At 39.6% G+C, this 71070-nt stretch overlaps 10 protein-coding genes across 10 annotated transcripts; 5 read left to right on the forward strand and 5 right to left on the reverse strand.

Annotated features, from left to right (window-relative positions):
* The first annotated feature begins 4507 nt into the window (after positions 1 to 4507).
* On the forward strand, positions 4508 to 6292 carry LOC110886905 (probable xyloglucan endotransglucosylase/hydrolase protein 26). Its single transcript, XM_022134782.2, has 4 exons — positions 4508 to 4703; positions 4806 to 4906; positions 5014 to 5207; positions 5713 to 6292. The coding sequence occupies exons 1-4, from the start codon at positions 4532 to 4534 to the stop codon at positions 6119 to 6121; spliced, it is 876 nt and encodes a 291-aa protein (XP_021990474.1). The 5' UTR covers positions 4508 to 4531; the 3' UTR covers positions 6122 to 6292.
* Positions 6293 to 9384: 3092 nt separating this feature from the next.
* On the reverse strand, positions 9385 to 10785 carry LOC110886904 (putative RING-H2 finger protein ATL12). The gene has a single exon (XM_022134781.2). The coding sequence runs from the start codon at positions 10762 to 10764 to the stop codon at positions 9514 to 9516; it is 1251 nt and encodes a 416-aa protein (XP_021990473.1). The 5' UTR covers positions 10765 to 10785; the 3' UTR covers positions 9385 to 9513.
* Positions 10786 to 13330: 2545 nt separating this feature from the next.
* LOC110886903 (transmembrane protein 234 homolog) lies at positions 13331 to 13983 on the forward strand. Its single transcript, XM_022134780.2, has one exon. It carries the CDS (start codon positions 13397 to 13399, stop codon positions 13790 to 13792), a length of 396 nt encoding a protein of 131 aa, XP_021990472.1. The 5' UTR covers positions 13331 to 13396; the 3' UTR covers positions 13793 to 13983.
* Positions 13984 to 18290: 4307 nt separating this feature from the next.
* Positions 18291 to 24549, reverse strand: LOC110886902 (probable xyloglucan endotransglucosylase/hydrolase protein 26). The gene is made up of 5 exons (XM_022134779.2): positions 24263 to 24549; positions 24066 to 24166; positions 23772 to 23965; positions 23321 to 23666; positions 18291 to 18389 (listed from the first exon to the last, which is right to left on the reverse strand). The coding sequence occupies exons 1-5, from the start codon at positions 24531 to 24533 to the stop codon at positions 18327 to 18329; spliced, it is 975 nt and encodes a 324-aa protein (XP_021990471.2). The 5' UTR covers positions 24534 to 24549; the 3' UTR covers positions 18291 to 18326.
* Positions 24550 to 25528: 979 nt separating this feature from the next.
* Positions 25529 to 26744, forward strand: LOC110886901 (probable xyloglucan endotransglucosylase/hydrolase protein 26). Its single transcript, XM_022134778.2, has 3 exons — positions 25529 to 25724; positions 25821 to 25921; positions 26158 to 26744. Exons 1-3 carry the CDS (start codon positions 25553 to 25555, stop codon positions 26167 to 26169), a joined length of 285 nt encoding a protein of 94 aa, XP_021990470.1. The 5' UTR covers positions 25529 to 25552; the 3' UTR covers positions 26170 to 26744.
* LOC118482778 (basic proline-rich protein-like) lies at positions 26555 to 29219 on the reverse strand. Its single transcript, XM_035978440.1, has 2 exons — positions 27101 to 29219; positions 26555 to 26715 (listed from the first exon to the last, which is right to left on the reverse strand). Exons 1-2 carry the CDS (start codon positions 29217 to 29219, stop codon positions 26555 to 26557), a joined length of 2280 nt encoding a protein of 759 aa, XP_035834333.1.
* A 19484-nt stretch (positions 29220 to 48703) lies between these two features.
* LOC110883583 lies at positions 48704 to 50350 on the forward strand. Its single transcript, XM_022131300.1, has 2 exons — positions 48704 to 49275; positions 49540 to 50350. The coding sequence occupies exons 1-2, from the start codon at positions 48704 to 48706 to the stop codon at positions 50348 to 50350; spliced, it is 1383 nt and encodes a 460-aa protein (XP_021986992.1).
* Positions 50351 to 56988: 6638 nt separating this feature from the next.
* On the reverse strand, positions 56989 to 58494 carry LOC110886899 (E3 ubiquitin-protein ligase ATL42). The gene has a single exon (XM_022134776.2). The coding sequence runs from the start codon at positions 58492 to 58494 to the stop codon at positions 57166 to 57168; it is 1329 nt and encodes a 442-aa protein (XP_021990468.1). The 3' UTR covers positions 56989 to 57165.
* A 493-nt stretch (positions 58495 to 58987) lies between these two features.
* On the forward strand, positions 58988 to 60124 carry LOC110883582. Its single transcript, XM_022131298.1, has 2 exons — positions 58988 to 59261; positions 59328 to 60124. The coding sequence occupies exons 1-2, from the start codon at positions 58988 to 58990 to the stop codon at positions 60122 to 60124; spliced, it is 1071 nt and encodes a 356-aa protein (XP_021986990.1).
* Positions 60125 to 61245: 1121 nt separating this feature from the next.
* On the reverse strand, positions 61246 to 61686 carry LOC110883581. Its single transcript, XM_022131297.1, has one exon. It carries the CDS (start codon positions 61684 to 61686, stop codon positions 61246 to 61248), a length of 441 nt encoding a protein of 146 aa, XP_021986989.1.
* Between the last annotated feature and the right edge of the window lie 9384 nt (positions 61687 to 71070).

The raw sequence follows: 71070 nt of genomic DNA on the forward strand, positions 1-71070 counted from the left end.
TTAGTCTTAGAGATGGAAAAGCCAGGGTTATAAAAGGGTCTATGGTGGTGCTCAGTGGTACTAGAATTAAGAACAACATTTACATGTTAGATTGTAAAGTTGTTGATGGAGTGGCTGCTGTGGCAAGTGAAGCAAGTGATGATGAAGCCCTGAAGTGGCATAAAAGACTTGGTTATATAAGTCAACAAGGCCTGATTGAGTTGTCCAAACAACAAGTTCTTGGTGATCTAAAGAACTGTGATATAAGCTTTTGTGAAAGCTGTGTTTTGGGCAAACAGAAAAGAGTGAAGTCCAGAAAAGGAAAACATAGTTCTAAGGGAGTCTTAGACTATGTTCACTCTGATCTGTGGGGGCCTGCAAGAACAGAAACCTTGGGAGGTGGTAGATACTTCTTGTCCAACATAGATGATTACTCAAGAAGAGTGTGGGTTTATGTGCTTAAACACAAAAATGATACTTTCAAGAATGGAAAGTATTGGTGGAGAATCAAACTGAGAAGAAAGTTAAGAAACTCAGAACAGATAATGGGCTGGAGTTTTGTAATCATGAGTTTGATAAATTTTGCAAAGAAAATGGTATTGCCAGACACTTAACCATTCCTGGTACTCCACAACAGAATGGTTTGGCTGAAAGAATGAACAGAACTTTGTTAGAAAGAGTGAGGTGTATGTTGGCAACCTCAGGAATGCCAAAGAAGTTCTGGGGTGAAGCTGTACCCACTGCAGCTTATTTGATCAATAGATGTCCTTCATCAGCAATTCAGATGAAGACACCTATGGAGATGTGGTCAGGTACTAAACCTGAGTATGAAGATTTAAAAGTTTTTGGGTCTTTGGTGTATTCTCATGTGAGTGATGATAAGTTGGATCCAAGATCTCAAAAGTGTGTAATGCTGGGATATACTGAAGGTGTAAAGGGATACAGGCTTTGGAGGTTGCAAAATCCAAAGGTGATAGTGAGCAGAAATGTCCAGTGCAGGGAGAATGTCCTGTACAAAGATGTTATGGAGTCAATAAACAGAAGTGTATCCAAGAAAGATGATCTTCAGTTTGAGGTGGAGCCAGTGTTAAACAGACCAAAGGTGATTGTTGAAAGGTCTGGTACAACTCAGGGTGAAACAAGTCAAAGTGGAAGTCCTGGTTCAAGTCAGGATGAGACAAGTCAAAGTGTACCAAATTTGGAGGATTACATTTTGGTGAGAGACAGGTCAAAAAGGAAAGCTGTGAAACCACTGAGGTACAGAGATCAAGAAGATATTTCTGCAGTCGCTTTTGTAGCAGCAGAGAATGAAAGCATCTATGAACCACTAACGTTTGAAGAAGCTATTAATTCAGAAGATAATCAAAAGTGGTATAAAGCTATGGATGAAGAGATGGAATCTCTGTACAAGAATGGTACATGGGAGTTGGTAAACAAGCCAAAAGACCAGAAGTTGGTGTCTTGCAAGTGGATCTACAAAATTAAAGAAGGTGTCAAACCAGGAGAAGGTCCAAGATACAAAGCAAGACTGGTGGCTAAGGGATTTACTCAAAAGGCAGGTGTTGATTACAATGAGATCTTTTCTCCTGTAGTCAAACATGTCTCAATTAGAGTTATCTTGTCATTGGTTGCATCATTAGATCTGGAATTGGAACAAATGGATGTGAAAACTGCATTTTTGCATGGTAATTTGGAGGAGAAGATCTATATGGCACAACCAAAGGGATATGAAGTCAAAGGCCAAGAAGATAAGGCATGTTTACTGAAGAGGTCCTTGTATGGACTAAAGCAGTTTCCCAGACAGTGGTACAAAAGGTTTGATGAATACATTGTGGGCAGTGGTTTCAGCAGAAGTCCTTATGATAGTTGTGTGTATCATAGGGAGTATGACAGGGGTAAATTTGTTTATTTACTCTTGTATGTTGATGATATGCTGATAGCTTGTGAAAGCAAAAGCCAAATAGAAGAAACCAAACAACTGTTGATGAGAGAGTTTGAAATGAAGGATTTGGGGAAAGCCAGGAAGATACTTGGTATGGAAATCCACATAAACAGGGCAGAAAAGGTGTTAACACTTTCTCAATCTTCTTATATTGAGAAAGTGTTGAAGAATTATGGAATGGGAGAGTGTAAGCCTGTTACAACTCCTTTTGCAGCTCATTTCAATTTGTCAAAGAAAGATTGTCCTCAAACAGATGAAGAGGAAGAATACATGAGCAAAGTTCCATATGCAAACACTGTTGGGAGTCTGATGTATCTCATGGTCTGCACAAGACCTGATATTGCATATGCTGTTAGTGTGGTAAGAAGATACATGGCAAATCCTGGTAAAAATCATTGGGCAGCAGTGAAGTGGATTCTCAGGTATTTGGCTGGTACAAAGAAACTTGGTTTAAAGTTTGAGAATCATGCTGAGAAGGAGAACATGATCAGTGGTTATGTTGATTCAGATTATGCAAAAGACAAAGATAATGGCAGATCAATAACTGGTTATGTGTTCTCAGTCATGGGGAATGCGGTGAGCTGGAAGTCTCATTTGCAGCATGTTGTGGCACTATCCACAACTGAGGCTAAGTTCATATCTTTAACTGAAGGGGTAAAAGAGTCTTTATGGTTAAAGGGTATGGTTGCTGATCTGGGAATCAGGTTGGATGGTGTGGAGGTGAATTGTGATAATGAAAGTGCTGTTCAGTTGTCAAAGAACAGTGTTTTTTCATGAAAGAACCAAACACATCAATGTGAAGATGTTTTGGATCAGAGATGTGGTGACTTCTAAAGAAGTGGTGGTCAAGTGGGTTGGAACAAATGTTAACCCAGCTGATGTGATAACCAAGGCTTTGCCAGGTGCAAAGTTTACATTTTGCTTTAACTCATTAAGTTTAGGTTAAACTGAATTGTTACTTAGGTGGAGATTGTTAAGAAAAGTAACATTTCAGTTGTAACCACTGATGAGTATGAATAAATAAGCAAACCACTGTTTGAGACCAAACAAGACAAACAGCTGATGACATTCTAAGCACTGCTTGTGTTCAAACACTGATGGTAGTTAACAGCTGATAGCAACAACTGATGACGGTAAACAGCTGCTGCTGAAATAAGCAGTATATAGTGAATCAGTGGTTTAACATGCTGTTGTGTAGTAAGTCAGTGGTTGAGGTGTTGAAGAGCAGTTGCTTAGATATAAGGTCTGATACTTACATTCTTGTAAGTTCAGGGAGTGTTTGTGGAAATTCTTACAACGGATAGTTGTAACTGAATTTGGGCGTTTGGTATAAATAGGGGTTTGTAGTAGTTTGTAGATAGTTCATTACTTTGAAGTTCTTTGTAATTTTCTTTCTTGTAATTCATTTTCATATTCAATAAGATTCAATCGTTAATCGTTTATTCTCTGGGTCAATTTCTGGGTTGTTTTTCCTAACACATGGTTTGGGATCTTTTTAAGTTAAACGAGCCAAACTCGTGTTTAAATCGGCTTGTCTAACCCCTAACCACAAACAACACCCCAATTGGCTAAGCTTGAGATTTTCGACCGGGGGGTCGAAAACGTATATACCCAAAAATTTCTATACGAAAACTACATACTCTCCAGAGCGAAAAGTTCGGGGGGGTTGGCCGCCCCCTCCGCCCCCACTATGCTTTGCCAATATATGAGTTTTTCATTAATTATATATAATGACATGAAAATAAAAATAATAATATAATTAATGCTGACGTGATTATTTTCCATGGGATGCACGTCTTAGAAACCAAGGTGAACCAAGTGCCATCGTGCACACTCTATTATGTTTCCAACTTGTAGACTTGGACGCAGGTTACTTTCAACAGATTAATACACCATTACACCTACTGAAACCGTGTGTTTGCACACATTAATTCACACTATAATATTGGACATTATTATAATAATAAAAAAAAGTACATTCCCTGTTTAATATTTTTTACAATGAACACATTACTTTCTAACGTTAAAACACCACTAGAAAACTAGGCATTTGCGACTTAAAAAGTGACCGAAAAACCTTCTTGGGTAATACTATTTTGTGACCGATTTTCGTGTCTGATTCTTACGGCTGTTCCAACCATTATCCGTGTTTGGAACCAAACAAAAATCTAACACAACTATCACATATAGTGGTTTGCTTGTATAGGAATCAAACAAATCTAAAACAATAAGTTTGCACTAATACTAATAGTTAGCGTATTAATTTTGTTTTAAGTGGAGGCCCTAGGCCCATGCGTAGGTTACCTGTACTATAGGTCCGGCCCTGCTGATTCTGCGGTCGCAAATTCTAGGTCGTCACAGCTGAACCATTTACTAACATAAAAGAAGTTCATTTCATTTGGCATTTACAACATATTGTCAAACAAGGTACCTAGGTCAATATTATGTTATTAAACAAAGTCAAAAGAACAATAGAACACAACAGGCTTCATCAAGATCAGGTACATATGCTGGACACAGGCTATATAACCAAGGTATCATGAACCAACACAAACACCACAACTACATACCATACAAATCAACCAACAGAATTGTTCATAATTTTCAAAAATGGTGGGTTCTCGAGCCATGTTTATTGCTGTTTTTGTGTTTGCAATAGCATTTCAATCCTCAATGGTCCATGCAAACTTCCGAAAAAGCATGTATTTCAATTGGGGTGCTAACCATTCTTCCATTCTTGGCAATGGCGATGATCTTCGCCTTGTTTTGGACCAAACTTCCGGTATATATATAAACACATAAAACTTGTACCTTTTCGTTACGGAATGTAAGTTTTGTTTCTATGTTATATACTAATAAATGTAGCTTCAATTCTTAATTGTAGGATCTGGTATTCAATCGAAGAGAGCGTTCTTATTTGGAAGCATCGAAATGCTTATCAAGTTGGTTCCAGGGAACTCAGCTGGGACCGTAACAGCATATTATGTAAGTGCAACAAATTTTTAGTAATGCTTCATATATTATATTACATACATAATTAATCATGAATAGTGAGAATTAACTAATTATTTTCTTGTGTTGGATTGTGACAGCTATCTTCGACGGGTGCAAAACACGATGAGATCGACTTTGAGTTCTTGGGTAACTCGACAGGAGAGCCTTACACGATGCACACAAATATTTACACTCAAGGTCAAGGTAACCGAGAGCAGCAGTTCAAATTATGGTTTGACCCGACCGCGAATTATCACAACTACACAATTCACTGGAACCCAACTGAAATTGTGTAAGTAGCATTGTATATAATCTTCATGTCAGACTGTTGTTAGATTAGGGTTGGGCTATATAGAAAACCCTAAAAATTTAAGAAACCCGGGAAACTCAAAGCTCACGACTTTTTTTTTTTTTTTGAAAAAAATAACACATGTAATATACATGTTTTTAAGAGTTTTGGGCCAAAAAAATCAAAAAAGTGCCGAAGGGTTTTTAAAAAAAAAAAACAAATTTCAGCAACTTTCAGCATTTTTTGTCTAACACATGTTAGTCACCGAAGTTTCTGGAACTTGTTTATTTTTTTAAAAAAAGTACTTGGCGCTTTTTTGTTTTTTTTGGCCCAAAACTCTTAAAAACATGTATATTACATGTGTTATTTTTTTCAAAAAAAAAAAAAAAAAAAGTCGGGAGCTTTGAGTTTCCAGAGTTTCCTAAAATTTTTAGGGTTTTTTGTCTAGCATTAGCCTGTTAGATTATATATTAATTACAGTACTTGTTAATTAATTATTGTATTGCAGATGGTATGTTGATAGCGTGCCAATTCGAGTCTTCAAGAACTACGAGAGTGAAGGGATCGCGTACCCTAACAAACAAGGGATGCGAGTCTACTCCAGTTTGTGGAATGCTGATAACTGGGCTACAAGAGGTGGTCTAGTCAAGATCGACTGGACATCTGCACCGTTTGTGGCTAACTACCGTAGGTTCAGGGCTAGAGCTTGTAAGTGGGACGGGCCCGTTAGTATTATCCAGTGTGCCCTTCCCATTCGGGCCAACTGGTGGACATCTCCCGTTTACCAACAATTGAGCTCCAGGCAACAGGGTCAACTCAAATGGGTGAGGGACAACTACATGATCTACAACTACTGCACGGATTTCAAGCGTTTTAACGGACAGATGGCACCCGAATGCTCTAAGCCACAATTCTAATAAGAGCAAGGTTAAGAATTGTTTTCGGCCCATTTGAACTTTAATTATTTTTATTGTAACAGTTCATTACTTCATTGTGTTTTAATATTTCAAGTTTCATGCATGGCACTTCAGTTTTTCCCTTTTGTCTTCTATATATTTTTATAAAATGTTGCAACACTAGTTACTATATTTTATAACCCATCATTGCTTGTTCTCCGATCGATGCTCCTGATAGCCCTCGATCTTTTTCATCGTTCTTGATCTTGATTCGCTTTGCCTCCTTTAATGGTGATTTAAGGTTAGCCGGATCGCTGCCTTGACCAATGGGTTGATGCTATATACAGTAAAACCTCTGTAAATTAATAACCTTTAATAATTTGTCCGGTCCCAACTTGGGACCAGTACAAAATTGGACTCCAATCGATAAAATAATAATATAATAATTTTTTTGAAATCTCAGTGTATATATACTTGGTCCCACGAAACTATAAATTAATAATTACTAAAAGATTTCAAATTCTAAGACTGTCTAGTAAAAATGAATCTTTTTGTCTTTTGTTGAACTTCAAATTTATCTTGAATTCATCTTTAAATCTCCTCATTGCACATAAGAGTTGGGACATTATCTTCTCATATTACAACAAAAGTTGTGAACAGTTGTTGCCGCTTGCAATGAACAAAGGAAATGTGCATTGAAACTTGTTTTTGTAATTTATTATTTGGTAACTAACTTTTGTATTAAAAACAATGAAGTTAACAAATTCAATTAATTTGTGAATGTACATTGGACTTAGAAATTTAAAGGTCATACGTAAAACCACTTTAAATTAATAAATTATCAATTTATCGATATAATCTCGCTAAATTAATAAAATATTTCAGTCCCAACATTATTAATTTATAGAGTTTTTTTTTTTTTTTGAGACATTTTATTTTGCAGCCATCCTTTTCAGCATTCAACCAATGCCCAAGCCCATTTAAGTATAAGCCCATCTTTGACTGTCATACCAATGGCCCATCGGCCCATACCAAGATATAACCTCTAAATATTTTCTACTTTTTTTTTTGTACAAATCCATAACTTACAAGAAATCCATCCTTTTTCTAAAATGGATTTTAGTGCATATTTCCTTTTAATGACAACTATTGACAAGATTAGAACTCAATTGCCACATGACAACTACATGAATTTTGACCTACAAAATATTAAATGAATCAAAGTTAGTATATTCATCTCTACACGTAACGAACCAAAATGATAGCAACTAATGTCATCGTCGCATCGTGCGGAAAAATCTTCGTCTACCGCTAAGTGCAGGCTTAGTTTTAACTCTAGTTTTATTTTTATATGAGTATATAAATGGTAAAAACCTAATATATAGTATATAAATTTATATAGAAATAAAAACCTAATATATAGTATATAAATTTATATTGAAATAGCTAGACTTATGTGTCACGGAAATATAATAAAAAATATATGAATAGATACAGATGATTAATTATAAATTATATATTATTATACATGATGTGATGTTCTTGCACGACCATTTCCTAGTTGTAACTTAAGGAAGAATATATGCTTCTTTAAATTTATGTGAGGTGGCTCTGCGAAGAAAGCTGTCACTAATATACATAAAAAATAGTTTTGGATTAACAAGTTGAATCATTGAACCGGAACATGACTAATACATATATTGGAGTAAAAACATCAACTTTAACGAGACATACTCAAAATCGTATAACCCGTACATAACCCGTTTATCACACAAGGCGAATGGGTCAGAGACAGGATTATGGTAAATGGGTCTTAAACAGCGGCATATATTTAATTAAATAGGTTGATGTGTTAACATGTTTACTTAAATGGGTTAAAATGTCAACTCCAACACGACCCATTTATTAAACAGCTTAAGTATAACAAATTGATAACTGAAAATATGATTATTTGTGTCGTGTCATTAATCACTGCCCGTAAAACATAAAACATGTAATAATAAATATGATTGTTTTTAGTTTTATGTAGTAAAGTGGGTGTCTTCTTAATATTTTTTTTATAACAACAAAATATTAGGTTATACTTGAATGAAATTGCTATCAAAATTTCGGGAAGATGATGTATAATGGTTCAAGCCCCTACGGTCATGTGGACGTCACATCCATTTTGAAGAAAAAAAAGGGTATAATGGTGTGAAGTGCGTAAATCAAATAAAATCAATAAATAGTAGAGGTGAATGGTGTAGAAATATGTGAGCAAGAAAGCATGAATCAAACCACGCTCCGAACAAAATTGGGGTCTTTCACGAGGGAAGGGGCGGTGGTACTACAAGGCGTTTTGGGTGTGACGTGGGGGAACCACGCCCCACGATAGATGGTCTAAGACCATGTGTAGTGGTGAGTGAAATAAATGTCCCACTCTTAGGCACACGGGCGCAACTTTCAAGGGGTCAGGGGGCGCCCGACCCCCGAACTTTTCGGTCAGTAATACTATGTATGTACGTTTTGTATAGATTTTTTTAGGTACATACGTTTTCGACCCCCAAATATTAGGTCTGGTGACTTCCGACCCGACGGTTGGAAATTTTCAAGCTTCGCCACTGCTTGAACATGAAGCGACACGTGACCGCCTAGTCAGCAAAGGGGCATTTGTTAAAAAGGAGTGTAGTGGTATAACCGTATAATGGGAGGGGGTGGTCACTAGTGATAGAATTCCATCACTCACATTATCCAATCAATTCATGCCATGTCATCAACCATTTTTCCATCACTCACAACCTTTTTTTGGTGGCAATGGTCATCACTCACCACCGCAACCAACAATTTTTCCCCCAACCAACAATTACCCTCACAATAAAACCCATCACGACGTTGAAAAAATAACGAAATCAGCTTTCCTTATGCTATAACGCGTTATAGCAAGAGGTGGCGGTGGGAAAAACCAATGTTCCATGCGTTGAAGTAGGGTCTCGTGATGCTATCACTGACCGCCCCCTTCCCCCTAATGTCCCATAATGTTCCAACAATGATTACCTAATTATTAGCTTTTTTGAAAAATAAAACATATAATATTATTATAAATGAGTTGGAAATTTCTTATTGGTCCATCAATTTTTCATCCGGCGTTTTAATAAACACGTCCAGGCAAAAAAAAAATGCAATCAAACGCCCATAGGGGCGATGCGCAGGGCGTTTTTGACCCAATCCACGCCCAAAAACCCCTACTACGGGTAGTGTTAGGATTTTATCCAATCAATGTATGCATGAAAATACAACAAAACACATACATGCAAGGAACAAGATACATTAATACGATTTACTACTAATATGTTACAAAAACTGGATATGTACTCTTTAACTATGCCTACAACCAAAACAAATTTCTATAGAAAAGTATACAATCTTTTTTAAACTTACAAAACTTGTGTCCTTGTGCTAATTTCTGGTGGTTGGTCTCTACTTGCAAACATTTGAATTGTTCTTCTAGCAATAGGTAACCATAATTTCTTTAATCTATCTTCATTAGCACTAACCTCACCATTAGCTTCCTTGTTACTTGATTCAACACCAAGAAATCTTGGATGAACAATGATCTCCGACATCGATCGTTTCTCAACAAGTTTAGCAGATTGTTCAAATTCCCTTTTTCTTTTGATTTCTTCCTTGATCTTATGATGATCATGATGATCATGGTCATTATTGTTTAAACCTGTTTTAATAACCGGATAACGATCAAACTTGTTACTTGACATAGAAGCAACACTAGTTTGATCTTGATCATTATGAAAAAAGTTACTTGACAAAGAAGTAATCATCTCAGATTTCAAAACCAAAAGATCAGAAGAGCTCAAACTGCTCCATCTATTCTTCCCCATCAAACCATACTCAATATCGGATATTATTATCCTATGATTAAACTTATGCAACACTTCTTCATCATACTCATCTACTTCAATGTTTCCAACACTTCTTCCACTTCCGAATCTCGCGGACCCTTCTCTTTCAACAAACAACTCCAAGTTTAACCCTTCACGAGCCGATCGATTGCTTAAAAACCTTAAACTACTCGAAAACTCACAACGCGTCACATCCTCTTCGCTTACTTCACACCTACAAAGCGGACAACCCGAGTGATTTTCAAGCCACTTATCCACACAACCAATATGAAAAGCATGTTTGCATTTAGGCAACAATCTAAGAACCTCAACATCTTCAAATCTTGACAAACAAATAGAGCATTCCAAGCCGTTTCGCCACCCTTTTAACGTTGAAAACCGGAAGACTGGGAGTGATTCGATCACTGTTTTATCGATGCCAGAAACCCTAATAACTGATCTTGTTAACCCACCAAAGTTTTCTTGATTTAAGTATTGAAGAGAAGATGGTGTGTGCCAAAGTTTTGCGTAGATTAACAGTAAGAATGTTAGAGATAACATGAGGGTGAGAACACCTATGACAACTACTAAACTTGGTTGAAATCTGTCGCCGGAATCCGTTGACTTTGGAGTATTATCATCGGTTGGAGAGGAAGATAAAGATTGTGAGTTTGTTGGATTGGAGGAGATGATGATGGTGAGATGTATGATGATTAGAATAAGTTTGTTTTGTTGGGTCACCGGAGTTTCAAGAAACTGAAACTCCGGTATGCATGCCGGAATATTCATGGCTGCAAAGAGGGTCAACTAATTAAGTGTTGTTTGCATTTGTTTGGTTTAGTTATATAATCTTGAGATAAACAAAGTTTTAATTTTTAATATTGTGGGAAATGACCATAACGACTTTTGATTATTTTCAACTTTAATTATTTTATCTACTAGCTTGTTATTAAACTTCGTGTTCTAATTGAAGCTTCATTATTATTGTTCAACAATATTTTTTTTGTTAAAATAAGGAAAAATGATAAACGCGTCGTTTTATTAAAAAAAATAACTAAACGTGACGTAACTTTAATGAAATGTATGTTTATGCTTTAGTCACTTGTAGAATATTATTCACAACTCGGTTTTGAGTATAATCTATATCTAACCGTATATGAAAATAAGCATGTCGTAATCCTATACTTGAACTTTATAAAACATTGTATTTAGAAGTTATATATATTCGAAAAGCAGAATATGTTTAAAGTAATTATAATAATAAAATTAAAAAAACAACCGGTGTATTTTTGTTGATTATATAACTAACTTTATAAGGATGAAAGTGCAACCTAATCTTCTTAATAAGTAGTTCATGATGAAAATGTTGTTAAATCGAGCATTACTTTTATATCAAAAAATATATTATAAGGTTATATTGTGTGGTCTAACGTCCTCTTTCATCTCAACGTTTTAGTGCCTGGCACAACACCCTTGGGGTGACAAGGTTTGGGGGGGGGGGCAACAATGTCTTCGTAAGTGGGCTAACGAGCGTTAAATGGAGGGATAATATGATTTGATGGCCAATCAATTAAAACACTCCATTTGGATTAAAGGGAAGGGGTGAGGGTGGGATGAAAGCACACCGTCGTGCCCAATAACTCCACAATGTCTTCGTAAGTGGGCTAACGAGCGTTAAATGGAGAGATAATATGATTTGATGGCCAATCAATTAAAACACTCCATTTGGATTAAAGGGAAGGGGTGAGGATGGGATGAAAGCACACCGTCGTGCCCAATAACTCCACAATGTTTGTATATACAATGTAAATAATGTAAAGTAATATTATGCACGTACTAATAAGTTTTTAAGATGTAAATTTGATGTATTTTAAACTTATTAGAAAAAGTAACTAGATGGAATTAGGGGTTGACAAATATGAGATATATAGATGTAGGTGATAAGAGTTTGAATAAAATCCACACTCAAACATTATCCACCTGATCAGCTTTTTATCCAATTAATTATTAACTCGTGAATCATACAAACAATATTGAATTTGAAAAGTACCTTTCAAACAATAAGACATTTTGGGTTTCCTGTTACATGTGTGTGAAACCAAATTCTAACAACCATAATGTGTTGAACATTCAATTCATATGATATAACACACACACATCACCAACACCATTATTGGCTGGTAGTTATACCTGATAAAACGTGTCGTTTTCAACATGACTAGTAACCTGGACACGACACGTTTAATTAAACATGTCATTTTATCAAACACGAACACGTATATGTTTAATAAACGGGTTACACATGGGCGGAAGATAATGAAGGCCCGAGGCTGCCCCGACTCTCACCATTTTTTCATGCGCAATGTTAATTTTACCAAAAAGTTGTTTTTTTAGTGTAAAATATTGGATTTTTAAGAGTTCGCCCCCCACCGAGTTTCCGTTCAAGCTCCGCCGGGGTTACATGAAACAATACGACACCTTCAACACGATTAAATGTATCAAGTTCAATAACACGAAAAAAACACGTTTAACACAATTAAATATAATACATTTAACATGAATATTCACACGTGTCACCAAACATGGTTAAAAACAATATGACATATTTAGCACGATAAAATAAACGTTATAAAAGTTTACAATTCATTATAAAAGTTTACAATTCAAAAAAGGGTTGCGGCGCAGCTTGCTGACCGTTTAACTCGCATTTGTTTGTCATTTATTGTTTTGGCATTTTAAGGGTTACCTATTTATAGAAGAAAAATCATATATAAAATCTTATAAACTATAAAGCTATGTAGCTTTTATATACTATTTTTAAAAGTGTCGTGATAATCCATCATCCTATTTATACAATTGGTGTATAGACATTATAGGCTAGTGGAGATAATCGGGTGGTTCCACAGTGACACGATGATACTCCAATGGTCCGTTAATGATCTGAATTCCCCGTTAAAAAAAAGTTAAGCACGTACAGATTAGGTCGAACCTGTTCATACTTCATACATATGTTTGTTTTTTATTCTGTCGTTAACATGTCGACTTATTTATGACCCTAAATCGTTGACTTATATGCTAACATGTTTCACTTTTATATTTAATCATATCGTGTGGGGATGAGCTCGGTACTAATCGGTATAAAAAATTCTCAAAAAACGGGTATCGGTATCGAATATACCCGATACGATACGATTTGGTATCAGCATTTGAGGGTAAAAACTTGTAAATACCGGTAACTAACCGGTACCGTGCATGACCAGTACCTAAAACGTTAAAAGTCAGTACCGAATATCTTTCAGATCAAGAATTCGATATCGATACCCCCGTTAACATTTGCTCATCAATAGTCTTAACAGGCCATGGTCTACTAACAGAGGGACTCATCACCGACCAAGATCACAAAGAACCCCAAATCTGCAAAATGGTAATCGGAGACATCGAGAAGATGGTAACTGTAGGCCTTATTTGGGGCGCAACAAACGCCTTAATGCGTCGAGGCGCACTTATCTCTGACCAACAACTTCAATACAAACAATCATCAACAAAAAATCCAATTCTCAAAACCCTAATCGACTGGTTCAATCTTATATTAGTCTGGCAATATTCTGTTCCATTCATCATAAATCTCTCAGCTTCCGCTACCTTTTTCGCCATTTTAAGTCACACTCCGATCTCTCTTGCTGTTCCGGTCACCAATGCGACGACGTTTGCAGCCACTGCAGTGTTTGGGATGCTTTTAGGTGAAGAAACGCGTGTTGGGTTGACTTTGTTTGGTACTTTTTTGATTGTTCTTGGTGTTTATGTTTGTGTTGTTTGATTTTTCTGTATGATTGTTGAATCTTGTAAGTTGGTTAGGAATAAATTTTGAATTTTGATTGGGTTTGTGTGTTGCCCACTAGGTGTTTGATAAAATGCTGATGTGAGGTTTTAATTTTTTAGGGTTTAAATTGTGATGTGCTATATGTAGTTCCTGTTCTTTGAATTGTAATAAACTGAATAGTTACTATACCTGTGTAAAGCATCACCGTATCGCAGATTCATTTTCGATTTCAGTGTTAATGTTACCTTGAATGGTTTCTTGTGCTTCCAAATGTTATATGTAGCGTCTTCTTTGATCACATGCCTATTGTTTTCAAGCTTCGAGTCGAGGTAATGAGTTGAGAATTTCTTGACCCGTTGTTTTGTTGGGGACGCCCTGTAATCTTACCGTTGGGAAGTACTGACGAAACGCATGTTACATCCTAGGAATAGTTTTGGGGTTCAATACCTTGAACTTTTTACCCATTTCGTTCTCAGGCATATACACGGTTGGTGTAAAGTGTGGATCTTCATCACCAACCATCAATCACCTCAGCAGGGATCAGTTTAGAGCTGTTCGGGTTGAGCCTTAGTGGCAAAAGAGCCGACTGGCCTAATGTCCAGTAGTTACGACTTGCGAGAACTGCTTTGTAACACGGGATGCTCCTTCACCATCTCACGGGTTCTTGGATTAAAGCTGATAGCCCGGTCATTCTTGAATATGAATATGTTCCCATCGGGAATGAGGAAGATAAAGGCCCGTCCCAACAGCTGGCTTGGTGATTTGTTGAAGGAAGGGTAAGTTGATCAAGGTTGGCTTGAAGACGAACAGCTGTGGCAACAAGTCATAAACTCGTAGCTACATAAATCTCGTCCTCCAGATTCCAATGATCATATCAGTCACATGATCTTAACATATTTGTATACCATCTTTTCTTTGTTTGATGCTATTAAAGTCTTTGTTAGTTGCTTACTGGCATATAATGTTTCCATTGACCATTACCGCCTAGTATGGCCGATTTGGCAAAATTTAAACGATGGACCTCCGATTACCACCTAGGCGCCGCCGATTAATCGGCCGCCTAGGCCGATTTCTGCAACATTGCATTTTCCTACGGTTTACTGACAATAAGTTCAGCATAAAATTAGTGTTGAGCGACACTGACACTAACGCTTAGGGGTGCAAACGAGCCGAGCCGAGCCCGGGGTCAACAAGGCTCGAGCTTTGTTTTCAAAGCTCGCGCTCGGTTCGATGGTATTTTCTCAAGCTCGAGCTCGGCTCGTTTATTATCTATTAATTGATATATTAAATATAATACTATAAATAATAGATTTTTTAGGCTCGTGAGCTCGATAAGTGAAGCTCGGGCCCGGGCTCGTTTACTAAATAAGTTTATTTTAAGGTTCGAGGTCGGCTTGTAAACAAGTTTAAATAAGCTTGGCTTGACTCGGCTCATTTACACTAAGGCTCGACGAGCCTAACGAGCTTCATATGCGAGGCTCGGGCTCGAGAAACAAGCGAGCTTTATTTGAGGCTCAAGCTCGGCTCGGGCTCGATAAGGCTCGGCTCGTTGCTACCTCTCACTGAGCCGTCCTTGATCACTGAGAGATTGCCTATGGATACTGTAATTACATTACATACTATATATACCGGAACAGATGGAAATAGTGAAAGGGAAATGGATAAGTGGGCTGATATACCAGAACAGATGGAAATAAACAACAAGTCATATTGGGCGGTTACTTTTTTTTTCTTTCTCACCGCTGCAGCATAGTTTAGGCTTTTTTTTTTCATCAGTCGTTTCAACTTTCACGGCTGCTCTTTGTCATAGAGATACCGTTGCTGCAATCCATCTAAAAAAGGTTTGCTTAACCACTTCCGCCTCTGTTATTCGTTGATATATGGTTATTTGAGTAAGTTTTAAGTGAAATTGAATTGAAAACGACTTCCTACAGATTGATATGGATCTGGATCATTATCTTTGTATGAGATAGACTACCACCCTGATCTATACGAAGAATATCATTCAGATGTTTGGTTGTCGCATCTAAATGACTTGAAGATTGAAAGTTTTAGCAACTTGGAACCTGAGTTGGAGCTTCTGAGGTTTATCTTGGCCAGGTCCCCTATGCTGAAGAACGTGACCATAGAATGCGCGGTTAAAAAAGATCAAGAGTTCGAAATTTAAAAAACTCTCCTACGCTCCCACGCACGTCTGGGGTGGAAATCGATGTTTTGATCACTCAAGTTTCACCAGAATTAAGGTTAAGATTTATGATTGTAATCTAGAGTTTTTGCTATCTGTTTTTCTGTACCTTTTTTTGGAATTCTTTTGGATGTATGACTCCCATACATCCGGTATACTCAAACCTGGTCCAGGTCAATCCTGACTCGACTATTTAACTTTGGACTGTTTTGACCTCAAATATAAATGTATTGGTTGTTTCGAACTAATAATACTTTTTAAGGGGCTAGGATGGGTGGCTCTAAAATTAGGAAAAATGACATGCGGGTCTGGATAGCGAGTCAGGTCTCGGAATGGTTGACGGAAAAAAGAATGGGTTCTTTTTTGTTCGTAAATTATTGAGCATCTGAAACTGCCAACTTTGTGTATATAGTGTGGTATCTACATAAACTGAAGTAACTACCTACCAGATTGAACATATATGTTGCTTCTTTATTGGACTGATAACTGGAGCTCTGCTGTTATGGTATGATATTCTGTTTGTTTTTTTTTTGTTTGGCATTGATGATTAACTAAATGGGTCAAAATTATTCCAACCCTGTTTTGACCCGTTACCAAACCCACCCATAAAACTAGCACCTATAATAATTCCATCTAAGACCTTATTGGCCATTAATAATCTCACCTCAGAATATTCCCCCCACCAGTCCCACATTTCACCTATTTTTCCTACAACGGTCCCCCGTTAAAAAAATTTAACGGAGTTAAGCTTTTTTCCAAATTACAAATAGATTTTTTAGGGCTTTTGATCAGAACGATGATACGAGTCCATTGAGTAAAACTTACTTCGAAATGGTGCTCCAAGTGACTTGATTTTGGTTAATTGGAAATTTAAACACCCAAATTGAAGCATCGTTTTCATCGTTTGGAGCACTGTTTCGAGGCAACTTTTACATCAATGGACTTGTATCGTCGTTCTAATTAAAAGCCCTAAAAAATCTGTTTGTAATTTGGAAAAAAATAGGTGAAAGGTGAAAGGTGGAACTAGTGGGGAGAATATTCTGAGGTGGGATTATTAATGACCTAAGTAGCACTGGAACGGGTATGGGATCGGGGTACGGGGACGATACGGGAACGAGGAACGGCAAAACTCAAAATTTCAAGATACGGGTACGGCAATAAAAAATATAAAAAAAATAAAATACATTAAACAAATTCCAAAAATAGTAAATCTTCCAAAGGTAATTAATTATCAATAATCAAATCATTTTCAAATTCTGGTTCATCTAGTGAGAGATCGGCAATCGATAGAGAATTAGAGATGATGAGACTTGAGAGTTTAGAGATTAGAGAAGCCGAATATGATAGGTCTATTTAATTAATGGCCGGTTGTGAAATTTGAAAGGGTAAAAACCCTAAAAATAAATGGAAACGGGCTGGATACTTCTACCAGATACGTCCCCGACATTGGAAACTTTTAGGAAACGTCCCCGACGAGTACCCGAGACGGGTACGGCCACATAAATGGAGTCCCCGTGCTACATAGTTAATGACCAATAAGGTCTAGGTGGGATTATTACAGGCCAATTTCTCTAAATACAATTATGCAGGTGGGGCCTCATAAAGCTTGACATTAACATGTCGAACTCACGGTTAGAAGTCACGAGAATCGGTTAGTTGGTGAACCAACACAAGAATTCTTCAATGTCATCCTCTTCTTTGGTGTAATCAACACATTACAAGATTATGATATCAGCAAAAGGCTTGAGCATGCTTATGAGGCATTCCAATAGGACCCGACTTCTGCTACAGATGAAGAAAGCAACAAACGCCACAAAGAGAAATCGACTTGAAGGGTCAACGCAAAAATCCTTTTGGTTCTAGGTATGTATGTGTGTATGTAATCTTTTGGGTCCACTTCCTAAATATAGCTGAAACATGTCGCCAAAATGTTTAATTTCTTTGTCCAATTCAATACAGATTGTGTGTATGTACATTGTATAAAGTCTAAATCACACATATTAGAGAGCCGAATACATCATATACGGAACACGGCAGAAACACATTGTAAAACGCGCAACGCGCGACGATGAATAACACTATTAACTTTAAAAAAATCAATCTGCCTCGTATTTTTTATTCTTATCAAATTATATTATTAGCAACATAAAATACACAAGACTACATATTATATAAGGACACCTTAATAAAATTAAGAAAAAAACTTCAGTTAATTAATACCTCAAACCAACAAGAGTAAAGGGGAAACAATACTTGTGTGCAACAAAAAGAATATTAAAACGTTGAAATAAATTAAAAAAGGAATAATCTTTAATGAACTGAAAACAAGTTTGAATCTGGCCAAGGTTAGAATTGTGGCTTAGAGCATTCAGGTGCCATTTGTCCGTTAAACCGCTTGAAATCCGTGCAGTAGTTATGATGCGGATAACCCGGATCCACCTGATCCATGAGACGACCCGAAGCAGGTCACGTGAAGCTGCATGCGTGGATTGAAAGTTTTATCTTTTATTGTTTTTAAATTAGTAAATTCTATCTCTTTGTTGGTTTGGGTTTATCATTTTGTTTGTTAGCTACTTTTGTGGATGTTTTGGTTTTTATTGATTCGTAAAACAATAGAACTGGTAGTTGGATTTTTTTTTATCAAAAAAACTTTTCTTTGGCTTTGAGTTCACGTGAAGAGGCTGTACCAAGTTGATTGCTAAGGAAATTGCATCAGTTGGTATCAGAGCACAGTGAAGATCAATGGCTTTTCGCGGAGGAGCACCTCGACAACAACCCCGTAGAGACGCCGACAGAGGCAACGAGGATTACTGGAGGGACCCCCGTGATATCGCAGAGATTGCGAGGTTGCAACAACAGGTCCGGGACCTACAATTGCAGCTGGAAGAACGTAACGAGGAGACCGACACCGACATCGACATCTGGGATGGCGATGATGGTAATCGGAACCCTTTTGGCCGTCGCGGAAAACGGTCGCATAATGCAGATCCTCTTCGCCACATGGGGATTAAGGTCGAGATTCCGGAGTTTGATGGCCGGGCCCAACCGGATGAATTCATCGACTGGCTTAGTACCGTCGAACGCGTCTTCGACTTGAAGGACATTTCTGACAAGTTTAAGGTAAAACTCGTCGCTATTAAGTTACGCAAATACGCTTCTTTGTGGTGGGATCATGTAAAAAAAAAGAGGGCTCAGGATAGAAAATCAAAAGTGGAGACTTGGGATAAAATGAAAAAATTGTTATGTGAAAAATTTCTACCAGTAAATTACCGTCAAGATGCTTTTTTAGAATATCATGATCTCTCTCAACGGACCTCTACCGTTGAGGACTTGATTGCTGACTTTGATAGGCTTCGAATGAGATGTGGAGTAGAAGAACAAGAAGAGCAATTAATTGCAAGGTTTCTTGGCGCGTTGCGCCCGGAGATTGCGGATATTGTTCAACTTCAGCCCTATTGGACTTTCAATGATGTTTGCAGGTTATCATTGAAGGTGGAGAAACAACTTAAAGCTAAGAACAAAAGCATGCCTTCCAAGCTCAGCCCAACCAAAGCTGAGGCCTCTCGTATTCAGACAAACTCCTCACCCGGGACCAAACTCAGCCCAATCAAAGCTGATTTCTCGGGTGGTCCAACTAGCTCCTCACCTACTCCGTCAAAGATGAGTCGATGTTTTAAATGTCACGGATTGGGTCATTTTGCGAGAGAATGTCCAAATAAACACCTTGTCACCTTCACTGAAGATAGTTTCCCCACGTATGATACGGACAATGAAGAGAAAAGGGAAGAGGGTGACGAAATCGTTTATCCAGACAAAGGGGAGTCATTGATTACCCAGCGAGTCCTTAGTACAACTACAACCCCGTTGGGCGATGACACACTGTGGCTCCGTAACAACATTTTCCGTACTAAGTGCACGTCAAAAGGGAAAGTTTGCACTGTTATCATCGACGGTGGGAGTTGTGAAAATATGGTCGCGACAAGCATGGTAGATAAACTGGGTTTAAAACTTGAACCCCATCCTGATCCTTATCAGTTAACGTGGTTAAAAAAAGGAAACGTCGTTAAAGTCACTCATCGTTGTCTCGTACAGTTTTCAATCGGTACTCGTTATTCGGACGAAGTGTGGTGTGAAGTTATCCCTATGGATGCTTGTCATGTGTTATTGGGGCGACCATGGCAATATGATAGACAGACAACACATGACGGGTTTAAGAATACTTATTCTTTTAGAAAAGATGGTGTCAACATTACCCTTGCACCCCTTGACGTGAGAGAAACCACAACAGAAGCCTTTATCCTCACAAAATCAGCCTTTCTTGATTTTACAAAGCACACTAAACCACCACTTCTTTATACTCTCATGATTGTTGAGCAGAATAATCCAACAGGAGATGTACCAGGTGAAGTACAACCACTCCTTGATGAGTTCAAGGAGGTGTTTCCAGACGAAATACCCGCGGGATTACCTCTTATCCGAGATGTTCAACACTGTATTGATTTTGTACCCGGCGCGGTTATTCCAAATAGACCCGCCTACCGTATGAACCCGAAAGAGTTTGAAGAGTTACACAGACAAGTTACCGAACTACTTGATAAAGGACTTATTCGGGAGAGTATGAGCCCATGCGCCGTTCCCGCGTTACTCGTTCCGAAACCCGGGGGTGCTTATCGAATGTGTATTGATAGTCGAGCCGTCAACAAAATTACCATAAAATATAGATTCCCTATACCACGCTTTGAGGACCTTCTCGATCACTTATACGGGTCCTCGGTTTTCTCTAAGATTGACTTACGCAGCGGGTATCACCAAATCCGAATGCGACCCGGGGATGAATGGAAGACGGCATTTAAAACACGTGATGGACTCTATGAGTGGATGGTTATGCCATTTGGCCTTTCTAATGCCCCGAGTACGTTCATGCGACTGATGAACCATGTCTTTAAAGCCCTTATTGGTCATTGTGTTGTCGTTTACTTCGATGACATCCTCGTATTCAGTCAAGATATACGACAACATCTCCTGCACCTTCGACAAGTTTTTACTATTCTTCGGGACCAAAAGCTATATGCTAACCGAGCTAAATGCCATTTTTTATCACCAGAAGTCTTATTTTTGGGTTATCTTATTTCTGAGAACGGGATACGCATGGATGAATCCAAAGTGGAGGCGATCACGGCTTGGCCAACACCCACCTCGATTCATGAGGTCCGAAGTTTTCATGGATTAGCATCTTTTTATCGTCGTTTTATAAAAAATTTCAGCTCAATTGTTGCTCCCATAACTAATTGCCTTAAGGGAAATAATTTTGCTTGGACCCCGGCTGCAACTATTGCTTTTGAGGAGCTAAAAAAAAGGGTTACACAAGCCCCGGTTCTAGCATTACCCAATTTTCAGCTCCCTTTTCAAGTGGAGTGTGACGCTTCAGGGTTTGGGATTGGAGGTGTTCTCAGTCAAGCCAACCGACCTATCGCTTTTTTTAGTGAAAAGCTGAGTGAAGCAAAACAGAAATACAGCACGTATGATAAGGAGTTTTATGCTATTATTCGGAGCCTTGAATACTGGCGTCATTATTTGTTACCAGGTGAGTTCGTCTTGTACTCAGATCACCAAGCACTTCGATTCATCAATGGTCAGCATAAACTTAACCCGCGCCATGCCAAATGGGTCGAGTACCTGCAAGAGTTTTCTTTTGTCATCAGACATAAAGCCGGCACGAGCAACACCGTTGCTGATGCTTTAAGCCGACGACGCGCCCTTCTTACATCGCTACAGCTCCAAGTTGAGGGGTTTGATATTTTTCGTGGTCTTTATGTGGATGATCCAGACTTTTCTGAGGCATGGAAGAGCTGCCAAACAGCGCCTACGAAAGGATATTCGGTACAGGATGGGTTTTTGTTTCGGTCCAATCAATTGTGTGTACCAAAATGTTCATTGCGGGATGCTATTATTTTAGAGAGCCATCAAGGCGGATTGGCTGGACATTTTGGGCGAGGCAAGACTCTTAAGTTCGTGCAAGAGAGATTCTATTGGCCTAAGATGAGTACTGATGTCGCTCGTGTAATTGATAGATGCCGTACATGTCATGTTGCAAAAACCCAACATTCCAATGCGGGTCTTTATACTCCTCTTCCGGTCCCGAATGGCCCGTGGGAAGATGTTAGCCTTGACTTTGTTGTCGGTCTTCCCCGTACTCAACGACAAAAAGACTCAATTATGGTGGTGGTGGATCGATTTTCTAAAATGTCGCATTTTGTTCCGTGTTCTAAAACTTATGATGCTAGTCAAGTTGCACGCTTATACTTTGCGGAGATTGTTAAGCTACATGGTGTTCCTAAATCGTTAACGTCTGATCGTGATGTCAAGTTCGTGGGGCATTTTTGGAGAACACTTTGGAAACGGTTGGGCTCTCGTCTTCATTTTAGTAGTGCACATCACCCTCAAAGTGATGGCCAAACTGAAGTTACAAACCGTAGCCTCGGTAATCTTCTTCGGAGCCTTGTTGGTAATAATCCTCGACAGTGGGATATTGTGCTTCCCCAAGCTGAGTTTGCGTATAATAGATCCACACATCGATCTACCGGTATGAGTCCATTTTTGGTTGTTTATGGCCGTAACCCTTTTACCCCGTTAGATCTCGCACCGTTGCCTACAACTGAACATTTTAGTGTTGAAGGGGAAGAGAGGTCCGCTCAAATAAAAATGATTCATAAGCAGGTTCGCGAACAGATTGAGAATAATAACATAGTGTATCAAAGGCGTGCTAATGTGCATAGGAGGCGGGTGGTTTTTAATGAGGGCGACCTTGTGTGGATCCATCTGAGTAAAGCTCGTTTTCCAGGAGGGCGTTTTGGTAAGCTTCAGCCCCGTGCCGATGGACCATTTAGAGTTCTTAAGCGTATCAATGACAATGCATATAAAATTGATTTACCCGGTCACTACAACGTCTCTGCAACCTTCAATGTTGCTGATCTTTCACCGTTTGTTCCCGAGGAAGATGACCCGTTTGACTCGAGGGCGAGTCCTTTCGAAGAGGGGGAGAATGATGCGGATAACCCGGATCCACCTGATCCATGAGACGACCCGAAGCAGGTCACGTGAAGCTGCATGCGTGGATTGAAAGTTTTATCTTTTATTGTTTTTAAATTAGTAAATTCTATCTCTTTGTTGGTTTGGGTTTATCATTTTGTTTGTTAGCTACTTTTGTGGATGTTTTGGTTTTTATTGATTCGTAAAACAATAGAACTGGTAGTTGGATTTTTTTTTATCAAAAAAACTTTTCTTTGGCTTTGAGTTCACGTGAAGAGGCTGTACCAAGTTGATTGCTAAGGAAATTGCATCAAGTTATAAATCATGTAGTTATCTCTAACCCATTTGAGTTGACCCTGTTGCCTGAAGCTCAATTGCTGGTAAACAGGAGATGTCCACCAGTTGGCCCGGATGGGAAGGGCGCATTGGGTGATACTAACCGGCCCGTCCCATTTACAAGCTCTAGCCCTGAACCTACGGTAGTTAGCCACAAACGGTGCAGATGTCCAGTCGATTTTGACTAGCCCACCTCTTGTAGCCCAGTTATCAGCATTCCACAAACTCGAATAGACTCGCATCCCTTGTTTGTTAGGGTACGTGATCCCTTCACTCTCGTAGTTCTTGAAGACTCGAATTGGCACACTATCAACATACCATCTGCAATGCATTAATTAACAAGTAGTTAGTATGCAATCAAATCATCGAACAACCATTTGACGTGAAGGTTAATGCCGGTTAGAGTGTAGGACTTGGTTTACTCACACAATTTCAGTTGGATTCCAGTGGATTGTGTAGTTGTGATAATTGGTGGTCGGGTCAAACCATAATTTGAACTGCTGCTCTCGGTTACCTTGACCTTGGGTGTAAATATTAGTGTGCACTGTGTAAGGCTCTCCTGTCGAGTTCCCTAAGAACTCAAAGTCAATCTCGTCATGTTTTGCACCAGTGGAAGATAACTGTCGCAATTCAACATAAGAATATGTTAGAGAGAATATATTAGTTATCGTTTATTGATATATCATTGTAGCTTTACTAAAAATGAGTTTGTACACTTACGTAATATGCTGTTACAGTTCCGGCTGAGTTTCCTGGAACCAACTTGATTAGCATTTCGATGCTTCCAAATAAGAACGCCCTCTTTGATTGGATACCAGATCCTACAATTATGAATTTAAGCTCCATTGATTATTATATAACCTAGAAGCAAAACTTACATTATGTAATGAAAAGATACAAAATTTAAATCTTTATACCGGAAGTTTGGTCCAAAACAAGGCGAAGGTCATCGCCATTGCCAAGAATGGAAGAATGGTGAGCACCCCAATTGAAATACATGGCTTTTTGGAAGTTTGCATGGACCATTGAGGATTGAAATGCTATCGCAAACACAAAAATCGCCAAGAACAAAGCTCGAGAACCCACCATTCTCAAAATTATGAGCAATTGTCTAGCTTGTTTGGTGTGTAATGTAGTTATGAATGTTGTTTGTGTTTGTTCTTGATACTTTCCTTCCTTATATAGCATGTGTCCATCATGTTAATGTAGCTTACCATGATGTTGTGTACCAATTAAACACACAAAATATTAGCATGATTATAAATAAATATCTTATTATCTACGCGCAAATGGTAGTTTGTATATCTTTTCAGAAGGAGTAAACTGCCATTTTGGTCCCTGAGGTTTGGTCACTTTTGCCATTTTAGTCCAAAACTCAAACTTTTTGCATCTGGCTCCCTGGTTTCAGTTTTATTGCCATTTTGGTCCAAAAATGAAATCAGGTCATATTTGTCTTATAAAATCTTGCAATTTTGTCATTTTTCTCTGGGGCAAATCAGGTCATATTTGCCTTATAAAATATGGTATTTATTTATAAAAAAGAAATGATCATTTTGCCCCTGCGGAAAATGACAAAATAGCAGGATTTTATAAGACAAATATGACCTGATTTCATTTTTTGACCAAAATGGCAATAAAACTGAAACCACAGGGACCCACATGCAAAAAGTTTGAGTTTTGGACTAAAGTGGAAAAAGTGACCAAACCACAGGGACCAAAATGGCACTTTACTCTTTCAGAAGTTCATCATATGACCTTTTTGCATAAAATCTACAATAATATAAAAACAAATAATAAAAATATGATTAGTGACATAATTATTTTCCATGGGGTGCACGTCTTGATTAGACACCAAAAGAGGAACCATAAGCCTTCGTGCACCACACCACCACTCAATTCTACTCCCATCTTTACAACTTGTTAACTAAAACTTATATGTTTGTATACATTCAATTCATAACTAATTCAATATTCAATATTATATAATAAACAAAGAGAAAACATACAACTACAAGTCTACAACATATATTGACATTAAACAAAGTCAAAAGAATAATGGGACACAACATCATATTGATGGTCAGCTACATTAATATGATGATGGACACATGCTATATAAGGAATGAAAGTATCAAGAACAAACACAAACAACGTTCATAACTACATTACACACCAAACAAGCTAGACAATTGCTCATAGTTTTGAAAATGGCGGGTTCTCGAGCTTTGTTCTTGGTGGTTTTTGTGTTTGCGATAGCATTTCAATCCTCAATGGTCCATGCAAACTTCCGAAAAGCCATGTATTTCAATTGGGGTGCTCACCATTCTTCCATTCTTGGCAATGGCGATGATCTTCGCCTTGTTTTGGACCAAACTTCCGGTATAAAGATTTAAATTTTGAATCTTTTCATTACATAATGTAAGTTTTGCTTCTATGTTATATAATTATAAATGGAGCTTCAATTCTTAATTGTAGGATCTGGTATCCAATCAAAGAGGGCGTTCTTATTTGGAAGCATCGAAATGCTAATCAAGTTGGTTCCAGGAAACTCAGCCGGAACTGTAACAGCATATTATGTAAGTGCACAAACACATTTTTTTATTTTAGTAACGCTACAATGATATAACAATTAACGCTAACTAATATATTCTCTCTAACATATTCCTATGTTGGATTGTGAAATTCACTGGAATCCAACTGAAATTGTGTGAGTAAATCGAATCTAACCACCATTAGCTTTCATGTCAAATGGTTGTTTGATACTTTGATTGCATGTTAAGTTATTAACTACTTGTTAATTAATGTATTGCAGATGGTATGTTGATAATGTGCCGATTCGAGTCTTCAGAAACTACGCGAGTGAAGGGATCCCTTACCATAACCATTTACACACGGTTCAAGCTAGCAAGTGCTTTAAGAGCGCATTTGACGTCCATTACTCGACACTAAAACTGTTTTCTTTTAACGATGAAAAAGAATTGCGGTACAACGAGGAAACTATTAAATTCTCAAAACCATTAACCTAAACACTTTGAAGCAACTTGTAGACATGATTAAACCTAATGAAAAAATAGTAAGCAATTCTTTGAAGCATCCCTTCCCTTTGGTCCATTGATGAAAACAAGTTTACCTTGAAACTTGTTAATCATTACAACTCACTTACAATTCAATTTATGAGTCATAAAAACACAATAAGTAACTTTTGTCCCTTAGAATCTGATGGAGTTCATTGCTGCTCGGGATCCTTTGCTACCTGGACCTTTGCTCGCTAGAGATGGAGTAACCGGTTGAAGTCTAGGTCCCAAATCCTTGACGTCTGGACAATCGATAAGCTTGCCATCTTTACATTGATACTCAATTTCGGTGAGACCTTGAGCAAGAATAGAAGATTTAAATAACAATGAGGGATAATCATCTACATATATGAAATGAAATCAAGTTTACCATGAAACTTGCTAATCATTAGAATGTGTTTATCATTATGGATTAAAATATATAAGAGTTACGTCAAGTAGATGTTTTTTTTTCTTAATCAAAACAATATTTCACTACTTATAATATAAAAATGGTCGGAGATATACAGTTATATAATTTCTTATCTTAATAAAACAAGATCTCTTATTGAAGATTAACACATGTTTTTCAAATCAAATTATAACACAAATTAATTAGTTGATTGAATATGTTTAAACACATTTTTATCCATGATATATATAACATTATTTTTGTTTTTATTTGCTTTTATTATCTTTTACCTGGACACGAAGGCTTTGAGTCATCGCCTTCCGGGGGACATGGAGGCTTTGGATCATCGCCTCCTGGGCATTGAGGATTTGAGGATGGGTATAGAGTAATGATATCTGGGTTTCCAGACGGATCTGATGGTTGACATGGAGCTCCCGGAGGACATGAAGGGTTTGCAGGACAAGATCCTGGTGGGCATCCTCCAGGTGGACATGGAGCTCCCGGAGAGCATCCTCCAGGTGGACATGGAGCTCCTGGGGGGCATCCTCCCGGTGGGCATGGAGCTCCTGGGGGACATCCTCCCGAGGGGCACCCTCCTGGTGGGCATGGAGCTCCCGGGGTACAAGGAGCATTGCCTCCCGGGCAATTAGGACATGATGGTGGATATATAGTTACAGATTCTGTGTTTCCTTTATCATTAACATCTGGTGGTGGACATGGAGCTCCTGGGGGACATGGAGCTCCTGGAGGACATCCTCCCGGTGGGCATGGAGCTCCCGGGGGGCATCCTCCAGGTGGACATGGAGCTCCTGGGGGACATCCTCCCGGTGGGCATGGAGCTCCCGGGGGGCATCCTCCAGGTGGGCATGGAGCTCCCGGGGGAGATGGGGGCTCTTCGGGAGAAGGTTTTCCTGGGGGACATCCTCCCGGTGAGCATGGAGTTCCCGGGGGGCATCCTCCTGGTGGACATGGAGCTCTTGGGGGACATCCTCCCGGTGGGCATGGAGCTCCCGGGGGGCATCCTCCCGGTGGGCATGGAGCTCCCGGGGGGCATCCTCCAGGTGGACATGGAGCTCCTGGGGGACATCCTCCCGGTGGGCATGGAGCTCCCGGGGGGCATCCTCCAGGTGGGCATGGAGCTCTCGGGGGAGATGGGGGCTCTTCAGGAGAAGGTTTTCCTGGGGGACATCCTTCCGGTGAGCATGGAGTTCCCGGGGGGCATCCTCCTGGTGGACATGGAGCTCCTGGGGGACATCCTCCCGGTGGGCATGGAGCTCCCGGAGGGCATCCTCCCGGTGGGCATGGAGCTCCCGGGGGGCATCCTCCAGGTGGACATGGAGCTCCTGGGGGACATCCTCCCGGTGGGCATGGAGCTCCCGGGGGACATCCTCCCGGTGGGCATGGAGCTCCCGGGGGGCATCCTCCAGGTGGGCATGGAGCTCCCGGGGGAGATGGGGGCTCTTCGGGAGAAGGTTTTCCTGGGGGACATCCTCCCGGTGTGCATGGTGTTCCCGGGGGGCATCCTCCTGGTGGGCATGGGGCTCCCGATGGAGAAGGAGGCTCTGCGGGACTAGGAGCTCCTGGGGGACATCTTCCCGGTGGGCATGGTGCTCCTGGAGGACATCCTCCCGGTGGGCATGGGGCTCTCGGGGGGCATCCTCCAGGTGGGCATGGAGCTCTCGGGGGAGATGGAGGCTCTTCGGGAGAAGGAGTTCCTGAGGGGCATCCTCCAGGTGGGCATGGGGCTCCCGAGGGTGATGGAGGCTCTGCGGGACAAGGAGCTCCTGGGGGACATCCTCCTGGTGGGCATGGTGCTCCTGGAGGACATCTTCCTGGTGGGCATGGAGCTCCTGGGGGACATCCTCCCGGTGGGCATGGAGCTCCTGGAGGACATCCTCTCGGTGGGGGAGCTCCCGGTGGACATGGAGGTTTTGGGGGACATCCTCCCGGTGGGCATGGAGCAGCTGGTGGACATGGAGGTTTTGCGGGACATTCTCCCGGTGGACATGGAGCTCCCGGGGGACATCCTCCGGGTGGGCATGGAGCTCCCGGGGGGCATCCTCCAGGTGGGGGAGCTCCTGGTGGACATGGAGGCTTTGCGGGACATCCTCCTGGTGGGCATGGCGCTCCAGGAGGACAAGGAGCTCCTGGGGGACATGGAGATCCCGGCGGGCATCCTCCAGGTGGGCATGGAGCTCCCGGTGGACATGGAGCTCCCGGAGGACATGGAGGCTTTGGTTCATTACCCCCTGGAGATGGAGGGAGTCTTGGTCCAGAATCTTTGTCAAGTGGACAATTGAAAACCTTGCCATCTTTACATTGACAATCAATTTCGATAAGATCTTGGGCAAGGGCACAAGATAGAAATATTAAGTGAACAAGGGATAAAATGTGTTTGAGTGAAGCCATCGGTGTTTGGAATAATAAGTGTTGTAAAAAATAGAACAGTTTCTTACATATTTATAGTTGATGTCTTACCTAAATTATAGAAGGTTATGTGGTTATGATGTAAAATAAAGGTTGAAGTTTTGTTTAGTTATGTGTATATAGCGAAACATGAGGCAAACAAAATTGATGATTTTGAAAGTTTCCAGCCCCAAATAAAATGAGAAAGATTGAAACTTTCTTTTGTTTAGTCTACGAATAAATTCTATTTGTAAACTTTGATATTGTTAAGTTCTAATCGTGTACTTAATTTGGATTTAATAGTTAATGAAAAAAAACTTAATTAAATAAGATCATCAGTTTTGCTTTATTTTTATTAGCAATTATGTTGATTAAACTTAATTGTTTAAATAAGATCTTCAAGCTTGTTTGTAAACATTTATATATTATCGGTTTAATGAAGAGACAACGTGGAGTATTTATAAACGAAACTAGTGAGTTACAATTTGTACTTTTCGGGGTTGTAACGTAGATTAAAATAAGCAAATCCTAAACGTGACGATAAAAAAAAACGTGGCAACGCTATATTCAAATGTCACGTGAAAGTTACATTGTTGTATACAAAAGTCAAGTTATTCGAACAAAATTTACACCAAAACGTATATAAAGATAAACACGACGACCGCGCGTTACAGCGGGCCGGTTTAATGGTAGATAACACGTCCCAATGGTGTATTTAGAGATGAGTGCTGCCCGGTTTAAAAAACTGAACGGTTAAAAAAACGTTTGAAATAAAAGGTTGGTTTAAAAACGTGACAAAAAATCACGTTGAAACATAGATAAAAAAACACAAAATGATAATTTATTTAAGCTTTGGGTTGTAGTGTAAATCAGTCAAAAAGAGAGGGGGGGTGGGGGGTGGAGGGATCAACCAACTAAGTTGAAAAGGGTGTAAAAAGTTAAAATAGAGCATAAGGTGAAAAAATAAATCAACTTAAATTTATAAGTAAAAATATAAACTAAAGAATGGTAACGCATGTAGTGCCGACGTTGAAGCGTAAATTAATTCGAATTTATACCGTCTAGTGAAAACGTATTGTATTTGACACGACTCACTTGCTTTCAATCAAAATATACATCAAAACGTAGACAACTAAAAGCGTACATAAAAATAAGTACGAAAATGTGTTATATTTTATCTGCGTACATAAAAATAAGCACGAAAAAGGTGTGTGTGTGTGTGTGTGTGGGGGGGGGGTATAATAAAACCACAAGTTTATGGTTTTCGATCAAAGTAAAACACAAGTTTATTTTTTAGTTTCATCATATAACATTTGCATAATAAAACCATTGTATATATTACCATATACCAACGCGGTTCGTCACCTTACCGTTATTTGGAATACAACTAAACGCAATCGCGTATCACGATTCATGACTTTAATCTATACGAGTGTTGGTACCGTACCGGTATTGATATTATAGTCTTCGAGATCAATGGAAAACAAGTGTGGATCTCTTTTGGAGTATGTCACGACTTTAGGTTTTAAGTTTTCTTTTTCTGTTATTATATCGAGTGCTGGTATCATAATGAATGAAAATAATACCAACCGAATTTCCGCCGTAATAAATTCTTAAGATAATGCAGTCTTTGTGGGTCTTTAGTTGATTATTACCAAGTTCATGCTTTCAGAAAGATACATGTAAATGCAGTCTTTGTGGGTCTTTAGTTGATTGTGTTACAAGATTTTGTATCATCTCAATTATGATTTAAAATTTTGAATTAAATTATTTAGAAGGGTTTATCGTTTATGCATTATAAGACCATTTCGCATATTATATAGAACGTTAATAAGAAAACTTTGAACAACCATAGTAATTTTTTTTACCATTGCCCGCACCGACTATTAATACTATATATTTTTTTATTAAATAAAGGGTTATTATAAACGTTTTACCTAGAACTCTAGAACTAGAAGAAAATTGTAGTTTAGTAATTAAGCCCAACTACTTAATTCCAATTGACATATAATACATTTAAACCAATTAAAGGTTCATTTCTTAATTATTTTACCCAACAACAACCCAATAGCCAAATACCCAGTTCCCCCAATATTGTTAGTCTAAAAAGAAAAAAGCCAAGCACTCTTTATTTGAGGGTTGAACGATTCGAACACATGACAACGATAAGTGCGCTGGAAGCTGAAGCCTTTGTGATTCTATCGACTCTGAATGAACAAAGTGAAGGTTGATCGAATCTTAGGCATCGAAGTATGATCGAAGTGAAGGAATTAAATCCGTTTAGAGCAATCATAAAATTTATCTTTTTATATTATTTCAAATGACTTTATTTTTTTATTTTGTGTTTTTCCTGATGAATTATGATACTCAAACTTTATGGGCTTCTTTCCTGATGAAACTGTACTTATATTAGGATACAACCTTTATGGGCTTCTATAAGTTTGCCAATTCTTCAGCCCATGGAGATGCATATAAAAAGATACAAAAAAATAACTAATATCCGCTTATTAAACATTAAACATTTATAATCATATTATACATATTAATTTGAATTCGCGATGAATAGTGTTTTCAATTTTTTAAACATTCTTTATAAGTTTTTTATTAAAAGATTATTTATCATTTAATTTATTTTTTTAGTAATTTGTTCATGTTGGTTTTTTTAATCTAACTCTGTAACTATACTTTTTAAACACTGTGACATAAATTTTCATGAAAATGGATATCGTACCGCTATCATACCAAATAGAACCGGAACTGATGATGTATAGTATTTACATATTTTTATTCAAAACAACGTATTTTTCAATTTTTTAAACATTATTTATAAGTTTTTTAATAAAAGATTATTTATCATTTATTTTATTTTTTAGTAATTTGTTCATGTTGGTTTTTTTTTAATCTAACTCTGTAACTATACTTTTTAAACATTGTGACATACATTTGCATGAAAATGGATATCGTGCCGCTATCATACCAAATAGAACCGGAACTGACGATGTATAGTATTTACATATTTTTGTTCAAAACAACGTATTTTTTGTATTGTATAAGCGAGTGCCGATAACAGTATTAAAAATGTATTTTTATTGTAAACTATACGTGTCTCGATATGTGATGAATCTAATCGATTTCGAGCAAATAACATTGTAAACTATACGAGCCTCGATATGTGACGAATCTAATCTATTTCGACCAAATAAAATCAGTACCGATATGGCGATATCGACAATATCAAAAATCGGTATTCTTTTTTAAAGTTTTTGATTGATGTAAAAGATGCGACAATATCGCGACTTTATTTCTTTAGTTTTCTCTTTCAGTTACTATAGCGAGTATCGTTATCGAAACAAACTCAACCAAACGGATACTAACTGAGTTACCGGCGCATAGCGCAGGGGAAATCCAACTAGTTATATATGAATTCATATTGAATTATAAATACAAAAAAATAAAAATATATTAATACTTGATATTTTTATATTATTAGTTTCTGTATTAAATATCATAAGTGGGTTTGGCAAACAGACTCGGAACTGATTGGCAGCAACGACAAGGTGGCAACACCGTTCCTCAGGAGATGGCAAGGATCAGCAAGTGGGTTCGGCAAGTGGTGGAGGCGGCAATTTGTGTTCGTGAGTTGCCAATGATACCGCAAGGGAGAGTTGGGTTGGGGCGGGCCCCATTCTAAATCTAATCAATCACATTTTAATTAATTTTTTAATTTAGTTTCAAATTTGATTGTGCCGTGCGACACATGAAAAGCGTATGTATTTCCAAATAAGTAAAATGTAAATGGTGGAGAGATTTGCAAGGTTGTAACAAGTAAAAGACTAATAGTAAGGAAATGTGATGTTATGTTAACGTAAAGAGGTTTTACGACAAGTGAGTTAATTATTCGCCATCATCATTTTGATGGGGTGGTAGAGGCTTTGTGTCTCTTGAGGAGTGAACAGGATTCAATATCGGTCATGAGGTAAAATTTAGTGTAATTTAGGAACAGTGTTATGTAATATTTGCTCTTAAAAAGTGAAAAGTGAGTGAATGATTCTATTCGCCATAACATTTATAGATAAAATGTCAATACATAGTTTTAGTATTGACTTAATTGTCACATCTGTTGACTTTATGACTTTTAGAATACTTAAAAATCCGGGGAACATGATGACAATAGTAAAATTAAGATAGATGTGGACGGAAAACTACATTTTATTATTAGTGACATTGTTATATCTTGAATATGTATTCGTCTTGATTATATTATTAGTTTAATTATAATCAAAGTCGTTTTACGACATAATTATGGATTGTTTAAGTTGTTGAGGATGACACTCTACTTAAATACGATGGCGTGAAAATTGGTCAATAAATAAAAACTAAATTTACTGGATAATTTTAATGTTTTAATATATTATAATTCGATTACAATAGATTATCACTTACAAATTAATAGAAAAAAGTAATATTTGCTAATGTAGAGCTAGCCCACTTAATAGAGACGAGCGTAATTATTTAGATTTATTAGTGTAAGAGCAGGAACACAAATTCATACCAAATTAATAAAACTGACGTTATTCGACATGTGGTTGGCACGTTAACACGCGTCAGAAAAGTGACGTGGTGCAAAAAAAAATTAGGAGTGAGAGTGGCATGTTAGTGACGTTTTTATAAAAAAAATAATAACAAACAAGAACCAACTAAAATCCACCAACCAATGAAAGATCGCCACCTAACACCCATAAGCCCCCACGCTGGTGAAGATTTCCCCGCTCCACACACCACGTCGTCCTCCACACCACACGCAGGCCGGTGTGCCGGGTGTGGAAAGACTTCCATGCCACAAATCTACACCCACTCCGTATAGTCTAAAATAGTGCTTCTTCTTTAAACACCTAGAACCAGCAGATTTTTTCTTCTTCTAGCCCCCGCCGCTAAGAGAAGCGGTAGGGTTCACAGGGGCATTTGCATCGCCCGCACCACAGCTAGTGGCCTCCGCCCGCGAACCACCATTAGCACTAATATACCTTATTTCAATAGATAAGCAAATAACATTATTACATTACTTGATGGTAGAAAGTTGGAGGCTGCAAATTTCAACAAACTAGGTTTATCACCCTAGCCGCGTTGCGGCGAAACTTTTTTGTTATTTAATTTGTGTTTACATGTGTTTTGAAATCACTACGAGCGCGTTGCAGACGGAACCACTAACAAAATAAAAAGAAAATGTAAAAAACAGTAAAAAATAATCGAAAGAAAATCAACAAAAAAAGTTGTATGTTAATGAGTTTGTTCGTATGAAACCCGTGGTCAGAGACGAGCAAATAATACTGGATACCGGTACCGAATTTCCCGAACCGAAGGATCCTAAATACCAATTCGGTACCGACTTTTGGCGTTCCTGGTACCGGTTCGCTACCGATTTTTACCTTCATATACCGGTACCGTAACCGTTATTTTCGGTATCGGTTGCCACTGAGCTCATCCCTACCCACCGTTGTTGTTTGTATGGCACCCGTGAACAGGGGTGAGCAAATGGTACCGTGTAGTAGTACCGAATTTCCCGAACTAAAAGATTTTCAAACTCAATCCGATACCAACTTTTGACGTTTTCTGTATCAGGCTGGTGCCGATTTTTACCTTCATGTACCGATAATGAACCGGACCGTACCTGTATTTTTGATACAAGTATTGGTTAACACCAAACTTATCCAACATAGAAAGTAAACAAAATATATATTATGTTAAAATAGTAAAGGTATTAAAAAACATATATTATTAAAATATATTAAAAACACTATTCATTTCATTTGGTTTGGTTTATTAATGTAATGTAATGTAATGTAATGTAATGTAATGTAATGTAACTGTAATGTAATGTTCTACAAATCCTATAAATTTTGATAAACCCGACTTTTGAAGAAGGTGATCTCGACCACCATGCTCATGTACCTCGAGTGAAAAATGGGTTTTATATTATTTTAAAAACGCTGCTCCTAAGTTTGAAACGCACGAAGTTCTATATTGGAAAAAAGTAATATAAATGAATGAAAAAGCTAATTAAAGTACCTGATCCGAGTATTGGCAATTCCGGATGATTTTTGTTTTAGCAACAAAATGGAGTTTTGGTGGAATGATCAATGTAGTTTTACTGATAATGCAACCAAAACAGTGATCACTGTGGGTATTGAGGTGCGCTGACGGACATAAGTTGTTTCTTGATCGAAAATGAGTGGTTCCGGTCATTGTAGGAAAGGGTCTAGCCATCATTTGAAGCAGCCGGACATCTGCTCCGTCTGGGGTCACACTTAAATTGTATTATTGGTTACTTTAATTGATCAGTCGGTATCTATTGCTTCAGCACCATCCATACATGTTGGACCTGACAATTCGTTCGAAACCGCTTGGCGGGCTGAATGCTATATATTGCTTCCTAAAAAATAAAATGATGTTTGTTCATACATGCCTTTCCGATAGACTGTATACTACAACTTTCCGATAGACTGGATACTACAACTTTCTGATAAACTGTATACTACAACTTTATAATTAACATACCATTAAGCAATTAGGTTTGACTAAAATTTATCTTGACAATTCTATGATTGATTGTTCATTTGTGGCTAACCAAGTGTACTGTTTTTTCAATAAATAGGGTGCTCCTTAAGAATTTGGTATTTTGCTTATTTGAATAACTTTTTTAGTCTATGTTTAATAAATAATTGGTTATTATCCACATGGCTTCACAAGATATAAAGAAAGCATCATTTACGCAAAATTAATTTCACAAACAATTTGTTTCGAAATCGTCTATGAAGTTAGTATGTTGGTTATCATGTAATTACTTATACCTAAAATTAATTTGATACATTCGGATAAAGGATTCCTTTCGCATGCAAATGAGGCAATTCTCATTAGCTATATGTTTCACGATTACAATCAAGAAAAGCCAAGGATAATCACCATCTAGGGTTGTTTTGTACTTGAAACAACCTATTTTCACTTATGGTCATTGTACATCGCTTTATCAAGAGTAAAGACCAGAGACTGAGTCATTTCTTTCAATTAAGTGTAATTTAATATTTACGTTAATAATTGAACATTTGTTTGATTAAAAAAATTAAGTCAACAGTGTTAAATAATATATTTTATTGTGAGGTCACCCGTGTAACACACGGGAACTTAAACTAGTAACTAATTAAATTAGGTAGACGAATAATGTGTGAATTGGTTTTCTCACGCTCATTTTGATCTGACTGGTTATTAGGCGACCCGTTATGACCCGACCTATTTGACTAGATTTGATTGTGCTGGCCCTTTTTTGCACCCCTCACAAAAAACTCCAGATCCGCCACTGCTAAGAGCGACGCGTGGCCAATGAGAGCCTGCAGGTGTACTCCCAACTCTGTGGACACTAACTTAAATGGATATTCCCAATAGCGACGTCTTGTCCAGTCCTCTTCTATCCTTCCGGCCATAAATACCACACTCCATCAAGGTGAAATCATTCTATGCTCTCTACTCTCGCTCTCACTCTCACTTACAACTTTACCTCTCTCTAAAGCAATACTTATTCTTACGCCTAAGGTAGTTACGAGAAGAACCCCCAACTCTCCTTTTGGTAATAAGTCTCACGGTGTTCTTAATTAGTTTTGCATATTTATCAAGGTTAAGAGCTTGTGTAGATCGGATCTCTCCATACCTTGTTGAGCATTGTCAATTTTACCCGATTAGATTGGTGTTTCTTCATTAATATTGTTTAATTATGTCAGGCGGTATTGATAAGGTATAATCACACGCTTGAATATATTTTCATACGTTACATTTGTATAATTTTTCTTGTTGTAGAAAGGCTGCAATTATTTTATTAAAGAACCAGGGGGAAGCTGGGAAATTACAAGGAATAAACAGAAAAGAACAAAATCTAACAACCACAGCCAGGGGTAAACTAAACATAGGCTCACCAAAGAAGTGTAATGAAACTCTTGTGGTGCAGCAAGCTAGAAACAAGAAGTTATCATGTATAGTTTATATCGAAAAGAAAAAAATAGATTATGCGTTCTCCCCTATAAAAGTGGTGTGGGGTCAAATACGCTTTCGAGTGTAATGTTATGTGGTACTTAGATGTACAAAATCATTGTTAAAAAAATCATTGGCAAAATGACAATGTTTATAGGAATTTCCTATAACGTTTATATATGAATATGATTAATTTAGTATAAGAATTTCCTATAAATTAAAGTTTATATATCGGAGACATACCAGAAAAAATGATGCGCGCACACTTCATGCGAGCAGTCAAGTGCGACGACCTGGTTAAAAGAATCAAAGGGCGAGATGGAGGACCCAAAGACTGGGAAACCTTCATCGAAGCAGCCAAGACTATCGCGCAGACAGACAGGCAACTGACCGGTGACGACCACCGTCAGCGCACACACAACCATAACGATCGAGACAATAGAAGGGGCAGAAATCAACCCTGGAGGGCTTCTGGGAACAGAGAAAGAAGCCCCCCACGGGACGATGCGCGCCATACGATCAAGCAGATAGCCCATCGAAAAGAAGTGAAGCGCGAAAATAGAGAAAAGCAGTGGACTCCACTAACCAAAACACCTTCTGAAGTTTTAGCCACAGAGAACCATCAGTTCAAACCACCCTTGCAGATGCGCAACAAAAGGGGTCAAGACCCAAATCTCTTCTGTGAATTCCACAAAGATACGGGCCATTTAACCGATGATTGCTTTAGCCTAAAGCAAGAAATCGAAAGAGCTCTAAGAGACGGAAAGCTCACCCACTTAGTCAAAGGTGGAAAGCGCGAGTACCGCCAGATACAAAGAAGAGACGAAGGGCCAGACAATAAGAAGCTCAGAAAGTTAGAAACTCACATGGTGCAGGGAGGTCCACGGCGACCAAGAAAACATTACAACAAGCGCGCGCAAGATGATTCATGGCGCGAGAAACAAGTGGTTTTCCCAGTTGTCAGAGGGGGTCCAAGAGAAAAGCGGCCAATAGTCATTCCAGGGGTGATTGGTCACTACCAGACAGATTACATCTTTATTGATCCCGGGAGCACCGCGGACATCATATATGAACAGTGCTTCAATCAATTTGACCAAGAGGACAAGGCGCGCCTAGAGCCAGTCGATTACCCATTAACGGGTTTCTGCAACGAGGCCGTTTTTCCCCTAGGACAAATATCATTCCCAGTATTACTTTCCGATGGGAGAAATTCAAGAACCGAAGAAGTCACATTCATGGTACTGCCGGCACACTCAAGGCATGACATCCTCCTAGGAAGAGAATCACAAGGAGATTTCAACATGATCTGTTCCGCACCACATTCTGCCGTAGGTTTCCCGACCGAAACAGGCGTTGCATTGATATATGCAAGCAAAGAAGTGCTGGCAACAGACGAAATCAGGCCAGCAAAATCAAGCAAACAAGCGCCGCGCTTAGAAGCAGAGAAATGGGTATTGAATAGCGCGTACCCAGAACAAACAGTCACTCTAGGGCCCGCCATGTCCGACCTGACGCGCGCGGTGTGACACCCCAGGAAAACCAGTGAACAATGTAACTTACCTAGCTTCCTCAGTGAGTGCGTACCAAATTTCGGGACGAAATTTCTTTTAAGTTGGGGATAATGTGACAACTCGAGTTTCTGACTTTCACTTTCGCATTAAATGCGCGTTGACTTTGACTGTTTAGTTGTTTGAAGTTGTGGACTTGAAATTGTACGCGTTGTGTTTTAATGAAACGTATTGTCGTTTTGCCTATATGTGATTACTTGCTGTGGTAGAAAATAATATTAGAATTATTATTATTAAAACACTTAGTCTAGATCACGAAACATGACATACAGTTCGAAGGATCTCGAAACATATCCTTCGATTCGAAGGATCAACTTTCGGTTCGAAGGATCTCGAAACATATCCTTCGACCAAGGATTCTATCCTTCGACATCCTTCGGCCCAGTCTTTCTAATGGGCTTGGCCCATTCCTGTGATACGTTTATATACGTGAATGCATGTAGTCGGCAGATTACTTTCAAACCCTAGTTCCATTCTGTGTGTGTGTGTGACGGCATAGCAGACCCATTCTCTGTTCGATCCTCTGTTCGAAGACCTCGTTCCGTAATCCAGACTTTCCGGTTAGTGTGTGATGTTGTTATGTTATTAGATGATGCTTTGAATGTATATGATTTCATAATTTTTCAATTGTCTTGCAATATGTTTGTATGTTAACCAGACACGTATGTTAATCGAATATGAATGTTAATCGGATATAGGTGCTAATCGGATGTGTATGCTAATCGGATATATTGTGATGATGTTGATTATGGTAAACGAAAACGAAACAAGTGAACACGGTTTGGTTAGTTTAAACACAAAGATCTAAACCTGCTATCAATTAGGGTCTTTGGTATTCTGTTCGGATTATTAATCAATATTATAGATCGATTGTAGTGAGGAATCGTGCTCGTATGATACTCGTTATGTAGATGTACTGTTAAGATTTGGTACTTGTTGTTATTTGTTTGGACATGCATGATTGATGATGACGGCTGTAGATGATTAGGGTTTCTGTTTCTGTAATTGGCTGCGTGATATCCGTAACTGATTGTGATCAAACGTAACTGATATGTATCGAAAGATACTTGCTACTCGAAACATAGTTGTTGTCGAAAGATGCTTGTTAGTCGAACCATAGTAGTGTTGACCGAAGGATAACTTTGACCGAACCATAGTAGTGTTGACCGAAGGATAGCATTGACCGAAAGATGACATTGGTTCGAAACATAGCATTCGGTCCGAATGATAACTGTGATAACAATGTCGAAACATAGCTGATGTGTCGAAAGATAATCATGAATCGTAAGATGATAACTGTGTATCGAAAGATGTGTCGAAACATAATTGTGATAGTTGTGATAATTGTTAGACCGAAGGGTGAACAATGTATCGAAGGATGGGTAATGAGAATCGAATGATAGTTGATGATTAAGTGTGAAATAATACGTGCTGTGCCGTTATGCAAACTGACTGTTATGTGAACATTAAATTGCATGCGTATCGTTGTGAACGTGAACTGATTTGTTATACGTGCATACAATAGGACGTGATTAATTACTTGTGAGTGCATAACCTAGCATACCGAGCAAACCAAGGTGAGTTCACACGAACCAAGGCATGGGTTCCCAGGGTGGGAATGGGTTGGATGATTACTTGTGCATACTTTGATATTATAACGAACGATTAAACTGTTGATGCTTACGAACTGCCTTCGCACACACCCTGGTCGGTAAAGACTATGGTCGCGAACGAACTAATCAACTGCCTTCGCACACACCCTGGTCGGTAAAGACTATGGTCGCGAACTGATTAACCGCCTTCGCACACACCCTGGTCGGTAAAGACTATGGTCGCGAACTATTCGAACCTAATCTTCGCACACCTGCCTGGGAGGCCGCTATGGAACTAATCATATGGAACGTAACGATTAAACCATTACTCACACTATACGATATTGAACTTTAAACTGTGAACTCGCTCAACTAGTTTGTTGATTATCTGCTGCATGCCTTGCAGGACCTTAGGTACTTATGGAGCTTGCACTGGAGGAGCGGGACGTTGTGGGCAGTGGATTATGAACGCTATGTTTAAACATTTCGAATAATTGAACTTATGGTTTACTTGGGTTATTTACTTATGCTTCCGCTACTGACACTATGATTGTTTTGAAACATCAATTGTATTGAATGAGGTTTTACGAACTACTTTATTTATGTTATGCTATGTTCAATATGATTGATGGCTTGATCCTGGTCATGTCACGCCTCCAAGCGGGGGTACTCCGCGTGTGGGATTTTGGGGGTGTGACAGATTGGTATCAGAGCCATTGGTTATAGAGAACTTGGTTTTAATATGGAAAAAAAAAACGTTTTTATTAAAACCAGACTATAACCAGAACAGTGCTCTCAACGATCCACAACGACGCTTCGCTCCACGTGCAAGACTCAACTTCCTAGGTAATAAGGTTTATGTTTATTGCCTACATGCTAGAATTTGCATAGAACTTTGCTCGTAGTATGCTTACATTACCTTGCTCACAACTTGTCATTGCATGAGAATACTTATGTGCTTACACTCTTCTGTCATCGCACTATTCGCGAACCTTTCTCACTTATGTTGCCTTTGATGTGAAGATCAATGGCCGCACGAATTACCATGACTCAAGCCCAGCTAGAGGCTCTCGTTGCTGCGGCAGTTGCAGCCGCCCAAGCAGGTAGCATACCCTGCAGTATAGACACTGGGATCTTTAGATCCTACATTAATTCTCGTACTTAACTTTGCCCTATTCGTACACAATAGGTCAACCCTCTCAGCAACAACCTGGGTGCACCTTCAAGAATTTCATGGATTGTCGTCCTAGCTCGTTCAGTGGCACGGAGGGGGCAGTTGGACTCCTCCATTGGTTTGAAAAGCTCGAGTCGGTTTTCGAAATGTGTGAATGCCCTGAGGCTCGCAGGGTGAAGTTCGCCACTGGCACACTTGAAGGGATTGCGCTCACTTGGTGGAACGCACAAGTGCAGATCTTAGGGTTGGCAGCTGCTAACGCCACACCCTGGAATGATTTCAAAGAATTGATCAAGAGGGAATACTGCACTAGAGAAGACATTCACAAGTTGGAGGACGAGTTGTATAACTTGAAAATGGTTGGTTCGGAAATCGAAGCTTACACCAAGAGATCGAATGAGTTGGCTGTGTTATGTCCAACTATGGTGGACCCTCCATACAAGCGTATTGAGTTGTATCTCAAGGGTTTGGCGCCAGAAATACAGAGCCACGTTACCTCGGCTAACCTCAACAATATCCAGGAAATACAGCGTCTCGCTCATCGCATCACCGATCAGGCAGTGGATCAGAATAAACTGCCAAAGCGTGTCGGCGCTACTGCTACAGCTGCTACTTCAGTCACTCCAACTGCTGCTACTTCTGCCACACCCAGCGAGAATAAAAGAAAGTGGGACGGGGATTCCAGCAGGGGATCAGCGTCTGTTCAGTCCCAAACTCAGCAACGTCGCAACAACGATTACCAGAGTCCGAGTCAGCAATCATCGGGCAGTCAGGGACATAGTGGTTATAAGGGAAATCACCCGTGGTGTAACAGGTGCAACAAACACCACAGTGGAAGATGTCGCAGGAGTCAATGTCAAAGATGTCACAAGCCGGGTCATGAGGCTAAAGATTGTAGAAGCTCGCGTCCAGCAAACCAGAACCAGCAACTTCCACCGCCAGCTCCACAGAATCAGCAGCAGCAGCCACAGCGTGGAAACCGGGGGTGTTTCCAGTGTGGGGCTGAAGGTCACTACAAACGCGATTGTCCTCAGTTGAACCAGAATCGCAATAACAACAACAACCAGGGCAACGGGAATAACAACAATAATCAGAACAACGGGGGAAACAACAACAATGGCAACGAAGCTCGTGGACGTGCTTTTGTGCTAGGTCGGGGTGACGCAGTGAATGATCCCAATGTGGTTATGGGTAAGTTTCTTCTCGATGATATTTATGTTACTGTCTTATTTGATTCGGGTGCTGATACAAGCTATATGTCATTGAAAATGAGTAAATTATTAAAACGTACACCAACACCCCTAGACACCAAACACGTCGTAGAACTAGCCAATGGTAAAAGTGTAGAAGCCACACAGGTAGTCAAGGGTTGTAGTATTGTTCTAGCGGGTCAGACTTTCTCGATTGATCTCATACCCATAGTTTTGGGTTGTTTCGACGTCGTCATCGGTATGGATTGGTTATCCCAACATCACGCGGAGATCTTATGCAAAGAAAAAGTTATTCGTATTCCTCGCTCCAGTCAAGAACCTCTCGAGGTACAAGGTGACAAGAGTGGTGCAGTGGTTGGCATCATCTCTTTCTTAAAGGCGCAGAAATGTTTACGAAAGGGACATACTGCCATTCTGGCACTTGTCACTGACGCATCAGCAAAGGAAAAGAAGCTGGAGGATATACCAGTTGTGCGTGATTTTCCTCAAGTGTTTCCTGAAGATTTACCTGGTTTACCTCCTCATCGTCAAGTCGAGTTTCAGGTTGAGTTAGCTCCTGGAGCAGCACCAATAGCCCGCGCACCGTATCGTTTAGCTCCAACCGAACTGGAAGAACTGTCGAAGCAGCTACAAGAGCTCCTGGAAAAGGGTTTTATTCGTCCTAGTTCTTCGCCTTGGGGAGCTCCAGTATTATTTGTGAAAAAGAAAGACGGTACGTTCAGGATGTGCATCGACTACCGCGAACTTAATAAGGTGACGGTGAAGAACCGTTATCCTCTTCCGCGCATAGATGACCTATTCGACCAGTTGCAAGGGTCGTGTTACTATTCCAAGATTGATTTAAGGTCAGGGTATCATCAGCTGAGAGTCCGGGATGAGGACGTCTCCAAAACCGCTTTCAGAACTCGCTACGGTCTTTACGAGTTTCTGGTCATGCCATTCGGGCTTACGAACGCGCCTGCAGTCTTCATGGATCTTATGAACAGGGTGTGCAAACCTTATCTTGATAAGTTTGTTATCGTTTTCATCGACGACATTTTGATTTACTCCAAGAGTCAGGAGGAACACGAGCAGCACTTACGTCTTATCTTGGAACTTCTTCGAAAGGAGCAACTGTACGCAAAGTTTTCAAAATGCGACTTTTGGCTTCATGAAGTCCACTTCTTAGGCCATGTGGTGAACAAGGATGGGATTCATGTCGATCCATCCAAGGTTGACTCGATCAGAAACTGGCCAGCACCACGTACACCGACAGAAATACGCCAATTCTTGGGTTTGGCGGGTTACTACAGGCGATTTATTAAAGACTTCTCCAAGATCGCGCAACCACTTACTATGCTAACACAGAAAGGTGTCGTTTACAGATGGGGTAATACGCAAGAGACCGCTTTTCAGTACTTAAAGGATAGGCTTTGCAGCGCACCTATTCTCTCATTGCCAGAGGGCACGGATGACTTCGTAGTATATTGTGATGCATCCATCCAGGGTCTTGGATGTGTGTTGATGCAACGTGATAAAGTGATAGCCTACGCTTCGCGGCAACTCAAGGTTCATGAACGGAACTACACGACGCACGATTTAGAGCTGGGAGCTGTTGTTTTCGCGCTTAAGATATGGCGACACTACCTGTACGGTACCAGGTGCACGATTTACACCGATCACAGGAGTCTCGAGCATATTCTTAAGCAAAAGGATTTGAATATGCGTCAACGCAGATGGGTTGAACTTCTAAACGACTATGAATGCGCCATCAAGTATCATCCAGGCAAGGCCAATGTCGTGGCTGATGCCCTCAGTCGGAAAGACACTCTACCTAAGCGCGTGCGAGCGCTACAGCTTATTATTCAGTCCAGTCTTCCTGCACAGATACGAGCTGCTCAGTTAGAAGCACTGAAACCCGAAAACGTCAAGGCTGAAGCCTTGCGCGGTTCAAGGCAACAAATGGAACAAAAGGAAGACGGCGCCTACTATGTAACGGGGCGTATTTGGGTCCCACTTTATGGCGGTTTACGCGAACTTGTGATGGATGAAGCGCACAAGTCTCGCTACTCGGTACATCCAGGGTCGGATAAGATGTACCACGATATCAGAACAACTTATTGGTGGCCAAACATGAAAGCTCTTATCGCAACTTACGTCGGCAAGTGTTTAACTTGTGCAAGGGTTAAAATCGAGTACCAGAAACCATCAGGCCTACTTCAGCAACCAGAAATACCACAATGGAAATGGGAAGAAATTTCCATGGATTTTGTTACGGGCTTACCTAGATCCCAGCGTGGGAATGACACTATTTGGGTGATCGTTAATCGACTCACAAAGTCTGCTCACTTCTTGGCTATCAAAGAAACGGATAAGTTTTCTACCCTAGCAGACATCTACATGAAAGAAGTTGTTTCGAGGCACGGAGTGCCAACCTCTATCATTTCGGATCGCGATGCACGATTCACGTCAGAGCTATGGCAAGCAATGCACAAATCCTTTGGCTCACGATTAGACATGAGCACAGCATATCATCCTCAGACGGATGGGCAGTCTGAGCGAACGATCCAAACTCTAGAAGACATGCTTCGAGCGTGCGTTATCGACTTCGGCAACGGCTGGGAAAGGCACCTCCCGTTAGTGGAGTTTTCATACAATAACAGTTACCATACCAGCATTCAAGCCGCTCCATTTGAGGCATTGTACGGACGTAAATGCCGGTCACCTCTCTGTTGGGCAGAGGTGGGGGGATAGTCAAATTACGGGTCCAGAGATTGTAGTGGACGCCACAGAAAAGATTGCGCAGATACGACAACGCATGGCGGCAGCACGCGACCGTCAGAAAGCCTACGCGGATAAGCGTAGAAAGCCATTGGAATTTGAGGTCGGGGACCGGGTTTTATTGAAAGTTTCACCCTGGAAGGGTGTGGTTCGATTTGGTAAACGAGGCAAACTGAATCCGCGGTACGTCGGACCATTCGAAATCTTAGAAAAGATTGGCAAAGTAGCCTACAGATTAAACCTACCAGCTGAACTCGGTGCAGTTCACAATGTATTTCACGTGTCGAACCTGAAGAAATGCCTATCAGATGAGACCCTTATAGTTCCTTTTAAGGAACTCACTATCGACGAGCGGTTGCAGTTCGTCGAGGAACCAGTTGAAATCACGGACCGGGATGTTAAGGTCCTCAAACACAAGAGAATCCCTCTTGTTCGAGTTCGTTGGAACTCCCAGCGTGGCCCAGAGTATACCTGGGAACGCGAAGACCAGATGAAAGAAAAGTACCCCCAGCTATTCGAAATCAATGCATCCACTTCTGAGGCTGAAGCTACTACTACTGAATTTCGGGACGAAATTCCAAATCAACGGGGGGATGATGTGACACCCCAGGAAAACCAGTGAACAATGTAACTTACCTAGCTTCCTCAGTGAGTGCGTACCAAATTTCGGGACGAAATTTCTTTTAAGTTGGGGATAATGTGACAACTCGAGTTTCTGACTTTCACTTTCGCATTAAATGCGCGTTGACTTTGACTGTTTAGTTGTTTGAAGTTGTGGACTTGAAATTGTACGCGTTGTGTTTTAATGAAACGTATTGTCGTTTTGCCTATATGTGATTACTTGCTGTGGTAGAAAATAATATTAGAATTATTATTATTAAAACACTTAGTCTAGATCACGAAACATGACATACAGTTCGAAGGATCTCGAAACATATCCTTCGACCAAGGATTCTATCCTTCGACATCCTTCGGCCCAGTCTTTCTAATGGGCTTGGCCCATTCCTGTGATACGTTTATATACGTGAATGCATGTAGTCGGCAGATTACTTTCAAACCCTAGTTCCATTCTGTGTGTGTGTGTGACGGCATAGCAGACCCATTCTCTGTTCGATCCTCTGTTCGAAGACCTCGTTCCGTAATCCAGACTTTCCGGTTAGTGTGTGATGTTGTTATGTTATTAGATGATGCTTTGAATGTATATGATTTCATAATTTTTCAATTGTCTTGCAATATGTTTGTATGTTAACCAGACACGTATGTTAATCGAATATGAATGTTAATCGGATATAGGTGCTAATCGGATGTGTATGCTAATCGGATATATTGTGATGATGTTGATTATGGTAAACGAAAACGAAACAAGTGAACACGGTTTGGTTAGTTTAAACACAAAGATCTAAACCTGCTATCAATTAGGGTCTTTGGTATTCTGTTCGGATTATTAATCAATATTATAGATCGATTGTAGTGAGGAATCGTGCTCGTATGATACTCGTTATGTAGATGTACTGTTAAGATTTGGTACTTGTTGTTATTTGTTTGGACATGCATGATTGATGATGACGGCTGTAGATGATTAGGGTTTCTGTTTCTGTAATTGGCTGCGTGATATCCGTAACTGATTGTGATCAAACGTAACTGATCTGTATCGAAAGATACTTGCTACTCGAAACATAGTTGTTGTCGAAAGATGCTTGTTAGTCGAACCATAGTAGTGTTGACCGAAGGATAACTTTGACCGAACCATAGTAGTGTTGACCGAAGGATAGCATTGACCGAAAGATGACATTGGTTCGAAACATAGCATTCGGTCCGAATGATAACTGTGATAACAATGTCGAAACATAGCTGATGTGTCGAAAGATAATCATGAATCGTAAGATGATAACTGTGTATCGAAAGATGTGTCGAAACATAATTGTGATAGTTGTGATAATTGTTAGACCGAAGGGTGAACAATGTATCGAAGGATGGGTAATGAGAATCGAATGATAGTTGATGATTAAGTGTGAAATAATACGTGCTGTGCCGTTATGCAAACTGACTGTTATGTGAACATTAAATTGCATGCGTATCGTTGTGAACGTGAACTGATTTGTTATACGTGCATACAATAGGACGTGATTAATTACTTGTGAGTGCATAACCTAGCATACCGAGCAAACCAAGGTGAGTTCACACGAACCAAGGCATGGGTTCCCAGGGTGGGAATGGGTTGGATGATTACTTGTGCATACTTTGATATTATAACGAACGATTAAACTGTTGATGCTTACGAACTGCCTTCGCACACACCCTGGTCGGTAAAGACTATGGTCGCGAACGAACTAATCAACTGCCTTCGCACACACCCTGGTCGGTAAAGACTATGGTCGCGAACTGATTAACCGCCTTCGCACACACCCTGGTCGGTAAAGACTATGGTCGCGAACTATTCGAACCTAATCTTCGCACACCTGCCTGGGAGGCCGCTATGGAACTAATCATATGGAACGTAACGATTAAACCATTACTCACACTATACGATATTGAACTTTAAACTGTGAACTCGCTCAACTAGTTTGTTGATTATCTGCTGCATGCCTTGCAGGACCTTAGGTACTTATGGAGCTTGCACTGGAGGAGCGGGACGTTGTGGGCAGTGGATTATGAACGCTATGTTTAAACATTTCGAATAATTGAACTTATGGTTTACTTGGGTTATTTACTTATGCTTCCGCTACTGACACTATGATTGTTTTGAAACATCAATTGTATTGAATGAGGTTTTACGAACTACTTTATTTATGTTATGCTATGTTCAATATGATTGATGGCTTGATCCTGGTCATGTCACGCCTCCAAGCGGGGGTACTCCGCGTGTGGGATTTTGGGGGTGTGACACGCGGCGCTCAAGAAATTACTGCATGAAAACATGGACGTGTTCGCCTGGACACCGGCTGATATGGTGGGTGTCCCACGGCATATAGCAGAGCACCGTCTAAACGTCTCCGAAGATGCAAAGCCAGTGGTGCACGCCAAACGACATCTAGGCGACATCAAACACGATGCCATGAAAGAACAAGTGCTAGAATTGCTAAACGCAGGAATCATCAGGGAAGTCCGGTACCAAACATGGGTAGCAAGCCCAGTAATGGTAAAGAAACCGAATGGTAGTTAGAGAATGTGTGTTGACTACAAGGATCTGAACAAAGCATGTCCCCGTGACTGCTACGCTTTACCAGATATAGATGAGAAAATCGATTCTTTGGCAACATTCCGGTGGAAATGCTTCTTGGATTGCTACAAAGGGTACCACCAGGTCCAAATGGCCATCCAAGATGAGGATAAAACCGCTTTCCGCACGCCAACAGGGTTGTATTGCTACACCAAGATGCCGTTCGGCTTAAAGAATGCAGGTGCAACGTACCAAAGGTTGATGAACGAAACATTCAGTGACGCCATCGGGAAGTACATAGAAGTGTACATGGATGATCTGGTAATCATGAGCAAGGAGGAGAGCGCGATGCTGGCAAATATCCAGAAGACCTTCAACACGCTGCCCAGCGTAAGCATCAAACTGAATCCAGCAAAGTGCTCATTCGGAATGAAAGAAGGAAAGTTTTTGGGCTTCATAGTCACTAAAGATGGTTTTAAGGTGAATCCAGAAAAGGTCCAGGCCATAGAAAGGATGCCTTCACCAGCAAACGTCAAAGACATGCAAAAGCTTGCAGGACGATTGGCAGCACTCAATCGGTTCCTAGCTAACCACGCTGCAAAATCCTTCCCATTCATCAAGACCTTGCGCAACTGCATGAAGAAAAACCAATTCCAATGGACTCCGGAAGCAGAAAATGCGTTCCGCGAGATGAAAGACTGTCTCATCAAGCTGCCAACTCTAACCGCACCAAACAAAGGAGAACCTTTGGTCCTGTACCTCTCAGCTTCCGACAAGGCAGTCGGAGCCGTACTGCTTGTTGATCGTCAAGGTGTCCAAACACCTATGTATTATGTGTCTAGAACCTTGACCGACCCAGAAACCAGATACGCAATCATGGAAAAGCTTGTCCTTGCACTGATTCACGCGTCAAGAAGGCTGCGCAGATATTTCGCCAATCACGTCATCCACGTGCTAACAAACTACAATATTGGGAATATCCTGGCAAGGCCAGAAGTATCAGGAAGGTTGGCCAAATGGGCGATAGAGCTAGGGGGACACAATGTGGTTTTCAGACCACGTCCATCGATCAAGGGCCAAGTCTTGGCAGATTTTATGACAGAAGTTCCAGACGACAAAGACAGAGAATGCAAGGCGATGGAGAAAGCTGAGAAAAAAAAAACAGAAGAGCCATGGCTACTGTACACAGATGGTGCATCCAACGAAGATGGGGCAGGTGCAGGGCTAAGGCTAGTAAGCCCTGACAAACATGAGTTCACATACGCCATACGCCTAGACTTCAAGAGCACAAACAATGAAGCAGAGTATGAAGCCTTTCTGGCCGGCTTGCGTTTGGCAATCAAAATGGGAGTCCGACACATCGAAGCACATGTGGACTCCATGTTAGTAGCAGGCCAAATCAACGGCCAGTACGAAGCCAAGGGCGACATAATGGCACTCTATCTCAACCAAGCGAAAACGTTGTTACAAACTTTCTATTCCTACAAGGTGCATCACATAAACCGCAGCGAAAACAAGCCGGCAGATGCTTTAAGCAAGCTTGCGTCGACAAGTTTCCAGCACTTAGCAAAGGATGTGCGCATAGAAGTTTTGAGCAACCCATCTGTTCCACTCAGAGAAGTCAGCGTCATCCAAACAGGAACCACGTCCTAGATGACACCCATAATCATGTACTTACAGTCCGGGATACTTCCAGAAAATAAAGCTGAGGCGCGGAAAATCCAATACAAATCAGAACATTATCAGATGGCAGACGGGATACTGTATCGAAAGTCATATCTCGGCCCGCTGCTAAGATGTGTTGATGCCGACGACGCAAATTATCTGATCCGGGAAGTACATGAAGGCATTTGTGGTATCCATGCCGGGCCGCGAATGGTAGTGGCAAAAGTAATGAATGCCGGATACTACTGGCCCGGGATGCACCTCGATGCCGTGAAAGAGTTGAGAAAATGCAGTGGCTGCCAGAGGCACGCACCAAAAACCATGCGCCCCAAAAACGAGCTGGTACCAGTAACAACCGCATGGCCTTTTCAGCAATGGGGCATAGACATGGTGGGCCCCTTTCCAGAAGCTCCGGGGGCAGTTAAGTTCATCATAGTCGCGGTCGATTACTTCACCAAGTGGGTAGAAGCAAAGGCACTCGCATCAACCACGTCGGCAGTCGTTAAACGCTTCATATGGGAACAAATCATATGCCGGTTCGGCCTACCACTCAGAATCATCACCGACAATGGAACAAACTTTGCAGCAGATGATCTCGAACGATGGTTCAAGGAACTAAACATCGAACATACCTTCTCGTCGGTTGCACATCCGCAAGGGAATGGTCAAGTTGAAGCAGTCAACAAGAGCATCGTCGATGGCATAAAGGCAAGGCTCGGTGAAAAAAGACGTGGGTGGGTCGATGAACTACCCAACATATTATGGGCCCATAGAACAATGCCAAAAACAAGCAATGGAGAAACACCATTTAGCTTGGTCTATGGGTCCGAGGCTGTGATCCCAGCGGAAATCGGGCTTCCATCTCCGAGAATGCTCTCCATGAATCTGATCAATAACGAAGAAGAAAGGAGGATCGACCTGGACCTCCTAGAAGAACGGAGGGAGATGGCAGCAATCAATGAAGCCAAATACAAATCAAAGCTTGAAAAGTATTACAACTCCCGAGTCCGGATCTGCACCTTCAACCCAGGAGATTATGTCTTAAGGGACAATGAAGCGTCCAACACAGAAAAACCGGGGAAACTGGCTCCCAAATGGGAAGGCCCGTACATCATTGATGAGGTCCTCGGCAAGGGGGCATACAAGCTACGCACCATGAACGACAAAGAGGTTCCACGAACCTGGAATGCCCAACAGTTACGAAAATGCTACATATAATGCAAACATGTAATCGTACAAGGCGAATCGCCGACACATTTACCTAATACAAGAAGTGTTTGGCTACCTTTATTTCATGCAAATTTTTTGTCACAACTGCATTTATTACTTCGGGCGTACACGAAAACATCAATGGCTCGACCATAGGAAACGTTGTAGACCTCCAAGGCTCGTCACAACCAAGTGAACAGCCGGGTCAGAAACACAACCGAAGCCTACAAAACGCCAAAAAACATAACTTCGTGCCCACATAAACACGAAAATATCGATAGCAAGGTAACGAAACATTGTAATGCTCCCAAGGCTGTGATCCCAGCTGAGCTCACACAATAACCTGCAACTCGATCACTTCGTACGTCACATACAAGCGCGCATACTTAAACGACAGAATAAAAACGTTGTAGTAACACGACATCACCTGTCAGCGCCATCATTCATTCGTGACACCTAATCAAAGTAATTAAACATGCACATATTATGACGATTTCAAAATTTGCATAACCAAAAATCAAAGCGGTAAAATATATGTCAATACACACAACCACAGTCAAGAAAATTAAAATTGTCTTGAAACAACCATTACAAGCCCATTCAGGGCCATACGCGGCACGCAGGCCGGAAACTGCCTATCAAGTATGGCTGGAGCCAGCACCTCCTGCAGCACCCCCTGCAGCACCATCGCCATCTTCTCCCAAAGCTTTTTTCAACAAAGCTACTCCATTTGCTTTGTGAGCCAACTTCCCAGAGGCCCGAACAACAGCTAAAATCAAGCGTCGAAAACTCTTTTCGCTTCTCAGCATACGCACCGTCACAATCATCTTTATATAACTCAAAGTGGGAATCCCTCTCATTGTTCGTGGCCGCAAGTTTGCCTTCAGCATACCCAAACTTGCGCCCACTATTATACCCTGCCCTACCCAATTCAAACATATAGCGGGCAAGTTCAGAAGAATGCAGAATACGGTCAGCAAGCTACATGAAAAACAAGGTCGAGTAAGAACAGAAATATACAAAGGAAAAAACAAAATGAAATGAGAAAACAAGGCAAACAAAGAACGTTACCAAAGGAACACCGCGAGACAGCAACCACCTACTATCAGCTGAGGCCTCCTCAGCAAGAAGCTCAGAAGCACGACATTCAGCCGTCTTCTCATCAAGAAGGCGCTGAACAGTCTCACACTCCGCAGCCTTCTCCTGAGCAAGAAGCTCCAGCTTGTCGATCCGAGCAACATACTCTTTTTCTTTCTTCTCCGCAGCAAGACGCGCCTGATGCGCCTCATCAGCAAGGGCCGTCTTCTCACCAGACAGCCGCACAATAGCATCACGCTGCGACTGCATCTCCAAGTTCGTACGAGCACATGCAGATTCCCAATCCTTCTGTTTTTGCTCGTTCAACTGCTTCTGCTCTTCAAGCTTCCGCTCAGCCTCAGCAACCCGCCATTGCAAGCCTTTTCTCTCCGCATTAAACTTCTCTTTTTCTTCGGAAAACGACTTCTTCGCCTCCTCAAACTCAAGAGTTTCTTCCCCCATCGACCTCCATTCGCGAAGAATCTCTTGCGATGTGGCAAAGAAGTGAACCCCAGCACTAACATGGTCATCTATAAGGGCAAAGCGGTTGCGATTCTTCTGCAACATCCTCTCCGCAGGCGGAAGTGACAAAGAGAAAAACTCATGACAATTCTTTAAATCAGTCATTCGAGAGCCCTGAGTAAGGCTCCAGCGGGGGACGTGAGGCAAATCATCACAAGCTGGGTTACCCCAGGAATCATCAGGATTATGTTCAAAGTGCGGGCTTCGCACAAAGCCAGAAGTGGCTCCACCTTCACCGGGAGGGCGTTTAGTGTAGATGGTTTGTTGCGGAGTAGTCTCACTAGACTCCATCTGCACCTCAACACCTTTACCCTTATCACCTCCAACATCTCCCCCAACATCACCCCCAGTCGCATCGCCTCCTTCAAACGTACCTTCAACAAACCCTTCACCACCACCCACGTTTGCATCAGCACCATCACGCGGAGGGGTCAGACCAACAGTCCTCGACGGAGGAGAAGTAGGTGGAGTAATCCGAGAAATATCCGCCGCCCGAGGCTTCTTGCTAGTCTTGGATACTGCCATAAGACAACAATTAAAGAACAATCCAAGGAAAGATACGACAAACGTACAATGAAAGAAAATTACCAGGAAGAGGAGCAGAGGCAGCATATATCTCCTCCAACAAATTCCCACGACCTCCACTAAACACGCCCAAATCAATCTCAGACTCCGAGGGCGCTGGGGGGACCTCTTTCTGAAGCTTTGCCTTCTTGGCAGCAAAAACAGCAGCAGCCTGCTCATCAAGGCGACGTTTGTGATCATCGAGAGCTTTTTTCTTCATGTGCTCAGATAAGGTAGCACCGTCATCAGGATCCGACTGTTGACTCTTTTCACCAACCCCTAAGCCAGACAACGTATCAGAAACTACCACATAACCTAGACAAGGATGAGGAGAGGGTCACTTACGAGAAGAACCAGCACCTTTACTCTCAGGCTTCTCCTCTCTCCTTCCAGATTTATCGGTCCGTGCCTTCTTTCTCGTCTCCAACTGGGCAGACGGATCAACAGATGCCTCCGCATCATCATCATCCCCAACAATTTCATGCACGGGGTCAGCAACACCACCAGGCGCGGTACCTGCACGCGCGTAATGAGAGGTTAGATCTCCAACATTCGGGTCAGAACTCCCACTAGAAAGGACGATAACTTCCTCTCGACCCCAATCGACAAAGTCATCCCAAACATCTTCACCTAGAACTTCATCAGCATATCTGCTCAGGCTTTCGTCGGTAGGATGCAAAAACCGACCCCGTATCTGCTCCAACCATGTCGGATGCCCATCAGCCTGGATAGCTTCAACCATGGCACCCGCAGATTTAGGGTCCAAGGCATTCAACAAACTGTAACCAACTGCAAAATGGCAACAAAAGTAAGGACACATAGTAAACATAAAGGGAAATAATCAAGTGGCAAGACAGGAAAGAACCATACATTTGCCCTTATGGCTGTACGCAGGTTGACCCAGCGGATGTTTGGGCACCCACAGCAAACTCATCCCTGCACCAACTAAAGCCATCTCATCAAGTTGAGAAATCGCAGTCGGCTTCGCAGTTATCCTCTTATACCAGTCTTGAGCACCATAGTTTGGAAGAACATCCACCTTAGGGATCCCTTGACTCACTTGCCGATATAACATATCTGTTGGAATCACACCACGACGGATATAAAAAAACTTCTGTTTCCAGTCATGGATGCCCTTTAACAGCACGGAACACACTGGAGCAACCCCTGACCTAGCTTGAAAAGAGTAAAAGCCGCTGGTATACGTAACGCTGTAGAAAACATTAAACATCTCAAAAGTAGGATCAACACGGTAAGACCTACAGGCGAATTCGAAATGGGTAATCCGAGGAAGCCCAATTGCATTTATTTGAGAAATATGGAGCCCATAACCCCTCAACACAGCAGCAGTGAACTTCGTAATCGGCAACCTAAAATTGCCTTCCCGGAAATAAGCAACATATAACGTGATAAAACCCGGAGGGGCATCCAATGCAGTAGATCCAGGAGGAGGGTACTGAGCTCCCCACTCGGAACGGAAGTTCATCCCCCTCACAAGCATCTGAAATTCCTCCTCCTTCCAGTTAATAACGGCTTGGTCCGGACCAGGAGGAGCCCTACCTCTATGCTTCCTTTTCTTCTGAGTTGGATTCTTCTCAGCCATGATAAAGGTCAAGAAGAAGATGATTTGAACTCAAGAAAATATGAACGATGAGAAAACACAAGAGGAGGATAGAGAGAAAATCACACTTAGAATTCAAGAATGAAGGAAGAAAGGGATAACCGCCCCCTATTTATACCCATCGCATTTAATGCGATGGATAGTGGACCGTCAGGAAAAAGGAAAAGCACCCAATAGATGACTGACACGTCACAGGAGAGAGAAGACGTCGGCTCGTTTTTCGGGAAGCATGGGCGACAGGGTCTGCTGATGTGACAGAAAGTCACTGCAAAAGCAACTGTTCACCTCCGAAAAGACAGGGACGTCAGACGGTCACACCAAACACTTCCCCATAACCACCAAACTTCCAACAGAAGGAAACACAAAAGGGCCAAAACCCATGCAGCATGCGTCCATTTGGCTCACTTTTTTCAAGAAGCCAAAACCCATGCGGCATGCGTCCATTTGGCTCACTTTTTCAAGAAGCCAAAACCCATGCGGCATGCGTCCATTTGGCTCACTTTTTCAAAGGCCAAAACCCATGCGGCATGCGTCCATTTGGCTCACTTTTTTCAAGAAGCCAAAACCCATGCGTCATGCGTCCATTTGGCTCACTTTTTCAAGAAGCCAAAACCCATGCGGCATGCGTCCATTTGGCTCACTTTTTCAAAGAGGCCAAAACCCATGCGGCATGCGTCCATTTGGCTCACTTTTTCAAGAAGCCAAACCCATGCGGCATGCGTCCATTTGGCTCACTTTTTTAAGAAGCCAAAACCCATGCGGCATGCGTCCATTTGGCTCACTTTTTCAAAAGGTAGAAACCATGCGGCACGCCCCCATTTGGCTCACTTTATATGAACCAACTTCAACGCGACGCATGGAGATCATAACTATCATAAGTCCAGAATCCTTCCTAGACGATTAACTCAACTAGAAGGCACACTGGACTGGGGGGACTTGAAGAGGTATGGTCCCAATTCACTGCCTACATGGCAAGGACCACACCACTTTTGTGCACACAAGGCATCCATGTCACCAGAACATTCTAGAAGCTTCCAGAAGACATCTAGGCGGTTCACAGCTGGCATCAAAGATGCTTTGCCCAACATAAAGGACAACATGTGTCACCATTGACAGAAGGCCACATAGGCCTGCGACAATCCAGGGAGCAGGGCTGACATGACCAGTACGAGGTACCCAGCACAAGCGAATACAAGGACGCCACGTGTACCACTACACCCTTCGCGACAGAGCAGACCAAGAGGATATTCCCCTTGGTCGGACAGCTGGCGCGCACCCACAGCTGGCACAGCTGCTTCTTCCTTCTTCACCCTCCGGCTATAAATAGGACCCTTCATCATTCAGGTTCAGGATCTTGGCTCTCTTTACTCACTCTATACACACACTGTTTTATTCCTCTCAGAGCGGTACTTATTCTCACGCCGAAGCCTGGTTAAGAGGGAAAACCCCCTTCCCCCCTTTTAACGAGACTAACGGTGTTTACTGTTTTGCAGATCTCAGGCCACTGATACGAGTAAGAGAAGAGGTTGAACCCCATAAGTGAAACAACCCTCTTGGTTATCCCTGTGTTAACCATTGTTTCAACAGAATATGATTAATTTAAGCACCTTAATCAACTAAATAACAACAAAAATACAGAACATGTAAACATGATGCAAGGAACAAGAATAATACATTAATGCGATATATAACTGGCATGCTAAATAAAAAAAGAAAAGAAATTATACTCTTTGATTTTTCTTTTTACAGTCCAAATAAATTACTATAAAAAGTATACAATCTTTTTCCTTGACAAAATGGTAGATCTAACTTAAACTTGTGATCTTGTGTTAATTTGTTGTTGTTGTTGTTCATCTCTATTAGCAAACCATTGAAGTGTTCTTCTAGCAATAGGTAGCCATAATCTCTTTAATCTCTCTTCTTTAGCACTCATCTCACCTAAACTAGCTTCCTTATTACTTGATTCTTCAACACCAAGAAACCTTGGATGAACAATGATTTCCGACATCGATCGCTTCTCGACAACCTTAGCAGATTTTGATTCATTGGAAAATTCGATACCGGGCACTTCGCTAGGGAATTTCTTGATTTTTTTCTCAAATTCCCTTTTTCTTTTGATTTCTTCCTTGATCTTGATTACTTGATGATCAAGATCAAGATCATGGTCATGGTTCTTATTGTTTACACATGTTTTGCTTGACATAGAAGCAACATTAGTTTGATCTTGATCATTATGAAAAAGGTTACTTGACAAAGAAGTAATCATCTCAGATTTCAAAAACAAAAGATCAGAAGAGCTCAAACTACTCCATCTATTCTTCCCCATCAAATCATGCTCAATATCAGATATCACAATCCTATGATTAAACTTATGCAACATTCCTTCATCTTCCAAGATTTCTTCATGATCAATATTCTTCTTTTCCATCTTGTGAACACTTCTTTTACTTCCAAACCTTGCAGATCCTTCTCTTTCCACAAACAACTCCAAGTTTGAACCTTCATGGGCAGCTGATTGATTGTTTAAAAACCTAAAACTACTCGAATACGCGAAAAGGGTTACGTCCTCTTCGCTTACTTTACACCTACAAAGTGGACAACCCGAGTGTTTTTCGAGCCACTGATCGACACAATCGATATGAAAAGCGTGTTTGCATTTAGGCAACAGTCTAAGAACCTCAACATCTTCAAATCTTGACAAACAAATAGAACATTCCAAGCCGTTTCGCCACCCTTTTAACGTTGAAAACCGGAAGAATGGAAGTGATTCAATCACTGTTTTGTCAATACCAGAAACCCTAGAAACTGATCTAGTTAACCCACCTAAGGTTTCTTGATTCAAGTACTGAGGAGAAGATGGTCTATGACACCATTTTGCATAAACCAAAAGCAAGAATGTTAGAGAAAACATGACAGCAAGAACTCCAATGACAACTGCTAAACTTGGTTGGAAACTAGTACTGTCGGAATCCGGTGAGTTTGAAATATCATCTTCGGACGGAGAAGCGGTTAAAGATTGTGATTTTGTTGGATTAGATGAGCTGATGATGATGATAGATATTATGATAATAATAAGTTTCTTTTGTTGGGTCACCGGAATTTGAAGAAATTCCGGCAGGTTGCACGCCGGAAAGGTCATGGTTTGTTTTTGTATAAAGAGGGTTAAGTGTTGTGTTTGACATGTATTTGGTTTAGTTATATCTTGAGACCCACAAAATTTTAATTATAATTTTAGTGAGCAACTAACCAGTGAGCATGTAATGACTTTTTATTAGGTTTAATAAGGTTTCCACTTTATTAAATTGTTAGTTTTCTTGATTATAAAACTTCAATTTTTTTAAACGGTGAATTTATTTTTTAGTGATCCAATGTCACACCGCCTAAATGGCAGCCTTAATCAAGATCTGTCCAGATCAGGGGCGGACATACCCTATGTCAAGGGGTAGCCCGCGTTGCCCCTTGGCTCGGCCGCGATAGTGTAAATTTTTTTTTTTTTTTTTGCGTTTTTCGGATTTCGTTGCCCCTTAATAAATTTTATGTTACCCCTTTTGTAAGCCCAAAAATTTTAGTTAGTGATTGTGGCTGTAGCAAAAAAGCATGATGGTGTTAAAGAATTTTACGAAACTCTTGGCATGGTTGTTAATACAGTTGGTGCTTCTTGCAAAAGAAAAGATATGATTTTGGAGGCAAAAAAAGAGAGAGTGGAAAACGAAATTCTAGCGGGTGAAATTAACACAGGAAAAGGATTAAACCAAGAGGTTTCCCTTGCCCGACCAGGAGACACACGATGGGGTTCTCATCATAGAACCATCATAAGTTTGTTGAAATTGTTTCCGGAAGTTGTTGAGGTACTTACTTTTATTAAACAAGATGGAGAGACCTTTCAACAACGATCCAATGCGTCAGGTATTCTATAATATTTTGAGAGTCTTGAATTTGTGTTTTACATACACTTGTTGAACGATATCTTAGGCCTCACAAATGCTCTATCAAAACATCTTCAAAAAAAGAGTCAAGACTTGTTAGAAGCATCTCATTTGATAAGCGGGACAAAACGAGCTTTGAATCATTTAAGACAAAATGGGTTTGAAAAGATGTTGGCAAACGTAACATCTTTTTGTGAAAAAAACAACATTAAGATGTTAGATATGGCGGAAAGTTATGGTAATAAAAGAAACCGAAAGTATGTCGTTACTAACCGACATCATTTTGAAGTTGAGGTTTTTAATACGGTTTTGGATATGCAACTTCAAGAACTTGGAAGCCGATTTAGTGAGGTCTCAACTAGTTTGATAGAAAATATGTCGGGTTTAAATCCTTGTAATTCGTTTGCTAAATTTGACATATCAAAGATAGTGAAGTTTTCTGAAATGTATCCGAATGACTTTAATAAAGAAGAAAGAGGGGTTCTTACGGGTGATCTTTCGACATTTTATCACACTTTAAAGGAAGATGATAAATTTGTAAATTTAACTGGATTGAGTGACCTTGCTCGTGTAATGGTGGAAACCGGAAAAAATGAAACTTTTCCTTTGGTTTATCGAACATTGAAGCTAGCACTGGTTTTACCGGTTGCAACCGCAACCGTTGAAAGATGTTTTTCTAAAATGAAGCTTATCAAGACGGATTTACGCAATCGGATGGGTGATGAGTATTTGAACAACGCTCTAATTTGTGCGGTCGAAAAAGAAATTTTTTGTAAAGTAAAAGAAGAGGATGTCATGGCCCGGTTTCAAGCTATCAAAAACCGAAGAGGAGAACTCATTTAGGTACGTGTTTAAATTTATTTATTACCGCGCTACTATCGTTGTTTCGTTTACATTGTATGAAGTACTTAAAAAAAATTTTTGAAACGTTGCCCCTTAAGTAATTTTCTAGATCCGCCACTGGTCCAGACTACGTTGTCTTAACCAGACCCGTGCTGGGTTGGTCAGACTTGGTTACGGCATTCCGCTGGAAATCGTACTGCCTCCAACACAAGATGCCTCGCTGAAGTAATAGCCGGATGAAAACCGGGGTGCGGCTTAGGATCGAAACCCCCCCCCCCCAGTGGGTTTGTCACCATCATTGCCCAATATCCACCTCAAAATGACACAAGTTGAAATTGAATTTGAGTCTCAATTGAAAAACCCAAATCTCCACCCCTAGGTCACAAGTGAGGGGGGGAGTGGGGATAAAACTTCAAATGGCATGTCTTTTTTTTCTTCTGATATTTAATTGGCAATGAAAGCTTCAAAATCGTTATGGGGTGCAACTTTTAAAATAATGTGATGTTACTCAACTTGATTGCTAATTTTAATGTAGTTTTATTGGACCAACTTGTTATAAATTAAAGAATGACAATAGCATTACCTTAGACAAAACCTTATGCAAATTTCAAGTGTTTTCTTAGAGATCTTCATATTATGATGATCTAATTACGATAATGAAAGAAACGTGTTTTAATTAGGTTCAGTGGTTGATAGCCGAGTTAAACGATAAGTTTGACTATTTATTTTAATAGAGTGTGACTTCAACTCGAGTTGTTTGGTTCGTTTCGAGTTATTTTAAATTTTGAGCTTTGTTTATCAGTATTTTTTTTGAGCTAGAGCTTGAATTGATCTCAACTCATTTGTTGCTTATTTATTAGAGTTTGAGCTTAATTCGTTTTTAATTTAAAAGAGCTAAACTTCAAGCTCCAATTTAATTGCGTGGTAAGTGAGGGAGAGAGATTTAATTCGTTTTGTTTTTAGATTTTGGTATTTGAAATATTGTTGAATTTCTCTACTTGAAGTTTTTTTTTTTTTTGAACGGCCGAAAAAATTTTATTAATTGTAGCAAGAAGCTACCCGCCAAAGTTTACAAATGACATGTCTCGACCAAAAGCCAAAATTACAACAAATTACATAAGTTAACCAATGATTTCAAACCGGCACCATTTCTCCCAAGTTAGTTCCGCCATCTTCGATCGATTTTTGACCCATAAGTACGCCAATGCTTTTATTTCATCCAGGATTTTTGTGGTACACGGACTCGCCTGCCTAAAGACTGTCTCATTTCGCATTTTCCAAAGGCTCCAAAATGTAACAAGAACAACTGCATGTAGTGCCTTCTTTTTCTTCCTCCCATTCGACGCTCCACCATGTAAATCGAGAAGATCCTTGACATCAAAAGCAATAATAGGTGGGATTCTACACCAATCCGCAATATTTTGCCATATCACTTGAGCAAACTGGCACGTAACAAAAATATGCTCACACGTTTCCACAAAGTTTCCACAGTGAACACAAAGATTACTTAGAACCATAATATTCCGGCTCCTTAGCGCGGATTTTGTTGGAAGTCTTTCCATTTCCGCCCTCCAAGCTATGATAGCGACCTTCTTCAGGATCCAATTATTCCACTCAAATTTCTCTACTTGAAGTACTTTGAATGATCAATTCATTTTGATTCCAACTCTTTTCCCTTATTGTCCAATCAAACATTTTGCAATCTTTTAATTAAAATTCCAATTTCACTAATTAAACTAATAGTGTAAGATATAAAAATTCATACTCCAATTCATTTGAACCATAGTGGTTTGGTGGTATTCAAAAAAGTGATGTGTGTTTAAGAGGGTGTTTAGGGTTGAGTTTTGAAGGAGATTTTTAGATTATTGAGTTTTGAAATCGTAAATAATCAGCTTTGAGAGTTTGGCTAAAAAAAATTAAAAATTGATTATTTGCGTTTAGAAAGTTACAAAACGCAGTTTTTCAAAAGCAGTTCCCCCTATTGCAACAAAACGCAGTTTTCCGAAAATTGATTATTTGAGTTTAGAAAATGGTTTTCACTTGTTTATTTTTTTAAAATATATATATTTGCCAAACACTCAAATCTGATTATTGTGATATCAAGCAACATAATCAAATCCAAACACTATCTTTCAACATCACGTTGTGTTACAGTTAATTATCTGATTCTTATTATTCAAAACGCATAAGCTATTTTCAAAACTCAACCCCAAAGACCCTCTAAATCTTTAAAGGTACAAAGTTAGTAGTATTTATATATAATTTATATATAATAAAATCAAAACTGAATGAACAGTAGATCTAGAATTTTAAATTAAAATTAGAATTAGAATAGATTAGAATGGTAACATTATTAAGAGATGAGCAAATGGTATCGGGTATAGGTACCGGTCTCAAATTTACCAAACCGGTGTATTTTCGGTACCGGTTTTTACCTTCAAATACCGGTGCCGTACCAGTACCAACCGATACCGAACCGTACCATACTAGGTATATTCGATACCGGTACCCACGTTTAGAGATTTCGGTAACGGTATTTTCGGTACGGTTGGTATCGAGCTCATCAAATCCTATAACAACGTAACAATGGAAGTAATTGCACCGTTTATATTACTTTTCATACACACAGTAAGTAAACTGTATTTTGTTTGAATTAGGTTTTATATACACAACAACTTATTTTGTTTTTTTTTTTTTTTGTCTTTTTCTGTAATGAATGAATTGTAGCATGTAAAATTGACTTAGATATTTAGATTATTGATAAGCAAATCGTATCAAATCCTGTAATCAAACTGGTTCGTATCGGTACCAAATTTACTATACCAAATCATTCTCGATACCAATTTGGTACCCACCTTTTGGCGTTTTCAGAATCGTTACTTTCGGTTCGACACCGGTCTAGCACCATACCTGTATCTATTGATTTTTAGCTTCAAATACCATACTGTATTGTACCGAGCATTTTCGGTGCCGATACCTAATTTCAATGATTTTCCGGATCGGTACGAAAGTGCCGTTACCGGTACCGAGCTCATCCATATTTTAACGTGATAGCACCGTAATAACTGAGCTCCTCCATATTTTAACGTGATAGCACCGTAATAACTGAATTGAAAACAATTGAATTTTCAACGTGTAGGACGTGTGGGTCCTATACTTACCACGCCATTTTATTTATGTTTTGATATTCGGTATCTGCTTGCTGTTGCTGACACGCGTTTTGCTGTCATTGGGTCCCCGCCGCAACGGGCGGGTGGAAAATAACTAGTTTTGCATAAAAGAATTGCTGTAATGTTGTTAATTAAAAAGAAACTAGAATTAAGCTCCCCAGCGTTGCGACGGGGGCGTAAAACTATGTCAAATAGCACTAATACCACACCATCGCTAGCGACTACCAACACTGAGTCGATTCAGGACCCACGCGTGGCGCCGTGTTAACTCGCAAAATTTAGAACGAAACGTAAAACGAAATTTGCGAAAGATGAAAAATATAGGGGACCAAAGTTGAAGGTAAAAATGTTGTGATGTTAAATTGAAAATAATGAAAAGTTTTGAGTGAAAAGTGAAAAAGAAATTTATGTGTGTTAAAATTGCAAAATTTAAAAAACGTTTGGGTTAAAGTTAAAAACTCAAAGTTTTAAAAAAAAAAAAACCAAAGCAAGAGGTATAACACCCCAAAAATGTTACTTATTTGTATTTATTGAAGGTAAAAATGTTGTGAGTTTAAATTGAAAATAATGAAAAGTTTTGACTGGAAAGTGAAAAGGAAATTTATGTAGGTTAAAATTGCAAAATTTAAAAAAGTTTTGAGTTTAAGTTAAAAAATCAATTTTTTTTTTGAAAAAACCCTAAAGCAAAAGGTATAACACTCTATGCATAAAAATGTTATTTATTTATATTTATAGTTATATAATTATATAATTAGGAAACTAAAAGTTGGTAAAAGGAGGAATACATCAACCAATGAATGAACCTAAGTGAAAAATAAATTGTGCTTTAGTTAATTGTAACAAAGCTATTATTGAATAGTAGAATTGACTCACAAAAACTTTTTGTGACGAATTAATAGAGGGGAAATTCCATTTGTGTTGAATTTTACCGAAACAAATATGCTTCTAAATTTTAAACACATAGCATTGAATGTTTTAGTTGGAATCTAGAGTTTTATTGTAATTAAAATGGAACATCATAATCATCGTATTCAATTTGCTAATCTCCGCTGATTTGTTTATCTCACTGTAAATACATACTTGCATGAAAAGAGACCCAAAAAAATTTGTATTATATCATATGTTGTTGAATTTGACCATTGTATTAAACTTTCCCGCGTATATTTAAACCAAATTTGACAACTATATAGATTTTTTAATTCAATTTGGAAGTACCGGGATTAATAACTTAACACTAAATAAATAAGTTAAATTATCACATGATAAAATATTAAAATGATGACATACAAACTTACCTACTCAATTTTAATATTTAGAAACAAGTGACACAAAAAGCCATGCTATGGGACAAGTTGGCTTAAAAAAACACTTTGGTAATAATAAACTATTACTACGCAATAATCGGACCACCATCCATGGTCAATGGTACTACGCAATAATCGGACCACCATCCATGGTCAAAAATATTATCTACCAACATGTATAAAACATAATAAGTTGCCTTTTATTTTAAATGAACTTCGTTTATTTGATAATAAATATATAGTGTATATTACAAAAATTGTTCATGAACTTTGGTTTGTAACACCCACACCCGTAACCTAAGTGAGCACAATTGACACACTTACAGTGGAAGCAAACTGAACTTTCGTTAAGACTTATAATAGTCTGAGTAAAACATATTATTTATTTAAAATAGTCAGCATCTAGGTTTTCATGTCTTAGTTGTCTTCTCTCTATTTCTAAGAGTATGTCACTAATTACTTGTGACATGTATATTCAAACGACGTCAGCTATATACTGGCGAGCTCATGTTCTACAATTTATAGAGACAACACAATTGACATGCATGCAACATGGGTTGTGATATTTTGGGCCAAGGGCTTGTCATAACCCCCCCCCCCCCTCCCCCCGGCTCGCATGGGTAAATGGTATTGTTGTGATACATACAAGGAACACTATCCTCTTTTCAGCCAATTTCAACACATCCCATTAAGCATATAAGGATCCAAATATACCCCTACCAATAATTGCACATTACTGCATTCATATATTATTACCTGTTCAGAAAAAAACGAGTATAGAATCACAGTTTTATAAATAAACACGATAAATCACATGTTTTAAAGTTACTAAATAGCTGCTAATACGGCCATGTTTTATCTCCAAGTCCTCCTGACACAATTACAAAATCTTAGGTTACGCAATGGTACACTTAACTAGTCATTATCATGGTTAGATATTGGTTAACGCTGCCTTATTTAAGCATGGTTGATCAGTGCATGCCTAACTAAAGCTAGGCTACTCAGTACTTGTCCCTAACAATAACCCTAGTACCTAAAAAAATAATACTAACATTAGTACTAATATTAACTACTAAAAATAAATAATAAATAACTAAACATAAACTTAAACGAGAGCATACATTAAACTATCTACGACAATTTGATGTAGAGTCTCCCTACTCGAGCTCCTACTCGTACTCCAAAAACGACTACTAAAAACACACAATGAGGTATCATATGCTTGGGATTCTCTTATACTAGAGCGTTCCGTTAAATAAACTGATGCTCTATAGGTTAACTATATATTCCTATTTATAGAGTAAAAAACGGGCTAGCTAGCTTAGTTATATTAATTCAGTTGTTTCACTTTCTTCATGTCTTAGTTGTCTTCTCTCTATTTCTAAGAGTATCTCACTAATTACTTGTGACATGTATATTCAAACGACGTCAGCTATATACTGGCGAGCTCATGTTCTACAATTTATAGAGACAACACAATTGACATGCATGCAACATGGGTTGTGATATTTTGGGCCAAGGGCTTGTCATAACCCCCCACCCCCCCCCCCCCGGCTCGCATGGGTAAATGGTAGTGTTGTGATGCATACAAGGAACACTATCCTCTTTTCAGCCAATTTCAACACATCCCATTAAGCATATAAGGATCCAAATATACCCCTAACCCCTACCGATAATTGCACATTACTGCATTCTTATACAGGGGCGGACGTAAGAGAAAGGGAAGGTGGGCGGGCGCACCCCCGGGAAAAAAAATTTAGTGCTAAGTTCCGTCGAAAATCCCGTCCGCACCCCTTGGAATTTTTCGTCCGCACCTCTTGGAATTTTCCGTCCGCACCTCTTGCAATTTTTCGTCTGCAACCCTTAGGTAAAAAGTGTTATCAATTTATATTTTAAAATTTTTTTTAGTAAACTCTTATTTTTTTTAAATACTACCTAAATTATATAACTTTTAATACCTAAATAACTAAACCCAAATACTCAATACCTTTAACTAGCCCACTACTAAGTCTTAGCCCAATAAACAAACCCAACAAATCAACAATATTTCAAACCAAAATAAAATAAACAAGCCCAAAACCCTTACATATTCTCTCCCGCTCACTCTATACCACCGTAATCAGCCACCATACCACCGCTGATCGAACACGAGTAAATTTCTTTGTTATTTTTGATGAATTTTGGTTGATTTTTTGGTTGATATTAGCCGCATACTAACCATGACAGTAGACATGTGCTTCGTTTTCTTTTTCATTATATTATATGGTGGGTTATATTTTGTTAGTGATGATATTTTGCCTTTTTTTATAGCCGCATACACCACATAGTAGATCTGGTGAGTTATATTTATTAGTGAAGAATGTTTGGCTTTTTCTTTTTATGGTGTATGTGTTGTTTAGATGATTTTTAGGGTTATTTACATTATGATTTCTAGTGCTTGAATAGTTGATATATTATGTAATATGTTATGGAGCCATGTTTTGGATAGATTTCAAAAAATGAAAACCCGTAGGGTGACGTTTTAATTATGTTTGTAACATGGTTTGACATATTTTTTATGATTATATAAATTTAGTTCGATGTTCTTTTGTTTTACATGACCCGACCCGACCCGACCCGATACGAACCGATTTTTTACTTATATACCTTGGGGCCTAAAATTTTTAAAAATTGTCCGCACCCCCATGGAAAAATTTCTCGGTCCGCCACTGTTCTTATATTATTACCTGTTCAAAAAAAACGAGTATAGAATCATAGTTTTATAAATAAACACGATAACTCACATGTTTTACAGTTACTAAACAGCTGCTAGTACGGCCATGTATTATCTCCAAGTCCTACTGACACAATTACAAAATCTTAGGTTAGGCAATGATACACTTAACTAGTCATTATCATGGTTGGATATTGGTTAACGCTGCCTTGTTTAAGCATGGTTGATCAGTCCATGCCTAACTAAAGCTAGGCTACTCAGTACCTGTCTCTGACAATAACCCTAGTACGTAAAAAAATAATACTAACATTAGTACTAATAATAATACTAATTAACTACTAAAAATAAATAATAAATAACAAAACATAAACTTAAACGAGAGCATACCTTAAACTATCTACGACAATTTGATGTAGAGTCTCGCTACTCGAGCTCCTACTCGTACTCCAAAAACGACTACTAAAAACACACAACGAGGTATCATATGCTTGGGATTCTCTTATACTAGAGCGTTCCGTTAAATAAAGTGATGCTCTAAAGGTTAACTATATATTCCTATTTATAGAGTAAAAAACGGGCTAGCTAGCTTAGTTATATTAATTCAGTTGTTTCACTTGTTTTTCTCGTATAACTTTCAAAAAGTGACGTTTTATAAAACGATGAGTTTGTCATTAGAACGAGCATATTTTTATCTACGTTTTAACCTAAGTTTCATTAAAAACGGAGTAAGTTCAAATATAATATATTTTATTACTAATATTATACGGTCTCCTATAATAGCCAAGGCTTAACAAGAAATTTCATATTTCATATAACCATTTTACTTGTTACTTACTCGTACAACAATAGTGAAATATAATTTACATATTTCATACGTTTATAAACATTACATTAATGTTCGAGGTATTACATGATTTCTCATAGTTGGTAATAAATATATAGTGTATATTACAAAAGTTGTTCATGAACTTTGATTTCTTATAGTCCATTTTATTACAATTCCTTCTATAGAAAGAGCTCCACTTTGGTTCGTTTTGATTATTACATTTTTAAAACTTGAGTTTGGCTCGATAGTAATTTATAAGATCAAGTTGAGTCATTTAATTTTTTTACTGATTATTTATATACCTATATATAACAAATTTATTTAAATCTATAAGGATAAATATATATAAATAAGTATATATTATTGAATAGTTATATTTATAATTATATATCATAGGTTTGGATCATGTACAAGATGGAATTGACATACGGAGTGTAAAAGACAACCTCAGGCCTATGTGTTCTTTTTAATTTAAGGGGAAGGATATTATAGTTTCCTCTTCCGTGAACTGCTTCACCCTCAATTAAATGTCTATAACTTTTTCATACCATAATATTTAAATAAAATTGCACCGTATTGATGAGCATTTTATTCTCTTTAGTTCAAGTAGACTTACTTAATTTAAAAAAAAAATACTTTAAAAGCAATATAGTTAGGCTGGACGGTATGGTACCGTCGCAGCGTCCGTCCTCACCGGCGACGGCCGGCTTACCACGCCGCCCCTCTGCCGTCCCGTCCTCTTCGTCCTTTCTTCGCCGTTTGCGACGGACCAAAATGTGGGGCCCAACTCAAAAGTAGCCGTTATTTAAAGCTTATTGTGGCCTGGATGTGTGTCTTGTGAATGGTGTAAACACAAACGGAAACATGAAATTGATGAATATAGGTTGCAAATTAGTGTAGAATATAAATGAAATTGGCGAACGTACCGTGATTTGAAGCTTAATCGGATTGAATTATGAATTGGGGGTTTTTTAGGGTTGATAAAGAGAGAGATACAGTTGGGTTTTTAGGGTTGATAAAGAGAGAGCCTCTCAAGCAGGCAACCTTTTATTTTTGTTTTGAGGGTATATGTATTTTGTCTTTATGTATCACAACTTTTCTGTTTTTTTAATGTTATTATTTTTTATTATTTGCTTAAAAAATAGAAGATTAAAAAATATATATATAAAAGTGGTGGGAGGACTATGACTAGGACCATCCTCCATACCCTCTACTTTTGGGGGATGGAGCATCCTTGGGAGGACCATGATGTCACGGCCCCCGACCCGGTTTGACCCGTTTCAGGAGCCGCGGAACAGAAATCCCGCGGTATTTTAATTTAGGCGACAGCGGAAGTCTTTTTAAAACAGGATCTTTAGTATTAAAACTGCTCATTATATAATTTAGGGATAAAACCCAGTAATTTACAATAATGTGATTTCTATGGAAATCTTTATTTTTAAAACATGTTCCTTTATTTATTTACACTGAGCCACTTTTCTAAGTTGGTAGTGCTTCCTAGCACTTTTCTTTGCTCATAACAGATTACCTGAAACATGTTTGAAAAAGGTTTTGTCAGCGGGGAAATACTGAGTGAGTTCATTCAGTTTTTTAGGAAATGACCCATAGTTATAAATTACAGCATAAGAGCGATTACAATGGTTTACATCTTTATCTTTATCTGGCTTTCTGCCACAATGGTGACAAGTCACAATGGTGACGATGGTCATACCACTATTAGGTTAATGAACTCTAATAGTGACGTTTCTCCCTAGTAGGTCAATGAACCTAACTGGGAGAAATAGTAATGTGCACAATACCCCACTAACCAATAAATCAAGATATCCATGACTTAGTCCCTGTAATTATAACACTTTGAAAATAATTTGGAGTATTGTAAAACAGTTGATAAAAAGAGAATGACTCACATTGCAGATTTAACGAGCAGTGTATAAGCCTACTGATTAGCCTTGATTATTTCTAATTTAACAAGAATGCACACAAAACAGGATTAGTGATCAATACAGCAGTTACGATAATTTCCCGAGATCAAATACTCGCAATGAATGACCAAGTGCAATACTTCAACTCATTTATCAAAATGACAAACGACAAAGTATAGTACTTCAACTCGTATATCGAATCGTCGACAACGACAAAGTACAATGCTTCGGCTCATTTATCGGATTACCGACAAACGATAAAGCATAGCCCAATGTGGGCGGCACTTAGACATTCCTTGGATATATTGATTCCGGAAACTAAATCGTAATAGCGATCGAGTAATTACCCTGTTCTGCGGCAGCGATTCGATAATTGTGTGGGTGTATTGGACTGTTTTGCTTATAACTCGACCTACGTAACTCCGATTTTCGTTGTTCAAGTGCCAAATTTCAAGTCCCAACCCCTGCTATTTATACTGAAATTTTGACACCGTCGCGTAGCGCGAGGGGGTACCCCCTTAGGCGTCGCGCTACGCGAGTGACCAACCTATTTTCATAGGGTAGCCCTTCATGCATGTAGGCTTGCTGTGTCGACAGATTTTTAATTTTCGAATTTTATAATCAGTTATGAAGATAATCGTAACTAGGGTTTTGCCCCCCCGGAGTTTTAGGGGCCCTGATCCTGATTCTGATTGTTCTGGAAATTTTAGGGTTTGTGTGGAATCACTTGGGTTTCTCAATTAGGGTTTTCTTAATAGATAATTAACATCCTAATTAGGGATTTTAGTGACAGTTGTTACACATGACGTGGCGCCTACGTGGCGGATCATCCTCCCTTGGAGGACCATCACCATACCCTCTAGCCTTACATGATTGTGTAACGTTACGTAATTATGTTCAAGTGCGTAATTAATTATGTACCATGTGTTCAAGCAATAACAAAATAACAAATGCTCAATGCGACACTATATCTATAACCACGTACCATATGTAACAAGTGTAATGTCACGT

This window comes from Helianthus annuus, chromosome 10 (assembly GCF_002127325.2).
Source record: "Helianthus annuus cultivar XRQ/B chromosome 10, HanXRQr2.0-SUNRISE, whole genome shotgun sequence".
Classification (NCBI taxonomy): domain Eukaryota; kingdom Viridiplantae; phylum Streptophyta; class Magnoliopsida; order Asterales; family Asteraceae; genus Helianthus; species Helianthus annuus.

Coding starts and splice junctions, on each gene's coding strand:
- LOC110886901 (XM_022134778.2), top strand. CDS start 25,553: ATGGCGGGTTCTCGAGCTTTGTTCTTGGTGGTTTTTGTGTTTGCGATA. Junction 25,725..25,820: donor TGTTTTGGACCAAACTTCCG/GTATAAAGATTT, acceptor TCTTAATTGTAG/GATCTGGTATCCAATCAAAG.
- LOC110886903 (XM_022134780.2), top strand. CDS start 13,397: ATGGTAATCGGAGACATCGAGAAGATGGTAACTGTAGGCCTTATTTGG.
- LOC110883583 (XM_022131300.1), top strand. CDS start 48,704: ATGTGTGTTGACTACAAGGATCTGAACAAAGCATGTCCCCGTGACTGC. Junction 49,276..49,539: donor CGATTGGCAGCACTCAATCG/GTTCCTAGCTAA, acceptor TTATGTGTCTAG/AACCTTGACCGACCCAGAAA.
- LOC110886905 (XM_022134782.2), top strand. CDS start 4,532: ATGGTGGGTTCTCGAGCCATGTTTATTGCTGTTTTTGTGTTTGCAATA. Junction 4,704..4,805: donor TGTTTTGGACCAAACTTCCG/GTATATATATAA, acceptor TCTTAATTGTAG/GATCTGGTATTCAATCGAAG. Junction 5,208..5,712: donor TGGAACCCAACTGAAATTGT/GTAAGTAGCATT, acceptor ATTGTATTGCAG/ATGGTATGTTGATAGCGTGC.
- LOC118482778 (XM_035978440.1), bottom strand. CDS start 29,219: ATGGCTTCACTCAAACACATTTTATCCCTTGTTCACTTAATATTTCTA. Junction 26,716..27,100: donor CTCAAAGCCTTCGTGTCCAG/GTAAAAGATAAT, acceptor TTCTTGCTCAAG/GTCTCACCGAAATTGAGTAT.
- LOC110886904 (XM_022134781.2), bottom strand. CDS start 10,764: ATGAATATTCCGGCATGCATACCGGAGTTTCAGTTTCTTGAAACTCCG.
- LOC110886899 (XM_022134776.2), bottom strand. CDS start 58,494: ATGACCTTTCCGGCGTGCAACCTGCCGGAATTTCTTCAAATTCCGGTG.
- LOC110883581 (XM_022131297.1), bottom strand. CDS start 61,686: ATGGAAAGACTTCCAACAAAATCCGCGCTAAGGAGCCGGAATATTATG.
- LOC110886902 (XM_022134779.2), bottom strand. CDS start 24,533: ATGCTATATAAGGAAGGAAAGTATCAAGAACAAACACAAACAACATTC. Junction 23,667..23,771: donor TGGAATCCAACTGAAATTGT/GTGAGTAAACCA, acceptor AATGCATTGCAG/ATGGTATGTTGATAGTGTGC. Junction 18,390..23,320: donor ACTACATGATTTATAACTTG/ATGCAATTTCCT, acceptor CATCATAACTAC/TGCACGGATTTCAAGCGGTT.
- LOC110883582 (XM_022131298.1), top strand. CDS start 58,988: ATGGTTGTTAATACAGTTGGTGCTTCTTGCAAAAGAAAAGATATGATT. Junction 59,262..59,327: donor ACAACGATCCAATGCGTCAG/GTATTCTATAAT, acceptor ACGATATCTTAG/GCCTCACAAATGCTCTATCA.